Raw genomic sequence first — 72,089 nt, forward strand, 5'->3', positions numbered from 1 at the left:
ATGCGTACGATTTGGCTCATAGGATCAAGATGACCTTATTCGAAAGATCATCCAGTCCAGTTCAATTATGAGTCGTAATGCTTAACTAGAAGCCGCTTACAACTATCGGATTACTTCGGTTATCTGCGACTAACATAGACCGGATCCTACAACGGGTTACACAAAAGAATGGTAACTTGAACGGAGAGAATAGACTTGTAGGGAACCTGCATATAGATGGATATGATCCAGTCTGATAGTGCTTAAAAGGATAGAAAAGAATTGGGCCAAAAGAGGAAGCCCGAAAAAGTGTAAAACCGACTTTTGGGCCAACTAGGTCAAGCCCTTTAAAGGGATGACCATAGCCGACCATAAGAGGGTAGTGGGTCGGAGAGACTAAGCCCATTAAGGGGCTAGTCTGGCCTGCCATACACTAGGGGAAACCCTAATAGGAATTTGTTCCTAAAAGGGATTCCAGTCAGAAATAGTTTCTGACAAGTTTATCTTTTCCGTGGGACTTAAGAAATCCTAGTTTTAGTCAAACTCTTACTAAGGGATTGCCTATATAAGGACCAGTTTGAGATCAAAAAAGGTGTGGAATTTTCTCAACAGAAAATCATCTCTCGCATACATCTCAGAGAGAGAAAGAGGATTTTAGAGAAAAGATTCTCATTCTATCTATCACGTCTTGAAGAAGGAGTTCTTCATCTCAATCTTCAAGAAGGTCCTAGCAGACTGAAAGGAGGGGGTTCAAGTTATACATTCGGTGTCTCAAGTAGAGGAGCTACACTTGAAGCTCTTATCTTCCGAATACTGGTCGGAATTTAGTTGGGTATTTGGAAGAAAGAAGCAATTTGAAATCAGTCTCAGGTTGCTGAAACCATCATTTATAGATCGCAAGATACCAAATTCATAGAGAAAGACATAAAGAAGGATACCTTCTTGACTGATAAGTCGTCCGGACCATGAAGATGATGAAAGCTTCATTTATTCAAACCCCTAGATTTTTAGGACAGAAATTTTCATTTGAAGAAGACATTGCACGACTTCGGTTTGTAATAATATGCTGGAGTAGTGTAAAACTTGCTTTCATCTAACATGATCTCTAAATGAAAATGGTTTTGATAGAGAAGCTATTTTTGCACTTTCTCTGTCTAGTTTTAATAACTTTTGCTCCATGATGAGAGAAAAAGGAGGAGAGGGGAGGAATAGATCTTGACTGATGGAACTCGAAGGCATGTGATCAGGGACGGAACCAGGATTAGAAAATGAGGGGGGCCAAAATTATAAACACTTGGAATCATGCCTGGTGTTCCTTCTTCCATGATGCCTAAGGTGCCCAAGTATGGTTGTGTCCGGCTTTTCTCATAATAGTTCTAGTTTTAGATCTTAGGGGAGGGGTCCGTGGTACTTTCGGTCCTAGTCCTAGAAAGTAGTGTGAATAATATCTTTTCGTATTTATAAAATTATATAACAAAATTGATTATTTAAATTTTACAGCGCAATTTAATTCATACTTACAACTAGTCGGGCGTAAGAAGTGTGACCGTTATAATAAACTAAAATATATAAAAAGAATTGTTTCATTTAAATTGTCCTTTCAAAAGACTTCGAAAGAAAAATTTGGAGTTTGAATTTTTACTTGAACAAAGGAAAACATAAATGAAATATGAAAAGTTTGTTTAGAATTGATTTATGAGAAAATTAATTAAGGCCATAAAGTATAAGAATTGATTTATGAGATAAATTTAACTTGATGTCATTGATTAGTAAGGTATTTAATTCAAACATTAAAATATTAACAAGATTTGCTTTTTGATGGGTGTTGATTAAAGAAGAAAAACCAAAACCCTCAAAAAAAACTTAATAGTAAAAGACGATCCAAAGATTTGAACCCAATACCTCATGTACACTAATACGGCATTAACATCTCTCTTCCATCCCACCCATGCCATTTAATTGTTAGGTTTTGACTTTAGTTCTCTTTACATTAACTGAGTGTGCCATTAGTAGCTATTTAATGGAACTTGCATCCAGTCAAGGGGGGCCATGGCCCCTATTGGTCTGGTTGTAGTTCCGCCCCTGCATGTGATGACCATCAGATTAAGACAAGGGTAGTTTCATCACATAGGAAGCGTGTGATTCACACGGCCCACATATAACAGATATTTGACGAAAATAGGTAAATAGAGGTTAACGCCTAAATGAAAATGTTATTAGGGGTGTCCCCCAATATTGCTAAATAAATGGGGGTCATTCACTAAAAAAAAAATCCTACAATTTAAGCTATTAAAACACAAATGGACACAAATGGACGAATATAAGAAGGCGAAGACTAGGTTTATGTCTAAATGATGGTATGTATGGTATTCGGTTTAAAAACTAAAATCGTGCTCTATCTCCGTCTATGTCACGTTTGGTTTGTGTTTGTGTGTGGGGGGCCGTCCATGTGTGTCTTATGGGTCTTGAATTAATATTAATAAATAAACGAGTTATTTTATTTTTGAAGCCAAGGGAATCGTTTCTATTCATAAGTGACAAAATCACATTGTTTATATGGATGATACATCATTCTTATTTCTCTCATTTGAAAACTTCATGAGAGTTATCTGTTAATTTCTTTAGATCGTTCTCTTGCAACAACACTATTCAGATGACTGTTGCTTTACATTTTCGATCTTTGATTTTGTGAAGAAATCACGGAACAAGGGTTCTGATTTTTTTGGAGAATCATTCATTTTTTTGTATGAACATTCAAATAAAATGAAAATGACATGATCACCATCACACGCTCACAAACTTTGTCATTTATTTTTGAAGTCTACATTGCATACAACCTAGCTTTATCATTCATGGTATTAGCTAATTGATAAATTTTAGCCACACTAAGGCTTTGTGTTATTTACATCAAAGAAAAAAACCAATCTATATGTTATGATTTAACGACAATTTGTTGTTTTAGGGTTCTGATTTTCTCTATTAAATCGGTTATGATTCATTTGATGACATAATATAAATCAATAGTGTTGAAGAAACACTCTGTTTTAAATGTTCATTATTTTCGAAGAAAAATTCATTTCATTATTTGTTCATTATTTTCACACACGTTCTTATCTAACGCTCAGGTTAGTTTCATTTATATTCAAATTCATTTCATTATTTGTTCATTTTTTTTTCACCTGTGCTAAGTAGCTAAGATCATAAAATTTAGTTATTTTCAAAAAGGGAAAAAAAATGACTTATTTTGCATATGGGGTAGACATAAGTACTGAGTGATGAGTTTTGGCTCAAATGTGAACCATGGTAAAGCATATTCTACCATGCCATTATGTACCTGTCGCGCTAACTTAAAGAGTATCGTGCCAATTAGCATGAACGTGTCCCAAGCGAAAATTAAAAGCAAAAAAAAATAAAATATTCAAGGCAAAAATTGAAAGCAAGAAAAAAAAAAAGGGCAAGCATATATATTGAGAATTGAAAGATGAAGTATTCTACCATAATATGTATTGGTTCCAGAAAGTTAGGCATTTCAAGACTCGGGCTCAAATGAACAGAAATTCTACCATAATTGGATAGAAACGTCGAAATTCAATGTTGAATCACAATTTCAGCTAGAATGAACAGAAATTTTGAGAAAGTAACTTCACTATAGAAAAACCAGATTTTTTATGCTTATCGTGGAGAGAACCATTCGAACACAATACATGAAGACTTGTGATACAGGTGAAGAAAAACCATTTGAACACAAGTATTAAAAGAAATCAATCTCTAAATAATTACCTGAAGGTTTTACATCGACCTGATGCCCATTCTCGTTCTTTAGTGTGGTCGAAATCTCTGTCTGAAGTAATTCTGTCATAAATGGCTTCGGCACATCAGGTGGATTGGTGCAGCGAATAAGTGCCCAATTCACGCTCTGAAAGAACGGATGTTGTTTGATTTCCGTAGCTCCACGCCTATAAGCAAGTCGATGCTGAGGTTGTTTTACGAGCAAACCTCTGATTAAATCTCTGGCAGCAAAACTCACAGCAGGTGACTCGGGGAATCGTAAAGGTTGCCCTACAACATTGAATAGAGTAGCACGATTATCTGATCCTCTAAATGGAGTCTTCCCAAACAAAAGTTCATAGAGAAAAATCCCTAATGTCCACCAATCAACAGCACTTCCATGGCCTTCACCTTTAATGATTTCTGGAGCTAAGTATTCATGTGTACCAACAAAGGACATTGATCGAGCACTAGTAGGTTCTGCCATGAGCTCCGGAAGTAGTCTTTCTTGATTGTGGCAGGGTTCGTTCTTTTGCTTCAGTTTCTTTTCTTTCTTCTCCGTCTTTCCTGTCTTCGATTTATTTGACAAGAACCGTGGTGTGAAACACGCTGGCTGTACGCAAGATGGCTGAATGACACAAGTCGGCTCAATGCAAGTAGGTCGGATGCAATACCGGGAGTTTTTCTTCAATGAGCCGGTTTCAGATTTTGAGGACCTCACTAGAGTTGGGCAAACTGCACATCTTAGGGAGAGATCGAAATCTGAAAGCATAATATGACCGTCATCTCTAACTAAAACATTTTCGGGTTTAAGATCTCTGTAGATGATCCCAAGCATGTGCAGGTACTCCAAAGCAAGGAGGACCTCTGCCACATAAAATCTGCATAAAATTACAGCAGAAGTTAAGGAGCTAAAATAACGTCTTAATCGTATGTATTTTAATCAATTCTAGCATTTTTTAGTTCACAGGATACAGATATGATGATATAGACATACTCAGTCAGATATAAGTTCAAAAGATGGATCAAGATTTAAAGAGTTATACCTTGCTGCATTTTCAGAGAAATGCTTCCCAGGTTGTTTCTGTCGAAGTACATGAAGGTCTCCCCCGGAGCAGAATTCCATTACCAAGCAAGAGAATTTCTCGGTCTCGAAGTGGGTATACAAAGTGGGAAGAAATGGGTGATCTAGAGACTGTAATATCTCTCTTTCTGTCTGAGCTCGCACCAATTTCTTACGACTTGCTAAAGCTGCTTTATCCATAACTTTCATCGCAAAATAGCTTTTACTCTGACCTAACTCTGACAAATAAACCCTACCTATATCTCCAGACCCTAAAATTTTCAAAAGCCTAAAGTGATTTATACCCAACGAACCATCCCGAGATCGAATGGCTTGAACTGCATCCCATCTTGAATCATTACCCTTGTGGGGTTTATTTGCCACACTACTAAGGCAACTTCCGCTGCTCTCATCACTAATATTGCTGTCAGTGCTGCCTCTACTGATACTCGTCTTTCCACTCTCAACAAAGTCATGAGAGTTGCTAACTTCGGCACTACCACTAAACTTCTTATCAAAACTGCTTGTGCAATCGCTAATTTCCACAGTCTCGAAACTGTCCTTAGCTTCTGTATAGTGCGTCGCACTGTATAAACTATTTGGAGGACTTTGATCATGGTTAATGGAAGAGTGAGATACTAATGGCTTGTTTAGATATCCAAACCCTTCCTTACAAGGGCCAGAGACAAACTCTACTGGCTTAGGCAAGCAGTTTGAGTTACAAGACTCCAGATCAACAAGGAGATTTTTCTTGCAGATTTTGGTTGATTCTTTAAGACTCAAACCCCACAAAGAATCTGCTTGAGCTGCATTTTCTGAATCTACCTCTGGCTTGCTAGGAAGATTATTTGAATCCACTACTAATTGATGTACGTTTAACTTCGATGATTTCTTCAATGAAGTAGGACGATCTTTCTTCTGCAAATGGACATGAATCGTCTTGTGGGATTGCTTCCGATGGGCTCGAGAAGCCATTTGGTACCCATTAGATTCCAACCCAGGATCTAGAGCGGTCGCATAGGAAGTAAAGGAGGCTCCATCGTTAAAGCACTGTTTCGAAGATCCAGGCTGCAAAGAAAGGAATCGAAGAATTCCCACTATAGTTAGGCAAATCGAAACAATAAGACCTTAAACTTGAAATCAAAATTTTCTTCTTTGGCTAAAAGGAATCGAAGAATTCCCACTATAGTTTTCGCACACAATCAACCATAAGATTTAAGTAACATGAGTGCAGTAACCTATTACTATACTGGTTTCTACAGAACATGGCATGTATAACCCTAAAAATTTCACAAATGAACTTCTAAAATTGAAAATTTCTAAACAAGAATATTAAGCATACCATATTTTTCCCCTTTCTGAATCTGAGAAAGTTTCAGACTTCTGGTCTTCCTTGAATGGTTATCTGTGATGAATGAACTGATTTCACCACCAAGTGATGATGATTCCCGTGAACAATTAACCACTACAAACAAATTCAATTTACTACCAGCACCGCCACAATAAAACCCTAATTCATGATCAAACAAGACGTTATTTCAAATTCAAATCTTCAAATTAAAGATTTTAATAACGTTCTATTATCATCCAAATAAAAAAAAACTTATCATCATCATCATCCGTTATAATCTAAAGATTCAAAACCGAAAATCTTATTCATAAGTAGAGAAATTAAAGAAGAAAAGAAAACAGTAATCTACATTTAAGTTCTAACATATAATTAATGTTGAAAGAAATCAGTGAAGAGAAGTGGAGAACGAATAATAACCTTAAAGAAACCTGAATGTGGAAGAAATAACGATCTTTTAATCAATCGAACTCTTGAAATTCAGTCAAGATAGATAGAGAGAGAGAGAGAGAGCAAGAAAGAAACAAGTAGGAGTTTCAAATCAGATCAAGATCGAAAAGAAAGAAAGAAAGATAGTATTGGAGGCGGGAACTGAGATATTCCTCTCCTTAATAGAGTTCTTCTGTTAGTTCTGAGATCAAAACGAAGAAGAAGAAGATGAAGAAAGGTTTTATTTAGTAGTCTCTCTCTCTCTAGAAATGACTTGTGTCTCTTTCTTTCGTCTCCGTGTTTCTTGGACTGGTCACTCAACCAACAGAAGACGAAAGAGAAATGCGTTTTTTGTACTCAAATTTTTGCCCTGTTTTTCTTTTTCTGTCGAGGAAAGGCCAAAAAAGAAAAAAAACAATTGAAATAAGATATAGATTCTTATTTCAATTAGACAAAAATGATACCTGGCCAGACCCCATACCCGAAAAAGATCTCCCAAGGCGAAACTTCAATTTGTATAAGCACTTAGATTCTCATTTTTGTCTTTTCAGATATCTGAGTCAGATCATGTGTATGTATAACAAGTTCATAGTGTAGTAGACTTTTTAATCGGGGAACGCTTGTGTTTGGATGGGAGCTCAAATCACATTCTATAACATAGTTTCCAAGGGATTTTCATAATCCAGTGCGTTATCGGTCATTGAAATATGGGTTAGATATGCATTTAGCTGACATAATAATACATATACAATGTAGACCGACAATAACAATTAGTGAATTGGAGATTGACATCCAGGAATAGTAGTACCCTTCAATATTCTTTGTTTATTACGTCGTTCAATTCAAAGAGTCATTTCATACATCGAAGAATGAAAAAGTATCTTTTAGGATAGTATTCTCCTTCTAAACCACTCTAAATACAGACATACAGTAGTAATTCCAAGTAATTTACCAATTAATCAACATATAATTTTAGTGTGGTAGTTTTAGTCAAGTAGCTTATGATTGTGAGGAAAAAAATTTAGGTGATTTTTCCTTCTTTTCTTTATTCAGATCTGATCGTTTAAATAACTGATTCAAAGTCGTACTAGAATGTTCGTTTATGTCTGACATATATATAAATTAGTCTAAATGACTTAATTAGATTGATTTTAGATCTATTTGAGCTAGACCTAAAATAAGATTGAATCAATAGTCCATCATTTGAAATAATTCACACAAACACCTTAAAAATCAATCACCACCTTAGGTATTCTTGTAAGCTTCTTTTTCAAAAGTTTCAAAGCTTTATTTACAAGCTATGTACCACAAGTTATGTACCACAAGTTATGTACCACCACCCTACTTGTCTAAAAGCATGCTTTCTTTTATAATATGGAATACCTCATGTGTGGCTATACATATTGATGGTTGAAAACATTTGTTGAGTGTTACCACCTCATCTCCCAATGGAGTCAGAAGAGCTATCTGAAAACTATGATTTATTAATAGTTTTGGCATTAGGCAATATCATCAAACTGGTGAGAGAGAGAGAGAGAGAGGGGAAGGGAAGAAAAATAGAATCCTAGGGAGAAGATGGTTCTGAATCAAAGTTTGACTACATGCATGGGCATACTATATATTTTCAGGCATGTGGCTCCATTAATGCACTGAACCTCATTTTTATAACTTTGATTATTGGATGTTAGTATTGTTTAATATTTGATACTTCATTTTGTGTTTAAATTGTTTATTATTAGTACCCCACAGGAAAACATTACATATCTTGATACTTCATTTGATACTTCATTAATGCACTGAACCTCATTTTTAATTTCAATGTCTTGTTTATGCTTGCACTCTATCTGCACTTTGCTTATGAACCCAACAGGAAGCTACATTGCTTACTTGTCGTGGACATAATTTCTGTGGCGTCTAAGGCTCTCTATTAAATTATAGGTTCTTCCTCTTAAACAAAAAAAACATTACATATCTTGGCACAAAAAAAATGAAAGAGCAATGTCTTAAGATCTTAACATATATGACTTCTTTATTCTTTTCAAGCAAAAAATGAGTTTTTTTTTAGTGAGTGCATTACCAACCCTGATTTTTGGGAGGTCCTAGGCGAGCATATCGACGGGAGTCCCTACACTTCAAGTCGAAAAAAAATATAAAATTTGACATTTTTTTAATAAAAATTTATAGTTGTTAAAATTATACATGAAACAAATACTACTTAAACACCGCTATTCTTGCATCTTTCGATGCAAAATCACTAATCACATTTTTGTAGTCAATATTCTCAACAAATTCATGTTCAATAGATAACAAAGTTAATCCATTTATTTTTTCTTGAGACATGGTAGATCGCAAGTAAGACTTGATTAATTTCAACTTTGAAAAATTTCTCTCTGCAAAAGCCGCAGTAACCAGAATGGTCAAAAGAATTTTATAAGCGATCCGCACATTCAGACACCCTTCCATCAATTTCAAATACTCTAACACTTCAATTGGTCTTTTAGCATTCTCTAGCAAAACTCTCTTTAAAACTTTCTCTTCAGAATACAAATCATCTCCTTCAATGGTGGCGTGTTGTTCATCCTTAAGAAAGCTTTCTAAATTGGTGTAACAGACCTTTAAACTCTCATTGTCTAACTACTTTAGGTTAAGTAAAACCTCGAAAATGTTTGCATATCCTTGAAATTGTTCAAACCTAATTTTAATAAATGAAATAGCTTCATCAACAATATGCAAAAAGTTACTCGAAATGATTCTTCAGGTGTAAATGTGTGATAAACCCTTGTAAAGATTCTAGAGAATGAAGTAGAAATGTGAGACTGAGGAGAAATTAGAAAAGAGAAAAAAACTAAATTATGTATTTAATTTGATTTATGTTCCTTTTTTAGCTACTCTAGCTACCGGTAAGCTTTGTTATTTGGTAACTACATTTTTACTTTTAGGGTCTATTTTTAAAGGAAAAATTATCTAAAAAAAAACGTAAGTCGTGGGAGTCTTACCCTTAACCTTAGGTTTGCTATTTAGCTACTCTACCAGCTCGACCACCCGAACAAACTTGATATATGTGTGCAGAAAATAATACATATAATAATATTATCTACATATATAATGTTTTATAAATCAGGAGCCCCCTAAATTTGGGGGCCCTTGGCGGACCAAGTCTAATTTAGTAAGCTATTGCCAAAGCCCATAATTAGTAATCACTTCTTTTTGTTTTCGTTGAATATGAGTTAAGAAATTATAGTCGACAATAAGGGATGAAGCATGACCATGACTGCCAATTTATGGACCCAATGCCACATATTTAGTAAGGGTGTTTTGAATGAACTCAAAATGAAACTTTTTCACACGTAAGATAATAACTAAGAATGTTGGAATAATTTGACAGATGAGAATTATTAATTATATAGAATAATGATGATGCTGCAAATCAGTCTAACATTTCTCCATGTATAATTTTTTTCTGATTTGAAGAAATTTTAATTTCCACTTAATATTGTTTTGGAACTCCAGAAAATAAAACTAATTTCTATGATAATGTCGTGACAGATATGTTTTTATTACGCTACAGTGAAAAGAAATCGACGGAAACGATTTTTTCATGAAAAGAAGCACAATATTTGTATGAGGGTACCAAACATCAGTACTTTGGAAAGACATTGGGAAAGTTAAGCTTCTCACCTTTATCATGCGCGAAATGAAAATTATGATTTTACAAAATAAAATTAGAAGGTAGATAAATTTGATAAAAAAACAAAGGAATGTGAGAGACCTCAATACTTCGTTTACAATGAATATACCGTACCAAATATTAAAATAAATACGATAGATAAGGGACTAAAGCTTGAAGCTTGCATATAAGTTTTTAATATTATGTACTAAGACTATATATTAGAAACTTCTAAAAATAGGCCCTTTTGTGGTGGGGGTCCTGTACGGACGCACGACCCGCACCCCCCCCCCCCCCATCCACCACACGGTCTTAGGAAGATTTAGGTCGTGTTTGGCATCCAGGTGTCACTGACTGTTAGGTCGACTCGGCATAATACGCTCAAAATATACGGTCGAAGTGCGAAATATAATCATGCGACGCTATGCACTCCCTCCTAGTAGATAGCCAACCTTCCTGAACATCTCGGAGCATATCGACCATCAAGTCATTTTGGTCTTGCCAATAATGCGGCATGACACCACAACGTCCGAGCATACAGGCATAGCTCGTGTCGTCCCGTATAACGCTTCCTTGAGTCCTAGACTTTCGCCCACTATAAAGGATACCAACAGTAGTGCGAAGCACACCAAGCAGATCTTGCCATCTAGTCTCAAACATTCGACACCAACACATCTCGGCTTCCATCCAGACATTGAAGATAGGAGCGTTTGTCGTGCCATAAGCTACCTTAGCTCCCCTTTGCCCAACAAGCACATCAAGGTATGACCTCCTTGAATAGCTCACTCCTTCTAGAATATGATAGCACGTAGCACGGCCTGACGCGACTCGAGCACATGAAACCTTACTTCCAAAGGAACCCGTCGTATCCTATCTCCAGGTATTGTCCCATGTCCTTTCCTATGACAAGGGAACCCATGCATCATGTCTCTAACATATGCTAGATCGGCTTTCTGGGTTGCGCCACAGAGATGCTCACTTTCGTGCACACTTGCTAAGATGGGCGAGCGTCCCATCCACGAGGTCTTGGCATATGCAGAATGAATATGAGGAAGGGAGACCACCCTCTCCTATAATAGCAAAGTTTCTGTTTTGCCTATACCACAAGGAAACATCAGTCTTTCAACCAGGTATACTTATTCGTATAAATGACACTCTCGTCTCTGTTTCAGACTTGAATGTACGAGACACCTTGCGTGCATGACATAAGGAAGCTTCTGGCATTGTTCGACCTCGTCTTTGGCCCTCTGACCTATATGTTCTCGCGTGCCATCCTAGCACACGTCACGACCTAAACTTCTCCAAGAATATGATCGTGACACAGGACACAAGAGTAATCGCATTTTCGGTTAGGAGGGGTCCAAAAATGACATGACGCTGAACTTATCATGCCAACTACTTATCAAATTATTTGCACAAAACCATCTTGTAGGACTATACAATCATGCGTTCCTTGGACAACTTAGATGAACTTTAAATCCGATACTTATCTAGTGACTATGATTCCCAACTGACTCCCACAATATGGCCTAGGGTACAAGCTGCCAGTCTATAAGGCCATGTTTGGCGGACGGGAATGGAATGTGATTCCCGGGAATCACATTCCCGTAACACGATTCCCGGGAATCAGATTATTCAGTTTGATGTTTGGTTTGGCCAGGAATAGGAATTCAATTCCTGATAGATTCCTAACTTGGTGTTTGGTTCGTGTAGGAATCGGAATATAATTTTTTGTAAAATTCCTATTATATCCTTAAACTACATAAATAAAACGTCAATTTTATTATGTACTTTAATCAGTATTATTTATTCAAAATTGCAGATATGAAATAGTAACATGACACACCAATTAAATAATATCTAAAATGCCAACAACCTTTGGTTGGAGTCGTAAAAGGTATAATCTTCCACTTCGGAGGTCAAAGGTTCGAGGGACGCTGACCATTTAAAAAAAAATTATTTAAAATAAATAAAGGTCATGGCTAAATTTTTTTCTTTTTAAACATTATGAAATCGATTGTAATGAAAAAAGAAAAAGAGAAGAGAGAAAAAACTAGAGAGGGAGAAAAAGTTACATTTGAGCGAGAGAAAGTATTGCTATGGTGGTGGCTAACCATAGGTTTTTAATTTTTTTTAGTTGTGATATTGTGTGGAGGACGATTTTAATAATAGTCATTCTAATATTTTATTAAGGATAATTTGGTCTATAAATATTAAAACAAAGCATTCTCGGGAATGGGAATCACAAACCCACCCCCCTCCCTGGGTTTGCTATTACCCCATTTTGAGGGAATTCTATTCCCCCGGGAATAGGATTCCCACTGCATTCCCGCGAGCCAAACAATATCAGGATTGTGATTCCCAGGAATCACATTCCATTTCCACGCGATTCCCGCGCGCCAAACATGGCCTAAGGGATTCTATCGGTGTCTCCAATTACTCATATTGGCATCCCTTTCCACATTAACACCTACAAATTGGGAAATGTTATATACACTTGCCATTACTACGTGTCACACTCACATCTCCTTTAACTTGAAGAGAAATAGTGAGTGCATTTAAATTTCCTCTTTAAAATTCCTCACAGAGGGGCGTTTTCAGCAATAATTGAGGCGCCTGTAAAATTTAAAAAAGTTATATACTCCTTGCGTGACTCAATTTTTTTTTGTTGTTGAAAGGCGTGACTCTAGTTCAACAAAAAAAAAAAAAAGGCGTGACTCAATTACTCATCTGAAATGAACACTAGTCGTTCATATCCACAACTAATCAGAAAAGGCCATGTGTCCACACACTTTTCATTGACCTTTCAAACCTCACTCATCATTCAAATTGCAAATTTAACCTTTCAAAATCGTTCGTAAATTGGTAAATTTTTGTGGGTATTTTCGTCTTTATACTTCGACTAAAATATCTCGCTTGGTTGATAAAACTCCATTCTTCTTTCTCTCTCTAATCAAAACAAGTTGCAGACAACCATGGCGGCCTTGGTCGGAAACCTAACAGTTTTAATCGACACAATTTCACCACGAACCGGACTACCTGACCGGAGAACTCGTCAGGCAGTACTCGACGTGATCTTAAACTTACCTAAATCCAAGAAAGATTCTCACCAACTTATTAGTGGAGTTTCACTTTCCACTAATAAGAGCTTTGAATCAGATAATGAAATTAGGAATTTGATATTTGGTTTTGGAAAGAGATTAAATTCTAAAGCTAATTCTATTGATTTTGATTCGGAATCAAGTGATGAAGAAAATGGTAATGAAATTGGGAATGATTGGGAAGAACAAATGAGGAAGAGATTGAAAGAACTTGAAGTTATGAAAGAATTGGAAGATAAAGCTGAGGAGTTTTTACAGAGTCAAATGGATGAAGATGACCCTGAAGGTGATGATGATGGTGGTGAAGAGACTGAAGAACAGAAGAGGATTAGAGTGAGAAAAGAGCTCGAAAAGGTTTGATCTTTATATTCATATTCAAAACCCTAGAATTTTCAATCACTTAATTACTTGGTTTATTATTCAGGACGGTTGATTTAGGGTTTGAAGTAGTTTATGGTGCAAATTAGTTAGTAGTGGCCAATGGGGCCGTGACATGTTTGATCGTTTCACCTTACCCACTAGGCAAGGATATGAAATGACACCGCACAGACTGGGCACAGCACAAACCGTGGCACGTACCGTGAAACGGCTCGCCACACCCATGGAACGACACAAACACGCCAGCACCTTCATCATGCACGGCAAGGACCGTGGTGTGGACCATGAAATGGCACATCGGAGGCATGGCACGGCACAAACCTTAAATGTGAACGGCCTGCCACGGACCCTGAAACGGCATGTCACGGCCCTTAAACAGCACCACACGATCACACGACACAAACACGCCACATATCTTAAACGTGCGCGGCAAGTTGCCCACCACTTAAATTAGTTGTTATGCTCTGTTTTACTTCAGTGAAGTAACTTTGCCTAATATTTATTGAATTCACTAGGGTGTAAGTAGCTTTTCTAATTGACAATTCATGAAGGTTGATTTTAGGGTTCAATCGATTATGTATTCTTAGTAATTAGAAGATAACAGTAAGAATTGAGTTCAATTGTTTGGGTTATGAGAGAATAGGTAGCAAAGGAGCAAGCAGAACGAAGGGAAACAGCGGAGTTGATGTTCGATTTAGGTCAGAAGGCTTATGGAAGAGGGATGTATGGTCGAGCTATCGAATACTTTGAAGCAGCCCTAACGATCATTCCGAGACCTACTTTCTTTGGTGGTGAGGTTGGTTTCTTATAGATATATAAGAAACTAGTAGTGAGGTTTTCATACTTTGATTGAGAATTCTAAAAGTAAAAAATTGTGGTGTTTCAGATTCAGATATGGCTTGCTATGGCTTACGAGGCAAAAAATCGGCATGCAGATTGTATTGCTCTTTATCAACAGTTGGAGAAGAAGCACCCAAGCTTTAGTATTCGGCGTCAAGCTGCTGAGCTTCGGTACATCTTGCAGGCACCTAAGCTCAAGATATCGAAAGATGAGATGGTGTCTATCCCATTGATTGGCTCTAGTTACGACAGGTAATTTCGTATTTTATTATACCCAACCTGTACAATTCACAATGCTTAGAAATAGACCCTTATTGCCTTGTTCGATTCATAAAAGTATTCTCAGTTTCGGAAATGTGAACACTATTCGTAGGTTTATTACAGAGAATTACATGAGTTGATACCATGGAAATGTCAGTAGCTAGTGCCCGAAGTAAGGAACTTTTTTTCCTATAAGAATGGATAGAACTTAACAGAACTATGTAAACTATGATTCATTTAAGTAAATCTCCTAACGTATTTCAGGGCACATGATTTGTTGTTGTTGTCACAATAATTCAAGAACTCGCTCTTGCATTCGATTCCTGATGGTTGAGTTATTCCTTTTATCCATGACTGAGACTATCCGACTCACGAGCCATGTTCGGGTATTAGTCGGGCTTCCTTCGCCAGTGTTATTAAGATCCAGAGCATCTGCCTTGGGTAGTCAATCGCCTTTGTCTTTCTCTAGACTAACCCGTTTCTTTCCTCACGCCTCTTGTGACGTGACACTGATAACAAAAAGGAAACCCTGAATAAAGTTTTTACGGAAAGCAACTTCAACATTATTATGAAAGAATCATGATTATTGTTTACCATTTTATTTATCATGATAGGGCGGTTAAGTTGTTCAAATTGACAAGAGTGGTTGGTATTGTTTTCAGTTACGCAGGAACATGGAGCGACAAGTACAAAGATCAGCCTGAAAATTTAAGCGGTGGAACAACCAATCAAGTACCATCAAACAAGGATTATCTAGGTGACTTTATGGTTTGGCGTCCCCCTGTTGGATGGGAAAATAACCGATATATATGGGCTGCCTTAGCCCTATGGGTGAGCTTGGTCGGAGTGGCTCTAACTCTTCGAAGGTAAGCCCTATCTTCTTCCCCGTCTTGGTTCGTATGCACAAACAAGCATCTTAGAATGGTATGCACTATTCTGCACAACCTATAGCTGCAAGGATCGATCACAAGCATTTCATTTTAGTACATATATTTATTAGAAAGAATTTTAGTACATATTTTAGCTATCACTATTGTTTTGTGAAATATATTTGTATTATGTAACCAATCCAAAAAGAAGAAAAAGAAATATATCTGTTGATCCTTTTATGTACTTGCATTCTTGTAAATTATCAAAAAACCTTGAAATAGTTACCTTCTTTGTCGTCTTTGCCGTTTCTCTTGTTTACATAGTTGTTATGTGATTGCTTATCTATGTACCCGACTTGTTTGGAAGTCTAGGTCAGCTTGGTTGGTGGTTTTCTCTCGTTGGCCTTTATGTAATTCAATTTTTTGAAGCAAGTAGCGATAATTTTGGTTCAAACAATAACAATGAAAAATCAAACTAATTTAGATCGTTAATTGTAAATTCAATTGTAATCCGTTGGTCTCGAATTTTAAAATCCATAAGGTGGTGGTGATTTTTCTGTGTGGATCTGAATTGTCTGTATAAAATGAATCCAAACAACTCAGAATAATTTATTCAGACGAGTCAGACTTTGCGAGTGAGACAAAAGTAACCAAATACTCTATCGAGTCAATTCATACTTCGAGTCAGATTTCCAATCCCGCACTTAGGAAATAAATCCAAACACTACCTAAGGCAAATTTGAAGTGAAAATGGTGAACTCAAAAACCCTAATATCTCAACTACTTATAAAACTCAAACTTCCATAACAGAAAACCCTAGCTCTGTGAAAAAATGACAACAAGATTGAAGAAGAACAGAAAGAAGAGAGGTCACGTAAGTGCCGGTCATGGTCGTATCGGAAAACACAGAAAACATCCCGGAGGTCGTGGTAACGCCGGAGGAATGCATCATCATCGAATTCTCTTCGATAAATATCATCCTGGTTATTTTGGCAAAGTGGGTATGCGATATTTCCACAAACTTCGTAACAAATTTTACTGTCCAATCATTAATGTCGATAAACTCTGGTCTATGATACCTGAAGATGTTAAAGAAAAAGCAAACCCTAATAATGTTCCTCTTCTTGATGTTACTCAATTTGGGTATTTCAAGGTTTTGGGTAAGGGTTCTTTACCTTCTTCTCAACCAATTGTTGTTAAAGCTAAATTGATTTCCAAAACTGCTGAGAAGAAGATCAAAGAAGCTGGTGGTGCTGTTGTTCTTACTGCTTAAAATTAAATCTAGGGTTTATTTGAGTGTTTTTCTTCTTGTTTTTTGATCAATTCGAAAACTTGTTAATGATTTGGGTTCAGATCTGATAATTGAGTTCAATTTGATGTTTAATTTTTCTGCAATTTGGGGATTTTTTTCCGATAATTTTGGGAAATCATTATCATTTTGATGCATATAATCCATTTACTGTATGCTCGTTTATTTCTAAAATTCATGAATGAAAATCCGTGGGTATTTTGTGGTTGAAACCTCCTACCGGTCAAATGGGCGGCTAGTGATGCTGGCGGCGAACACGCCACGATTTTAAAAGGTCTCACTACGGAACGGTGCTTAATCTCTTAAGTTTTTTTTGTTCTTTTTATTGAAAGTTCATTTCATTAAATCAGAAAAGTACGATTACAATAAATATTTGACAGAAAATTAGGAATATATCTCTAGAGTTAGATTTATCTTGAGTGTTTATATTTCGATTTATATGGTTGAACCTGACATTTTCAAACTTTTTCCTGATTTCTTTTATTTGACGCATATGGATCATCGTTTGCCACTGAATGTTATGCCTCGTGTTCTTTCTTGTATGAGATTGAGATCGTCGCTTTCAATGATGATATCTTTGTAATTTTGTTCCTCTGCCTATTTTATGCCCTTTAGAATGGCTATAGCCTCACTTTCCTCATTGGTTCTTGCTCGATCCTTTGCACTTTAGCTTCCATGAATTTTGACGGATGATTATGAATAATTAAACTGATACCAATGTTACTATTAATATACGTGAATGATGCATCTACGTTCATTTTTATAAAAGGTAAATTTGGGAGTTGCCATTTTCCTGTTATTTTAGTCAATGTTTGCTTCTCCATATCACTTATTTTTGGAAATGTCATAATTTGTTTTATGACTGCATTAGTCGTATTAATATTATGTTGGAAACAGTATTCACATCTGGCCTTTCATATATGCCATTGAATACTAATAAAGTGAATATCATTGGAGGTATAACTAGTTTGTGCAGGAGAAGATCCATTCGGTTTTGGATTGGACATTGGTAAATAAAATGTTAAAGTGGAACCAAATACTTTTAGCAAAATGGCTGTGAAATAGTGCATGTTCTATAGTTTCAATGTCATTACAGTTCAGACAAGTGTAGAGGTTTCCTATGAATTTTCCAATCTGCTGGCGGACTGGAAGAACTCTAGAACAACACTTCTAGAGAAAGAGATGAATACGGGGGATTGTAGGGATGAACCAAATGAAATTCCAGTTGATGGAGGGTGGAGGCTGGGGATTATAGTTCATGTTAAGATGTTGATACATGGATTTAATTGAGAAATTACCAGATTGAGTTAGAGACCATTTCATTTGGCCTGGGCCCTCATTAAGAAGGGGAATGACCTTGATCAGATTACACGTGGAATCATCGAAGGTTGCACGAAGGATCTCATCACACCACTGGTTGTTGCTAATCAGTTGAGAGACCGTTGAGAGACCGTTGAGAGACTCAAATTTGTCTTATTAGTAAGTGGGCCTTGAGTACCAGGGATCCAATGATCCTTCAAGATATTGATTTGCTCCCCCTTGTGCACTTCCCATGTAGTAAGATTAGTAAAAACTTAATATCTATAAAGAATAGAGTTATTTTTCGAAAGGGCAGATATAAGTACCGAGTGATGAGTTTGAGGCATGAAGATGTTTTTTTTTTGAGTTTGGGGCATGAACCAACATTGATTAACTTTATCATCCGAAAAGTAACGACATCAAATAACAATTAATGTTAGTTAACTCTCCCGTTAGTAAAAAAAAAAAAAGGTGAAATGCCCGAACACTAGTTTTATTTAACTTTTTATGCAACATAAATTTTTCAAATTCCAATGTCCCTAACATTAATTTTGCAAAAAAAAAAAAAGTGTCCCTAACACTATAGTTGCAAAAAAAATTTAGAATTATCTAAAACAAAAAAAAATCTAATTACATTTATAAAATATATTGAAATAGACCTGCATACCTATCATTTCCCTCTCCTGACTGGCACTATTTTTTTTCTCCCATTGTCTCTCGCCCCCTCCTCTCTATTTATCTCCTTCTCTCCCACTCACTATTTTAGCGAAGAGAGAATTTCTTTCGTCGGAATCCTTCTTTGTCGAAGACAAAGGGAAATGATCTCACGTGAAACCTTAAAATTCTAGATGTTACTCCATAGCTCTCTCAGTTTCTCTCTTCTAACTATTGCAGCGGAGGAGAAGAGTTTCACTTGAAATCTTAAAACTCTCCATGCTGGTTACCGATAATGGTACCCTTACTTATTTTTTCGAAACAATGGAAAGACAGAGAGAAAGAGACAGTGGTAGGGTTCATATAAGATTTTTCACTCAAAAACTTGGATTATCCTGATACAAAATGATATTCAATGGATGTAATAGTTTATTTTGTTTTTTATTTGAATATTTCTCAAAAATTGCAAAAGTTGTGTTAGGAGCAGAATCTAAAAATTAGTGTTCCTGTTTTTAACTACGCAAAATTCAACTAACGTTAAGGGACGACGATACTTTTTGGGTGATAAAGTTAGTCAAAGTTAATTCTTGCCCCAAACTCAATAAGGAACATATTCATGCCCCAAACTCATCTCCCGGTATTTTTGTTTGCCCCTTTCGCAAATAACTCTAAAGAATATTGGTTTTCTCTGCCACCCTCCCCACCCTTGAGATTAATGTAGAGTATAATGTAAATTTCAAGACGACGACTTTTCGTCGGAGGTGAGTTGGAGAAGAAGATATGAGATGGAGAGAGGAGGTGAGGTGGATGAAAAAGAGGGATGAAGTGGCGTTTATGTTTATTTTTTTTTTAAATTTGGAATTAATTCTATTTTGGCCCCCAAAGGTAATTCCGGAACAAATTTGGTATTGGGAGCCAAATCGAAGTGTCAGACACTTATGGGGGCCAAAACCGCGAGTTGGTCACAAATTAAGGGGCAAAAAGGAATTAACCCTTAAATTTTTTATTTTGCAATTGAAGTCTGAATATGAATTGTTTAAACAAAATAATGTCGGCAAAGCTTTAAAGTTCGAACATTGTTATAAAATTTCGAAAGACCATCCCAAATGGTCATCAAATTTTATCTCAATCTTTATCAAACAAAAGAAAATCTTCTTTCGACCAAGATGAACGATCTCCCTGTACAACCCAACAAAGACCACTTGGAAGAAAAACAAGGAAAAAGTAAAGCCAATAGTGGTGAAAGTTCTACAACGGCTAAGTTTTGGAAAGAGAAAAATGCGAGTCATAAGTAGAGATAAACTTCTGCAAGAATCCATAAATGTGCAAAATAATAATATAAACTTACAAAGAGAAAATAAAGGCGGTCAACGCCAAAAAGAAGAAAATATGCAGATGCAAATTGGGGTAGAATTGACGGACAAAGATACTTCAAACATGTGTCCCCAACTTGTTATTCATAGGAAGTTGATGGAAGCTTGGGTGAATGGGATTTAGATTAGTTTTAATTTATTTTTAAAAGATTTATTTTAGTTGTTCTAACTATGTATGAATTTTAATATATTTTAATTAATTTCAATGAATTTTAGTTAATTTTAATTACAACAATTCAAAAAATGAATTTGAGAGTCCCTGTTGAGAGCCCGACGTTGGAGATGAAAAAGATTAGGGACTCCCAAAATTAGGAGTCTGAACCCCTACATTGCATTTGCTCTAAATGGTCCTTAGAGATTACCAAGTGAGGTATAATTAATGACATTGGAACAGGAATACATTATTATGACTTCTTGTCTGCATTTCCATTCGGTACAGCTTTCTTTTACTATTTTTTCTAAACTATTAAAGTCATAAAATTGCTATAAAGTAAAAATTATTTTAAGATTATAGCATTTATAAAAGTACGGGTAACCACTTGGTTTCAAGTAGACACTAAAAACACTTGAAATACAAAAAACAAGTATTAGAACTAAATTGAAAAATATTCATCATAATAATTGGTATTTTGATTCTCGTCAAATCTTCAAAAAATCAAGTACAATTCTCTTTTTTTTTTTTGGCAACTCTTTGGTCACATTTGTTCTTTATTGACAATCGGTTGGTTGTCTTTCATTTGAATTTCCTTTCGCTTATGTAACTCGAACAACTGTGTGTTTGTGTGTGTGTATACATATATAATTTTTCTTTTATTATCTTCAATTTGACAAATAAACTTTAGTCAGCACATTTTATAATCTTTATTATCAAGCTAGAATCATTTATATCTTAAAAAATAAAGGAAAATAAACTGAAACTAATTGTATAATATTTCATATATAGACAACGCGTGTTTATTTAATTAAGATTCCTAAGTAGGGCCATTGTAGCTCGATTCTAGCCACTAGAAATTTAGGGTTGATCTTGTCTTTTTAATAACCCAAGTTCAATGAACGGTAAATCTCACCTATAATAAGAATTGAAACAATTGTTGACAATTGTAATTGTAATTGAAGTAAGAATACAAGTAGAGTTTAATAATCTTCCTATTGTCGGCTTAAATATGTTACATGAACAGGTAAAAGTGAAAAGATTTTAGGATCTAACATGTGCACTTAAAAGGATCCCTAGTTAACCAACTAAATTACAAAATTTCAATGTTTACAAATATGCATATAGTTTATTACTAATTTGCAGCCTAGCCCCATTATCATCACAAGAAATTGGAGTGAAGACTCAATTTTAAACTTTTTTTAATTAAAAAGACAAGTTAATTTTTTTTTTGTTGAAAATCTAAATTTTATTTTTGTTTTGTTAAAAACTCAATATTTTTTCACGAAGGAATTATAAGATGTTACAAGGGGTTAGAACGTGTTGCAAGGCATTGCAAACGTGTTGCAAGGCATTGCAAACGTGTTGCAAAGCATTGCAAATGTGATGCAAGGTGTTGCAAAGATGTTGTAAGGTGTTGCAAGGCGCTCCAAAACTATTGCAAAGCAGTTGTAAAGTTGTCGCAAAGTTGTCGCAAGGTGTTGCGAATTAAGTCATTAAGTGATTGGAAGGAAATATAAATAAAAAAATTAGAGTGCAGATAGTAAACTGATTATAAACCACAAGGTAAACCTCGAATAACTCAAAACTATAAACAAAAAAATGATAATTTTAAAACACCCCCAAGCATTATTGACGTCTCTCTTCCTCACACTTCCCTCTACAATGTCTTCAGAGGGGAAAATCAAATTCAGATCTAATGGATAATCCAACAATTGATGTCTTCAAATGCGCATAAGATCACATGGTATTAAGAACATCTTAAATGGAAAATCGAGAAAGATATTCTCCAATAAGTCTCACCTAAGATTTTTTTTTGATGTGGCGGAATATAGATCTTCTAAATTATTTGTGTCTCCCGTGGAAGATAATGTAAGAAGTGGAGTTACTGCTTACTATCTTAATGTATCTATGTATTATTTATGAGCACAATATCTAACTCATCTAACTAATTTGTTAACTTAGTTAAATGTTGGAATTTATCCACTCCATTTCTGCAAAAATATATTTACTGCACCTCACTGATTCATTAACTAGTAATCAAATATCGATCTTTCTTGTTTGATTTGGACCAGTGATTAAGAGAAAGTTGACAGATAAATTCTAAATCTTGGTTTGGGATTCTCTCTAAACATGTGTAGGATTTCTTTGGCTATATCATTTTCCTTTCTTAACATTGATTCTTCAATCTCTGTATGAGTTGCTATCTAATTTGTAAGTTAAATTAATGATGTCTGGTAGACTAGTTGGTAAGTTCATCTATTTCGTAATGCGGAAGTCCCCATGAAAGTACAAATTCAGGAATATAGAACTTGGTTATAAATAATATAGTTTATGTGGGCTCTAGGCCATTTAATTCGTCGAGCGTTAGATCATTTAATTTCGTCGGACTTTAGGCCAATAGTAATTCGACAGTTATCGTGTTTATCACATCGTATCGCTGTATCAATGCCTTTGTAATGACCATTGTAGTCAATATTTAAAAAAAGTTAGATTGATGATCTCTCTTCTAACTTTTTTTTTATTTTTCGTTCAAATTCATCTTTTCAATTTGTATTTGGATTCTTTGAATGTACACGAATTATAATTTTGGAGTTATATCTTTTTTGGAGTCCGCTAACTTCATTTTTGACCCTCTGTTTTCGTAAATTCAAAAGTGGCTCCATTTTGTTAACTTCGTCAGTTAATTTTAATGGTTAACTTTTTTTGTTGCCATAATTATCATTCTTATGAAAATGATTTCGTAAATTCATAATTGGTCCCCTTTAAATATGGGTTGATTCCCAAAAATTACAATTCTTTTAGAATTAACTTGGGGGTCAAAATAGAATTTAATTCTAGAAATTTTTAAAAACATTAAAGCCACCTCATCTCTCCTCCATTTCATCACCTCTCTCCTCCACTTCATCTCTCTCGCCACCTCATTATCTTCTCCAACGAAGGTTGCCGACCAGTCAAATTTTTTGGTGGCCATCAAACAATTCTTTTATTTATTCTTTATCTCTCTTCTTTTCTTCTCCCTATTTTCTCTTTCTCTCTCTTCTTTGGAGAAGGGGATCCTACCCTTCGGCGGAAAAGAGAGTAGAGAGGGAAAAATAAAGTAGGCAGATGAAGAGAAGAAGGAATTAACTATTTTTTTTAGTTTGAATGTCGTCGAAAAATTTATCTGGCCGGTGACTTTCGTCGAAGAAGGTGATGAGATAGCGAGAGAGATGAAGTGAAGGAGAGAGGTGAGAAATGTGGGAGAAGGAGAGGAGAGATGAGGTGACTTTAATGTTTTTCAAAATTTTGAGAATTAAATTCCGTTTCGCCCACCAAGTTAGTTAAAAAAAAGTTAATTTATTTTTTGGGAATTAACCCGTATTTAAAAGAGGCCAATTTTTTTTTTTTTTTTGAAATAAGATTACTTTCATTAAAGGATACAAATGTCTCTGAAGAACAAAGACAAGTCCACGAAATTCAAAGACAAAATGTAAACAAGTTAACTGAAAGGACTGAAACCACAACGAGTCAGTCATTATGGACTAAAGCTTGATGCGCTAGAATGTGCGCCTCCCGATTGCAATTACGCGGACAATACTTCACTTCCGCGTGTAAAGATAGGATGCTTCCACGTAAATTGTTGATGATATTTTGTAAACGCCATGGAACCGTTTGATCTGGGCATGTGAGAAATCCGACGGCGTTTAAAGAGTCTCTAACTAATATAAACCCATCTAACCCTAGGGTTTGTGCAAGTTCCACGTCGAAAGAGAAACCCATTACTTCACTGTGCAGGGGAGATATTGGAGTAAATCTTTTGCTGATAGTTCCTATAGTATCGCCTATATGATTACGAGCAACAGCAGCAGCCGAAGCTTCAAATGGGTTAAAGGTACCATCTACATTGATTTTGGTTAAGTATTGAGGGGGAGGCAGCCATTGTTGATCCTGCAATGAGACATTAGTGCTGGGAATGATAATGGGGGAACATAATTTTACCTCGTTTTTGGTCATCCACCAGCATCTTTGAAGATCAGGAGCTTTGGAGTTGAACACCATATCGTTTCTAGTCTTCCACCAATTCCAAAGAAGATGAGTATATAAAACCCATGTTTCATTATTTTGAATACCTAGATTCAGAAGATCAATAATATTCTTGATAGGATCTGAGTCTAAATTTAGGATAATATTGCTGTGTGTGATTGTGATGAGTTCTTTAAATTTCGGACACATGCCAAATAAATGAGCTATAGATTCGACTTCTCCATGGCATAATTTACAAGTCTATTGAATAAATAGATTGTATTTACCAATATTGTTTAGAGTAGGTAACCCATTGTGTAAAATTTTCCAAATGAATAATTGGATTTTAGGAGGGATACCTGACTCCTTCCACAGCTTCTTCCAAGGGACATTTAGAAGCTCCTGATTAAGAATAGGAGAATTTCTTATAGTCAAATAATAAGATTTTGTAGTGAACTTACCTGACTCCGTAGGTGTCCAGATTAGTGAGTCTGTTGTATGAGATGTTGTGATTGTAATAGAATTGATGGCTGCAATAGTTTGTTGTGTAAAGTATTGTTGAAGGATACTTTGATCCCATCCAGACTTATCAGTTAACATAAGGTCTGAGACCCATTGAATATGTGATGGTAATTCTAATATGAATTGTGGTTTCTTCTGAACCATATCAATTATCTAGGGATCATCTTTGATATGAATGTTAGTGCCATCTCCAACTTGCCATATTATGTTTCTAGCCATTGTTGATCTTGTATCTAAAATTGCCCTCCAAAAGGGTGTAGCTGAAGTGGGTGTGTTGATAGTCCAAAAGTTTCCAGATTTTATATATTTAGAATTTAATAACTGAACCCATATTGCATTTGGATTAGTCAGGTACCTCCATGTCATTTTCGCCAGCATTGATTCATTGACACACGATAAAGACCGTATACCCAAGCCTCCATATTTTTTTACTGATGTGATAATGTCCCAATTGATGAAATGTATACGTTTGTCTTCTCTTGAATGTCCCCACCAGAAGCACCTCTCGATTTGTTCGAGTTGATTAATAACTCCAACTGGAATTTTCTGAAAACTAAAGGAGTACGTGGCGTATGAACCCAAAACCGACTTAATAAGAACTGTTTTCCCAGCTTGAGTAGTTAAATGATTCTTCCAGCATGCTAGAGATTTTATAAATTTGTCCACTAACCAGCCGTAACTCTCTATGCGATTCCCAGGTTTAAGCAAAAAAGCTCCAAGATATTTTGCTTGGTCGTGCATAATGTGAGCTTGAAGATTGTTGGTGTATTGATCTCTAATATCCTGAGGAACACACTTGCCAAAATAGAAAGAGGATTTATCAAAGTTTACGAGTTGGCCTGAAAATTTAGTATAAGCATCTATAATTTTAATGATGGACTCCAAATTCTGAGAAGTTGCTCGACCAAAGAGGATGAGGTCGTCGGCAAAAAGCAAATGGGAAATACTAGGGCTAGAAGAATTTATTTTGTAACCCGTGTATAAACTATTCTGATGATAATGTTCAATAAGAAGGGAGAGAGATTGAGAGGTGAGGAGAAAAAGGTAGGGTGACAAAGGACACCCTTGCCTAAGACCCCTGGAAGCAGAAAAGTTACCATGAAGAGACCCATTTACCTGGATGTTAAAATGAGTACTGGTAACACAAGACATAATTAGGTCTAAAATATGGCCCGTAATACCAGTGGCCTGAAGGACTCGCTTGAGGAAGTCCCAATTTACCCTATCGTAGGCCTTGGCCATGTCTAGTTTCAGAGAGAAACCTCCTTTAGTGGCCACTGAATTATGCATAGAGTGTATTAGTTCTTGTGTTATGACTATATTGTCCATAATTTGACGAGAGGGGACAAAAGCATTTTGAGTCCACATGATACACTGTTCTAGATAGGGTCTCAATCTATTGGCCAAAATCTTGGTGATGAATTTATAAATCGTATTGCAAAGAGATATAGGCCTAAAGTCCGAGGCAATACTCGGATGTCTGACTTTGGGGATTAAAGCGATAGTAGTATTATTTATGGAAGGATCAACAAAACCTGAGGTAAATGTGTCTTGAATGTACTTGATTAAGTCCGGCCCCACCACTTCCCAGTTGTGTTGATAGAAGAAACAGGGTAAACCGTCCGGACCAGGACTCTTGGTTGAACCCATATCCATTACTACCTCTTTTATTTCCTCGGCAGTCGGCATCCTTGAGATGTAGCCCAGATCATTGGCAGATACCGCTTGATAAACATTCATTATTTCGATTGGGGCGTTGGTAACCGGTTCCGCCTGAAATAAGTTCTGAAAGAAAAGGACCAAATCATTAGCAATATCATTTTCATTGTTAGATACCAAGCCAGATTGAAGAGTCAATTGATGAATTTTATTTTTTTGTCGTCTTTGAGACATGGCCAAATGAAAGGCTTTAGAATTTCTATCCCCATTATGAGTCCACTTGAGTTTAGAGCGTTGTTCCATTTTGGTTCTGTTTACCTCTTCCAAATGAAGAATTTGTTCCTGTAAGTACTTTCAATATCTAAAGTGGTTTCAGTCGGAGCTCTAAGTTGAATATCGTGAAGACGTTGTCTCAAAATTTTAAGTCTATTATTGATCAAACCGAATGCCTGTTTGCTCCAAGCGTGGACAGTGTTCTTAACTTGTTGAACTCTATCATGAAAAGATCCAGAGCAATCATCCCAACCCTTTTTGAAAGTCTCATTATAATGTTCATGTTTAGACCAATAAACTTCAAATCGGTCAATGGTTTTCAAGGTCTGCCCAACTACGTGAAGTTTTAGTAAAATCGGGCAGTGATCGCTATTGTATCTAGGTAAATGAAAAAGTCCAGCCTCAGGATAATCTAACAACCAAGCATAGTTACAAAGAGCCCTATCTAGTCTTTCTTTGGTAAGGTGATGGATAGAACGACAGTTGGTCCAAGTAAATGCCGGACCATTGTATCCGAGATCAATAAGACCGGCGTTGGAAATAAAGGCATTGAACTGGGAAACAAAAGGCGTGTAAGATGAACCACCCCATTTCTCCGATGAAGAAGTGATATTATTCAGGTCACCAACACAACACAGAGGGTTGGAAATGTTATTAATTCTATGTAAGAGATTAGTCCAAAAATGAGCCCTATCCTGAATTCTAGGAGGACCATAAATGCACATTAAATCCCAATCAGGCATATCATTAAGACCAATCACAGTAGCATGTATTACATTAGAAGAGGAATAGTTAATATTAATAGTAAAATTAGAAGACCACAACAATACAAGACCTCCACTTCGTCCTATAGATGGAACCTGGTGGATCTTATCAAGGCCGAATTTATTAAAATTTGGGAGATTAAACATATTCTGAAGACGGGTTTCCGAAAGGAAAACCATTTTAGGTCTAGTAGACCCAAGGAACTGTGTTAATGTTTCTTTTGTCGGGGCGTTCCCGAGACCCCGACAATTCCATGCTAGACAAGTCATTTCTCCGCCGGCTTTACGGGAGCCGCTGCCCTTTCAGTAGAAGAATCAGAGATACTAAGACGAGATGTCTTCTTATAGGTTCTCTTAGCCCTGACAAGGTTAGAATCTAGGTGATTCGGATCTGTTTCCATCTCCATCTGTGTAGAATCAAATTGGGTCGGTATAGCCGAGGTTTGTCCATCCACTAGTATCACTTTAGATTTCTTGGCCTGTGTTAGATTATTAAGGAGATCTCCAAATGATGAGTTGATAGAAGGAACAGTTGGACTGGTTTCCTTGTGTATAGAAGATGATCCTGTAACATCAAAAGAATCCAAGTTGTGAGAATCAGTGGAAGAAAAGGAAGTTAATTCCCTACCCAAGCCTCTTAATGAAAAAGGAATTTTAAAAGACTCCTTATATTTTGGCTCCATTTCTTTCAGTACTAGCATCCGGTTTTCCTCCGACGGGTTGCATTGGAGAAGGTCATTATATAGAAGTATTTTAGGGCAAAACTTGATCGTGTGTCCTGTCATACCACAATAAAAACAGAACCTAGGTAATCTTTCGAATCGAAGTTCGATTAAAATCAATTTTGTTTGAGATAACTTAAGATACACTCTTGGAGGGAGGGGTTTGAGAAGAGAGAATTCAATTTTCACTCTTCCAAAGACACTCCAATGAGACGCATCCTCTGGAGTAGTAGGAACGAAAGACCCTAGAGAGCCAGCCAGTCGATTAACAGTAGAACAATTGAGATGACCAGTCGGTATCCCGTGCATTTGCACCCAGAAACTAGCAGAATCAAAGGAATAATCTTCTGGAGCCAAGGTGGCGTTACATTCTTTCAGAAGAACCAATTCCTCCATGATAACCCATGGAGATCCTTCAAGTGCGAGCCTCAATTCGCTAACAGTGGCAAATCGAATTAAAAATTTGTTGTCGGCCACTTCCGTTAGCGAGAATTTGTTAGGTCCATGTATCACACGAGATAAGCGAATCATAGCCTGTCCGATTTCGATCTTTTTAATACTAAAAAACTTAATCACTCCACTTTTGGCACTTTCAGTAAGAGTACCAGCAAGATCGAATCCCTCATTTTTGTTAAAAGGCCCCCTCAATGATAATTTACCAAGTAAAATGGTTCATGGGGAGGCCTTTTAACAAAATTGGGGAGGCCTTATAAAACTTCCCTTAAATTAATTAATAGAGTTAACAAAAGGGGGTCACTTTTGAAATTACAAAAAACAGGGAGCCAAAAAAGAACCTGGTCACAAACTAAGGAGCAAAAATGGAAATAACTCTCTAAATCAAGGACAACAAAGATCAGGAGGTCTTCTTCGAAATTGGTTAAATTCAGAAACATCAATTTTAACCTAAAGCAAAGAACAACTGCGAATTGAATTTTACAATTTTTTTATTTGTCGAGTTGTTATGGTTTATTAATTTTAAATTTTAGATAAATGTTGTTGGCGAAGTAGAAAAAAGATATAATTGAAAGAAGAAATAAGTAGGTATGAAAAAGAAGATTTTTCGGCAAAACATCGCTGACGCTAGCATAACAACGAAAATATATGAGAGATTGAAGAACAAAAATTAAGAAAAAGGTAGAGATATGGTTATTTTAGGGGTTCAACTAAATTTAAATTAAAAGGGGGAATATCCCTAACTTTACATTACATTAGTGGATTGGGGATAATCCTAACAAGAGATTTGGCCAAAGACCCAATTAAACTTTTTTTTTTGTTTAAAAAACAAGTTAAATATTTTTTTTTGTTAAAAACTCAAAATTTGTATTTTTTTTAGGTTGAAACCCTAAACATTTGTATTTTGTTTGGTTAAACACCTAATATTTTCTACTAAAGTGTTGCGAGACATTGCAAAGCGGTCGCAAGGCGTTGCAAAGCTGTCGTAAGGCGTTGCAAAGCTGTCGCAAGATGTTGAAAATTAAAAAATAGTGAGGGAGCTGAAGACTAAAGACAATTGACTGATCTTTTTTTAACCAAATTTTTTAGGAAGTTTTGGCCAAATTTCTCTAATCCCAAAAGTTGCGGTTTGGCGATTAAAGAATAATCTCCGGCAATAAATTTTCAAAGGAATCCATATTTTTTTTTATATTCTCGGGGACATATTTTATTTTAGTCCAAAAATTCACTTGATTAAACATTTTCCCCTAATCGTCATCCTCTTTATCATCTTCACCACAACAACTTCCCACCACCACTATTCCCACCTCTTCGCTTTCCTCTCTTCTTCTCTCTAACCCACTATTACCCTCACTCTCTCTTGTTGCTTTTTTTTCTCTTTCTCTCACTCTCACTCTCTTTCTTTCTCTCTCTCTCACTCTCTTGCTCTCTCTCTCTCACTCTCTCTCCCTCTAACTCTCTCTAGATATCTCTCTCTCTTTTCATTTTAGATTACTCTCATCATTGCTCCAGTTGTAGACATATCCCTCTCACACTATTTATATCTCTCCCACAATCTTTATCTCTCTTTCTCGCAATCTCCCTCTCCCTCCTCTCCCTCTCTCAGTCTGTATATATAGATCTCTTTGTGGAAATCACAGATTTCGTGGTCATATAACGTTTTGCGGAAATCAAGTCGATTTTTGGACTAAAAAAATATGTCCCTAAATCAATATTTATTAACTAAAATCTTTATTATTCGGAGAATTTGTTTATTCCCCAAATCCGCGGCCATCCTAATAGCCTTTCATTTTTACGAAACTACAATTTTCATTTTTTGTGTTGCTTTTATGTTTTCTCCACGTGTGAAACATATATAACCCCTTAAACGTTCGCAACTTGCTTGGAAGGGTTTCCCAAAAAAAATAGGAGTATTTAGCTATACCCCCTCATCCCTAATGTCCAATTAGGGATATCCCTTTTTTTAATTGGATATTAGGGATACCCCCTTTTTTGTACTTAAAAGTACATAACTACCCTTATTCTTGTTGTATTTTTTCGATATCTTATACCTTTTTGATGGTATGCTTATCAACTTATTTTCGTTTCTCATAATTTTTTTTCTTATCAATCTGTTTTTAATTCACCAACAACATTTATCGAAAATTTAAAATTGATAAATCACAAAGACCGACATATTGTATTTTCTTTTCTTCCTTTTCATATCACTACGACCGACACAACACTCTAACTTTGGTCTTCTCGTGAATTTTTCTATCTAGTTTGTGAATTCACGACTAACATAACACTCTTATTTCGCTCGTTCTAAGAATTTTGCAATCTCATTTACAAGTTCACTAAGTAATTTCATTTGAACTTTTTTATTTTTTGTTCGATTATAATCTCAATTTCCATTTGTATTTTTTAAATGTATACGAGTTATAATTAATAAAAAAAGAACAATAGATATCAAGAGGTTTTCTTCAAATCAGTCACATACATTAAAAAATGGTTAAGAGAAAAAAATGGTTAAGAGAAAAAAAAAAACTATGAGAAACGAAAAAGTTGATACGCATAACATCGAAGAGGTATAAGAGATCAAAAAAAAAGAAACACCAAGAATAAGGGTAATTGTGTACTTTTAAGTCCAAAAAAGGGGTATCCCTAATTTGACATTAGGGATGAGGGGTTATCGCTAAATACCCAAAAAAAAAAATTGCTTGAAAGGGACACCAATAATACTTTTGAGTTAAGAACGTCCAAAAGTTAAAAAAAATTCGGTTCAAGATCCACCCTTAAAGATCTGCAGGTTTTTACTCCTTTGTCTAAAATGCCCAAAATACTCTCAGTCAACAGATTTTATACATCTGGTAGTTTGTGTAATGCATCTGGTAGCTTGTATAATACATCTGGTAATTTGTATATAACATCTGACAGTTTGTACAATGCATTTTTAAATGTGTAATCCATTTTAGTCTATGGTTTTAGGTTCTTAGCATTTGAAAATTTAGGTTACGAACTTGACTTTGTATGAGTCTTAGATGTAATGCATTTCTAATTCATTGTTGGTATATTGTATCTGGTAGTTTGTACAATGCATTTCTAAGTGTGTGATTGTATCTGGTATATTGTACATACTATGTGAATAATGTACAATAATTCTGAAAAATGCATGAAGAATCATAAGTAATGTTTGAAAAACATGATGAGCAATGTAAGATACAAGTTAGGCAATGTTAGAGTAATGGTTAAATTATAAAATACAAATGAAGTATACACTGTATGTAATGTATGATACAACTAATACAATGCGACAATAATGGTTAAAATATAAAAGAAGCTTGAAGAAAATACATTGTGTTATCATTTCCTTACACATTCTTAAAAATGTACATATTGTAAATCATTAGACAATTAGAACATACATTTTAAAAAATGTACAAACTATCTGAATAATGTACCACATTATCTGAATAATGTACCATAATTCTGAAAAATGTGTACAAAATTATATGTATAAAGGGTAAAGTTGGAAGAAGTAAATTTTTGTCTCCCCAGAGATGGGATTTAGTGCATTGAGATCCGTTTTTAGACTAGATGTGGGTTTATAATTTGTTTTTGGACTTTTGATTCATTTTGGGAGATGAGTGGATTATTTGTACTAATAGGGCCTTGTTTTTTGACCTCTCACCTATTTTTTCTTGAAACTATCCAACAATAAGTGATTTCTCGTGCCCATGAGATCACATGTTAAACAAAAGGTATTATTTGCATCTATGACTGAAAATCCAAGAAAATATTTGCGTGATCTTTTAATTAAGTTTTTATTTTTTAAGTAGCAAAGTAGAGATCTTCTAAAATTTTCACATCTTCTAGTAGAGATGCACTAAAAAGTTTAATTACACTCTTAATTTATTAACCTAGTTGAATGGAGGAATATTATCCACTCTATTTATATAAGGAAAAAAGGGTTATCACGTAGCTGATTTATTAACAAGTAGTGATAAGCGAGGAAAGTCATAGACGGGTTTGCGAGTGGATTTTAGATCGACGGTCATAATTTTCTCTTATTGTTTCGTGACACAAATCAGTTTCAGTGGTTCGTTTCGCATTTCTTCCCCTATCTTCGTGGAATTTATCAAGAATCATTTTTCTTTATTAACATAAGTTTTAATGTACTTCACTAACTTCTTTTTAACTAGAAACTTTATCTACTAGTTCAACCGAAAAAAAAATAGAAACTTTATCTACTCAAAAATCAAAATCTACAAGAAAACTAAAGTGAAACTAAATAATTAATTACTCATTTGTAAGCAAATAATCTTTTCAATCTCATTTGGATCACATGTTAAATGCCCATGAGATCCCATGTCAAATACAAGGTATTATTTGCATCTCCAACTGAAAATTCACGAAAAAATTTGCGTGATTTTTATATTAAGATTTTATTTTTTTAGTAGCAAAATAGAGATCTTCTAAATTTTTTATATCTTTCAGCAAAGATACACTAAGAAGTTTAGTTATTCTCTTAATTTATTAACCTAGTTGAATAGGGAATATTATCCGCTCTATTTCTATAAGGAAAAAAAGGTTATCACGTAGCTGATTTATTAACAATTAGTTATAAGCGAGGAAAGTCATAGACGGGTTTGCGAGTGGATTTTAGATCGACGGTCGAAATTTTCTCTTGTTGTTTCGTGACACAGATCAAATTTAGTCATTCGTTTCGCATTTCTTCCCCTATCTTCGTGGAATTTACCAAAAATCATTTTTCTTTATTAACGTAAATTTTAATGTACTTCACTAACTTCTTTTTAACTAGAAACTTTATCCACTCAAAAATCAAAATCTACAAGAAAACTAAGGTGAAACTAAATAATTAATTACTCATTTGTAGGCACATAATCTTTTCAATCTCATTTGGATTTCATTTTTGTTCCTATTTTTCATCTAATCTAAGCTTAAATATCCTCTTGCTAGTCACTTCATTTTCTTATTCTTCCTGTATGTACACCACTAATGCATCCCCATACATAAACCCCCCACTTAGTTACTCATTTGTAGGTACATAATCTTTTAAATCTCGTTTGGATTTCATTTTTATGATTCTAGAATATTCTCCTTTTGGTTTAGATTATTCTCCCTTTGTTTATTCACGTGTGAAACCTATATAAACCCTTAAACATCTCAAACTTATTCCAACAAATTCTTAGAGAGAGAGAGAGAGAGAGTTCTTCCAAATGGCTGCTGAAGAAGAGAAGAAGAAATTGAAAGAAGAAATTTTATCCCCAATTTTAATTTCAAAAAGAATCAAAAAATCAATTGAAGAAGGAAAATCATTCAAATCAGAATGTTCTGAAATTGGTAAATATATTGATCGTCTCTCTTCTTCACTTCGTTTTGTTCTTCTTCGTCTAACTTCTGATAATTCTTCTATCTATGATCGTCCTGTTCGTGAAATCATATCTGATCTTACAAGAAATCTAAATCGAACCCTAACCCTAGTTCGTAAATGCAAAAAATCTAAACTTATTGTTTTTGTAACAATGAAAATGATCAATTCTAATACAGATTTCTCTAAAATTTTCAATCTTCTTGAATCTTCAATCGGGGATTTGAATTGGCTAAATAAAATTTTCGATTCTCCTTCTTCTTCTGATCCAATTGGATTATCTCTTTTTTCTCTTCCACCAATTGCTAGGGTTAACCCAATTCTTGCTTGGGTTTGGACTAATCTTGCTGCTATTCAAATGGGTAATCTTTCTTATTCAATTCATTGTGCTAATGAACTAGCTTCTCTTGCCCTAGATAATGATTATAACAAGAATGTTATAATTAAAGAAGAAGGAATTCCACCATTACTTAAATTATTAAAAGATGGATCTTCCCCTGATTCTCAAATCTCTGTTACTAATGTTTTATTCAATTTAGCTACTAATCAAGAAAGGGTTCGAAAAATCGTATCGGATCTTGGTGTTCCTGTTATTGTTCAGGTACTTTCTGATTCTTCTTCTATAAATGTTCAGATTAGTATTGTTAGTTTAATTTCAAGAATGGCTGAAAATGATTCATATGCTCAAGAAGAATTTGATAGAGAAAAAGCAATTAGACCTCTCATATCTTATCTATCATTTGATATAATCTTGAATGAAAAATCCACCAAATCTCAACCAATTAATAAATCTCTTAGTTTGAATTCTTCGATTCGGAAAGAAATGGGTAATAATGGGAAATCAAATATCAAAACTGTCAAGACTTCTTATTATTTGAAGCATTCGAGTTCTTCGTCTTCGTTAAATTCCGAAGGTAGCTTTCGATGTTGTTGGAGTTTTAAGAAAGAGAAAGAAAATGAAGATTCTGAATTGATTAACAAACTTAAGATCAAATGTGCTGAAGCATTGTGGATGCTTTCGAAAGGAAATGCTTCGATTAGTAAGAAGATTACCGAAACAAAAGGATTACTCTGTTTAGCAAAAATACTAGAGAGAGAAACAGGGGAATTGCAGTTCAATTGTTTGATGACAGTAATGGAGATAGCTTCATCTGCTGAATCAAATTCAGATCTGAGGAGATCAGCTTTCAAGACTAATTCTCCTGCTGCTAGGGCAATTGTTGAACAACTTCTTAGAATCGTTCAACAAGAAGAAAACCCATCTCTACAAATTATTGCTATAAAAGCAATTGGATCATTAGCTAGAACATTTCCGGCACGAGAAACTCGAGTAATTGGTCCAATTGTTGCTCAAATTAGCAACGATAACCTAGAGGTTGCAACAGAAGCTACCATTACTTTGGTGAAGTTTGCTTCTCCTGAGAATTTCATTTGCATTGATCATTCGAAGGCGATTATCGAGTATAACGGTTTGTCTGCGTTGATGGGTCTTTTGAGAGAAGACGAACGAGCCCAATTTTATGGATTGACTCTCCTTTGTTACTTGGCATTGAATGTAGGCAATGAAGATGAGTTAGGAAGAGTAAGATCGACTCTCGAAGGAGCCATTTGTTTGCCCATAGCTCAACATCCATCTCTGAAAGAACTAATTCCAAAAACTATCTCTTCTCTTCAAATAGCAACCTAGAGTAGTAGAGTTCATCCTTAGAAACCATCTTATAATTCTATGGTTTTTATGAGAATACAACAATTGTGGTTAGATTAATCTTACATTCGAATGAAGAACGAGATGTTGGTTCCATTATATGTTGGAATGATATTTCGCCAATGAAAAGATTCCGTTCGAGGTTTGATTTCATTATAGTAAGTTGGTAGACAATGTGTTAAATGTTAGTTTCACATTGTATATAAATGCAATGAATCTATAACTTCAATGTTTTCTCTTTCGGTTTGAAAGCTTATTTACTCATGATTCAGAATATCGTACTTTCGTAACTTTTAGTGATAACGTGTTTCAACGTTTCATATATTTATAGTATTCGATCTTGACGCATGAAAGCTAATGTTTTATATATATAGTACGGAGTAAGACGTGTATTAAGTTTACGTATATTTTGTGGGGAACTATTAAAAAAAGAGACAACTTTGGAAGATCTATACAAATATATTTTTATTCTCCAATATGAACAAAAAAAATCAAGAACAAATTATTACAATAATTTTGAGAATATTCTAAATTCTAACATAAGCCCCGAAAAGGGAAAAAGAAGATCCACAACTCTTTAAATGATCCAAATATTTTCCATGGATTTACAATCTAAATTTGGTGAAAGAAATCGAAATTTACCTCGGTAAGATCTTCCTGTAAGAAGTTACTGAAATTTTCTATATATTGTGTATTTAGTTGATCTTCTTCTTCCCAAGATCTTACTTTCATTTCTTCTGATTTTATCCTCTTGAAACTAAACAATGAAGGATCTAATAACTTGGTCTCTTCAAGATTCCAAGAGAAAACTTCATTTTCAATCAAACAGTTCGTACCGAATTCACCATTACCGTTTGTGTTATTGATACTAGAGCTTTCTTTCTGATTAAACGATAATGTACTTATTTTCGAACTTGAATTATCCGAAAAATTTGCCTCTTTTTCATGATAATACCATGAACCCAAATTTGGCATTGAAGTTAATTGAAAATCTTGGTTTATATCCAAATGGGTTTGGTCTAAAGGTCTCAAGTTTTGGTGATGATGTTCAACTAAAAGTTGTGAATTATTAGTCCCACCATTTTGATGATCAAACCCAGATTGGAATTCAGAAAATGGAAATGGATCAAATACGGGTTTCGCTAAAAACTTTTCTTCGGAAACAATTCGTTCACCGAAGCTTGAATTTGTATCAACTATTAATGATTGTTGAGAAGCTAGCAAGAAAATATTTTCATGATCTCTTCTATAGTTCTTTGGATCTAATCTTCCAGTGCTAATATCATCCAGTATTGGTTTATGAGTGTTTGGATCAATTCCTTGTTTTTTGAGTTTCTTCTTCAAACTTGAATTCCAAAAGTTCTTAATCTCATTATCTGTTCTTCCTGGTAGTTGTGTAGCAATTTGAGCCCACCTGCAACAAAAAGAAAAGAAGAACACCAAGAAGAATTCTTCAATACCCATGTCTCAATTTTTTTTCGAATCGATTGAAAATCTAAGTTATTTCATCATATATTATAATATATCATAGTTTACCTGTTACCCAAAATTTCATGAAGACTAATAATCAAATCTTCTTCTTGCTTTGAAAACAATCCTCTCTTAAGATCTGGTCTTAAGTAATTCAACCATCTCAATCTACAACTCTTTCCACACCTTTGTAGTCCTACCACATATTGAATGCAATTCGTCAAGAACATTATGTTTGTGTGTATTACAGACAGACAGACAGGCAGACAGACAAATAGCAAAGAGATAGAGAGAGGGAGAGTTACCAGCTTGTATAGGAACTGAACTCCAGCAACCAACACCAAATGAAGTGATATAGTTGAATAGTTTCTGATCTTCTTCAGGTGACCATAAACCTTTCCTTAGTTTTGGCTTCAAACTAGAAGAATGTCGACCCATATTCGATCTTTTAGATTTGGTTTCCGAGCTAGACTTTGATTCAAAAGTTGAAAGAACCAACAAGTTTGATGATCAAGTAGATATAAGAGAAGAGGGTATTTATGTGTTTCATGATATATGAGTAGTATTTAAGTAGAAATTTTAAATTTGAGAGAAGTGAAATTGTTTGATAATATAGAAAAGGCTAACTCATGTAGAGGTATCTTTAACTTAATTCATGCTTAGAATTCAAGTCATGGGGTCCATGCTAGAGAGAGAAATCTAGAGAGAGAGAGAAAGCAAGAGAACAACATTGGAAGGTGAAGCAATCAAGTGGTTTTTACGCAAATTTGGTAGTGGCTTTTGCATTGAAATAGATTGATTTTTAAGATATCTTTATCTTTAGAAAAACTAAAACTAGAATAACAACATCCCTATAAACATGTTTGTTATAAAAACAACTAAGTTTTGGTTTAGAGAAAGAGAGGTAGAAAGGGATGGTCTTGTATAACTTCAAATTCAATTATTCATTCTGAAAAGAATTCTAGTATTGTTGGAGTGACTCAACAAGGGTAACTAGTAGGGTACATGAATGTCATGCACTCATGCTAGAGTGTGTCTGCCCCTTTCAAGAGATTAAACACCGTTCTTTAATGTCATGCCAGAGCCGTGAAAAGTAACCAACTACGAGTTTATTTTTTTTTATTCTTACTTTTCATTAAGTTTTAAAGTAAACAAAAAATTGGGACAGGATAACAATTTAATTTTTATGTTTGTTACGATTGGCTTCCAAATAAATAATTGCCGACGACTTGTTTACTTTACAAATTCTAACTTCCAGACGATGGGGAGTAATGCTAATACCCCATTTTCATGGTTGGAGTCACATGGTACTCTCTACCACGCAAGATTAAGGTTGCAAAATCTTTATGCACCCTTCTGACACTAGCTCTGATACCGTGTTAGAGTTTATTGGGTAATCAACATTCTCTATTTATCATTGGGAGGTCATGGGGTTTAACTTGGGCTTTCAAGAAGCCAAATGGGCCCAGAGAGGAGTCATGAAGTGCATAAAGGGGTGTTTGAGGCTATTATGCTTTAAGAAAGACAACAAATTGAGTACCTTATGAATGCACGAAAAGGGATAAAGGAACAAAGAAAAAGATGAAAAAGGGAGAAAAAAAGGCTGTTTTGGTCTTTGATTGGGAACAAAAGCCTTTTTACTGAGTAGAAAATTCATTTACTTTTTTCACTACTATCTAAATATGATGATTTGTTATATCAAAGGCGAATTGTCTCTACTATAACCTCTAGTCAACTTTATTTTTGAAATTGTACAGCAAGAGATGGCTCAAACCCTAAAGAAAAAACACAAAACATAGAACTTCATATAGTACAATTTCTCATCAATCGCTAAATGATGATGGGCATATCGGTAGCCATGAACTTGGCGTTTGTGGATAGAATCCCCCAGCCCATTCGGAGGTACCAAATAAATGACTGTTGGAATCAGGGTTTTGGCATAAAGATTACTGGACGTATAATATGGATCCAATTCTCAAGAACAATTTATTTCATGTACTATAAAGAAACCCATTAATTCAGTAAGTAATAGCTTTTGGCAGATCGAGTTTCAGTCGATCATAGTATATGTATGGGAGCTAATTCCACCTCTATAATGTATCTAATTCACAATTGTATACTATATTTTATGTAAAGTAACTTCCTAAAATTCATTAATCACACGCAAGAAGTATATAGAAGAAATATATGAGAGCTTTGGGTGGAACTTTAAGAAGTACTAACCTTTATTATCCCTTTAGTACTATAAAGTAAAATTGTTGGTACCTTTTGGTACCACAACTATTTAGGGGTTATGAATGGATGTTGGGGAAGAAATTGAATGAGAGAGGGGCTAATAAGTGTTTACTATTTAACACATGTTGGGTTAATAATTTTTATGGTAATACCAAAATTAGTTTAGTGAATAAAGTCTTTTAAGTGGATTCTAGAACATTCTTTAATAAAACTCTAGAAGTATTTGTAGATTGAGTTGCAGGTGTCCGCTCAAACTTAGTAAGTGAGGAAATTATACAAACGGGTTTGTGGGGCCTTCTCAAAACAACATCCAGAATCCATTGGGGTTTGTCTTGGCGAAAAAAGTTCAAACAATATTTGGTAACAAGAAACTGTTGACGTTTAAGTCGTTACAACGTGCACCAACATCATGCAAAACCCGACCCAAAAGATTCCATCTACAAAAACCTATGAAGAACTTTTCTTTTAGGGCACACTCACTTTCAAAAAAAGAAGCCATAAACAAACGGTAACGCTTCCATTAGAAGAGATAATCATCTGAAAATGATAGTGAAACGTAAAGCTTTCATTTCAACACATATTTCTTTATCTTCACCCCAAAATAGTTTTCCCCTCCACAGGATTCATTTGTTTGCCTTCAATAGTAAGGAACACTCATCTTATTCTTTAAACCCTAATTTTGATTATTTTAGTATCATATTTCATTTCATCACTTAGCTTCAACAAGACATAAGCTATATATTAATATTTTATTGTTTTGACGCCCAACAGATAAAAAATGTTTCTTTATTAGAGGTTTACTTAATTTTTTCACTTTAGGGTTTTTAACTTTAATTGTTAGTCTTTATTTTTATCGGGGAACGTTTCGTAGACATTTTAAGACATTTCGGGACATTTGTTCGTATACAAAATGTCTTTATGGACATTTCAAGACATTTGATTTATAGACAAAATGTATTGGAGACATTTCAAGACATTTGGTTCATGGACAAAATGTCTTGGGGGCATTTCAACATATTGAATCCAAAGACAAAATGTGTAGTTGTTATTATTATTGTTATTATTATTATTATTATTATTATTATTATTATTATTATTATTATTATTAGTAGACAAATATTATTTTAATATTATCATTATTGTCTAACAATATGAAATAATATATTTGTACTCATATTTCAAGAATATATTTTTCGACTTTTGTGGACATATGTTGATATTTGAGGACATTGATAGACAATTGGTGGACATTTATTATTTTAATATTATCATTATTGTCTAATCATTTGAAACTATATATTTGTACTACTATTTCTAAAATATATTTTTCGATTTTCGTAGACATCCGTGAATATATGTGGACATTGATAAACATTTAGTTGATGTTTATTATTTTAGTATACTGTCTTACCACATGAAATAAAAAAAAATTAATTAATACTTCAGATATATATTTTTCAATTTTTGTAGACATCCGCAGATATCTGCAGACATTGATGGACAATTGATAATTATTTATTATTTAATATAGTATAATAATATAATATAATTTAATATAATAATATAGTAATATAATAATAAGATAATATTATAATAATATAATAATAATATAATATAATATAATATAATAATAATATAATATAATATAAAAATAATGTAATATAATAATAAGATAATATTATTACTATAATAAAGTATTTTATTATTATAAATCATTTATTATATATTATTAATCTAATTTGATAATAATAATTATTTTTATTATCTTCCTTACTAAAATGTCCCCAAGTGTCCTCAAGTATCTTCCATATTTTGAGAGACATTTTCTCTCTAAAAGCTATCCAAATTTACACTAAAATGTCTCCAAATGTCCCCAAAATCAATTTGTCTTGAAATGTCCCTAATTTCGTGTCAAAAATGAATAACACAGACATTTCAGGACATTTTCTCAACCAATAACACGGACATTTGGAGACATTTGAAATGTCCGCAACCAATAATACAAATATTTTCAAATGCCCCCAACCAATAACACGGATATTGGGGGACATGAAAATGCCCCCCAATGTCCTTGTCAACTACCCCCTAAGTCTAAATCGATTAGGCAAATACTTCAAAATGTTTTTTGTCTAACTCGTGGTATGTAATTTATCAAAATAATTTGTTCCAGACCTATTTAAATCTTACATATCAGATTCAACCTAGTGAAAGTCATATATGATTTGAGACATAATTAACATACCAACCGATTGGATTTTTGGTGCAGACACATTAACAACATGTTTTACATTATTTCCCGCTTGTCATGATTGATTTGTCTCATGCATTAGATCATGTATTGATGTGAAATTTGGACACTGCTTTACCTAATAATAATCAACCTCACAAGAACACCCCATTATGATTAAATTGAAAGTTCTAATTCCACCTAAAAGTATGACTAAGAAACAAAAATTCGTCGCCATTCTTTCCCAAACTCATAATCCTTCAAACCTACAGAGCTCGGCTCGCCATAGTCAAACTGGGGATGCCTATATAGTTTCCCAACAAGGCATGGGACGGCAAGACGTCACTAGACGTGTCATGTCGATTCGACACAGTTGAATAAGTGGACCATTCTGCTTTGGGAAAGCCAGATAAAGAGAGGCCCAGACCAATCTAAGAAAACATATTTAGGAAATTTAAAGGCAAAAGAATCACTAAGCCCAACTTGTTTTGTGTGGTGGGTGGGCCTTATAATGATGGTGCGCCCAAAAGGTCCCTGAATTTCTTTAGTCTTGTTTTTGACATGGACATCAATAGACATTGCATACAATATAGCATGGATACCTCTGTTGGGTTTTCCTCCTAGTGGGGAAACCTAGTTGGGTTTGGATTAGGAAACCAAACCCGGACCCGAGTCGAGTTTCTTTGGGTCGGTTACTTATGACGGTGGAATTAGGATTAAGGGGGAGTCTATAAATACTACCTTAACCTAATTTAGATGTGTGTGTGAAGAGCACCAAAGGGAGAACACAATTAGAAACGCACAAGAGAAGAAGGGAGAGAAGGAGGTTGCCGAGAAGAGCGGGGCAGAACTTTTTCAGCACGCGCAGTCTTCGTTGTTCGGAAAATCCGACGGTGAGTTCTTCTCCGATTGAGCTGAAATTTGGCAGAACTGTTCTTGACATATTGATCTAATATTTGTACGGAGGGATCGTTGATTGGTCGCCGGAATCCTAGTGAATTTAGGGTCGTTTTGGGCTGCAGATTTCTGGACTGTTTTGTTCTTTCTTGTGAGGGTTTCTCCGTGTTTTTTCGTGTTTGAGATTGATTCTTTTGGGAAGGGTCTGAGTCTCGGTTGGACGTAGTCTGTAACTACTTTTCTATCATAGTTGATTTGGTTGGACTACGAGTCCCGTGGTTTTTACTTCTCACGTTGAGGAGGTTTTCCACGTTAAAAATCGTTGTCTTATTTACTTTCAGTTCTTTGTTTATTGCTCCCACATATTCTTCTATATTATCCTCGTAACTAACACAAAGGGGAAAAACTCTTGTTTCCGCTGCGCCTAAGTGCCCGTTTTTCCCAACAAGTGGTATCAGAGCTCCAGGTTAGAGAGTTCTTTGGATTGTGATAACTTCGGTTATTGGTTTGTTTGTGTTAGTGATGGAAAATATGGGTAGAATGATAAGTTTGAATGGTGCTAATTATCATCTATGGAAGGGTAAGCTGGAAGACTTGCTCTTTGTGAAGGAACTTCACGTTCCGGTGTTTCAGGAGAAGAAACCCGATGAGAAAACTGATGATCAGTGGAAATTGTTACATCGACAAGTTTGTGGTTTGATGAGGCAATGGGTGGATGATAATGTGTTGCATCATATTGAGAATGAGACTAATGCTCGTTCGTTGTGGTTGAAGCTGGAGCAGTTATTTGCTCGAAAGACAGGAAACAATAAGATGTATATGATGAAAAAATTGCTTGAGTTGAGATATCAGGAGGGAACTCCGATGGCGGATCACTTGAATACATTCCAGGGGTTACTCAATAAACTATCTGATATGGGAATAAACTTTGATGAGGAAATTCATGGTTTATGGCTTCTTGGTACATTACCAGATTCTTGGGAGGTGTTCAGGATGTCTCTTTGTAACTTTACTTCCGAAGGAGTTATATCAATAGACTTAGTGAAGAACAGTGTTTTGAATGAGGAAACTAGAAGGCAGACAAATCCTAATTTTTCGCATTCAGATTTGTTGGTTACTGAGTCGAGGGGGAGAAGTTCAAATAGAGAGTCCACGAAGAACAAGAGCAGGAGCAAATCTAACAAATTTGCGAATGTGGAGTGTCATTATTGTCATAAGAAAGGCCACTTAAAGAAGAATTGCTGGTTGTTGCAGAAAGAGAGTAAGCAAGGAAAGGAGCAAGAAGATTGTAAAGAGAGAGTGACTGTTACTGAAGATGAGTTTCTTATTCTTTGCGAGAGTGATGTCATTAATGTTGCTTCCAAGGAAGGGATAGCGGGGCTGGTTGTTCAGGAAGAAACAACAGGGCTGGCTGATTACAGGATTGTCAAGGATAGCAAGGCTGGATGTTTCCAGGGCTGTCAAGAAGAAGCAGGGCTAGTTGTTCAGGGCTGTCGAGGAAAAGCGGAGCTGGCTGTTTCCAGGGCTGTCAAGGGGACAACAGGGCTGGCTGTTTCTCCCACCTAGTCGGAGGGGGAGTTTGTTGGGTTTTCCTCCTAGTGGGGAAACCTAGTTGGGTTTGGATTAGGAAACCAAACCCGGACCCGAGTCGAGTTTCTTTGGGTCGGTTACTTATGACGGTGGAATTAGGATTAAGGGGGAGTCTATAAATACTACCTTAACCTAATTTAGATGTGTGTGTGAAGAGCACCAAAGGGAGAACACAATTAGAAACGCACAAGAGAAGAAGGGAGAGAAGGAGGTTGCCGAGAAGAGCGGGGCAGAACTTTTTCAGCACGCGCAGTCTTCGTTGTTCGGAAAATCCGACGGTGAGTTCTTCTCCGATTGAGCTGAAATTTGGCAGAACTGTTCTTGACATATTGATCTAGTATTTGTACGGAGGGATCGTTGATTGGTCGCCGGAATCCTAGTGAATTTAGGGTCGTTTTGGGCTGCAGATTTCTGGACTGTTTTGTTCTTTCTTGTGAGGGTTTCTCCGTGTTTCTTCGTGTTTGAGATTGATTCTTTTGGGAAGGGTCTGAGTCTCGGTTGGACGTAGTCTGTAACTACTTTTCTATCATAGTTGATTTGGTTGGACTACGAGTCCCGTGGTTTTTACTTCTCACGTTGAGGAGGTTTTCCACGTTAAAAATCGTTGTCTTATTTACTTTCAGTTCTTTGTTTATTGCTCCCACATATTCTTCTATATTATCCTCGTAACTAACACAAAGGGGAAAAACTCTTGTTTCCGCTGCGCCTAAGTGCCCGTTTTTCCCAACAACCTCGTGAACAAATAAATGAATTGAATAAATCATGTAGTAACTACTGTCATCTTAGCCCCTAAAAGCCATTTTATTTTTATGAAACTTAAAAGCCATATAAACAACTCCAAGTTATTGTAGGCGCATGAAAGTCTTTTCTTACTTCCAATTTATTTATATTCTTTAACACAAGTCTATAAAGTAGATTCCACTTCCACTGTGCATTGAACTTGTGACTTCTGGATTTTTGGAATAGATTCACAACCAACTGACCACGTAGTTGTTGGTAAGTAACTAAGTAAGGTTGCTTATTGGTACATGCCGACTTGGATGGCTCATTTAGGACGACTATACCCGCCCGGGTCGTGCACATGACAAGCTAGGTTCGACCGTTTCTATACCGGGCAGGGCTTCTATCTGAGTCCGGTGGGCCAATTTGTCCCGCTTCGACAATTAGTCCGGATTGGGCAAACACCGACCCGACATGTTTCATTTTTTTAATATTTATTAAAGATTAAGTAATATAAATTTTATGATATAAGTTATATTAATCCATAAGATATTTTCTTTCCTTCAAAATTCTAAGAGCTCATATCTCATGAATTTTTAACTTATTTTTAGGTAAGTTTATCTTCTTTATTTGTCATGTTTTAGAAACATTTCATAAGTTATAAATAATATTCTACAAGATCCTTTCTTTTATATCAGTTATCTTTTATATTTATTATTTGTTTAGGCAAGTTCACACATGATATTTCAACAAAAAAAGAAATTCACACATGATATAAATTATATTTTATGAGATATTTTCTTTAATGTTTGATATCTTTTAGGTAAGTTATGATGTATATTATATTTCATAAGATATTTCTTTTTATTTTTGTTACCTTTTATGTTTATTATCTTTTCTTTTATATTAGAGTCTAGTGCGATAGGCTAACCTAGCGTAGGATGAGTTTAGCAAGTCCGGACTCGGTCCTGGACCGGGTTGGGGTTCAGGCCAGTGTAGGGTCTTAGTTCCGAGTCGGTTGGGCACAACCCGAAGCTTGACCTGACCCATTTTTTTCCGGGTCAGTCCGACAAACCAAATAAGCATCACTAGTTGTTTGCCATATATAATTTCTTTTAAAACAACTGTAAACATTCTATTATTTATATATAAGAAGTTTACGGAAGGGAAACGAAGCTACAACGTAGAATAAAAAGTGAAATATAAAACATGAACCTAATTCTCCAAATTTTTGTAACCCCCATGGATGTATGATAAGCAGTGGGACAAACTATCTTGCATCTAGCACTTGTCCAACCATCCATCAAAAGAGGACTAGTATCAACAAAATCCAACGAATAAGTGTTCAGCAAAGTCAAAGTCCATTGCAATGCATCCGAAATCGAGCATGAGCTCTCAAGAAATCAACGCAACTCCATAAAACTTTCGAGCAGAACCATCCATTCTTGTCCCGGAAACAATAAAAACAATAACGACTCCCAGTTAGGGTGATAAAGGAATTTAATATCTTCAAAGAAGATAATTAAGTTCTCATGGTTGGAAATCAACAAACTCCAGAGAAACCCTCCAAACTTCTCTCGATAGAGAAATAATATCTAACTGTCTGCCAAAAGAAGGAAAATTGAATACCTGGTGCTTAAGATTGTTGATCCAGTTCAAGTCGAAAGACCCGACTAAATCAATAAGAGGAAGTAGCGAAACTATTAAAGGGGGGAGAGAATGCTAATAAATCTGTATTCCATGACAAGTATAAAACAAATCTTCCTCGAACAATAATTAAAGAGATGTATCCGGTTCCAAAGAGATGTGTCCGAAACAGTAAAATCTATAGGAACAAGAAGCTAATTTGGGCCCATAAAATATAGGGAAATAGTTGTCACTTTCATTGTGATAGGTGTCAACTAGAGAAGCTAGGGGAGGTTTTAAATTGACACGTGTGGAAGCCATTGGAACCCTCTGTTAGGCCAGAGAAACATGGTCGGAAATTGCTAATGGTGGATTCAAAAGACAGATATATGAAATATGATACATGGCATTAAGATCAAATTAAAGCATAAAATCCAAGAAATTACCTCACACAAAAAAGATGCAAGTCATTTAGAGGCATGAATTAGAGAGAAGAAGTGAAGATCTCATGTACATTAAGTTTGAGACTAAGGATGGCAGAGAAAGATCATTAACAAAAACTTCAAGAAAATATAAGGATCAAACTATGTGTGTGTTAGAGTGTGAGAAAGCTCAATGGCAATCTCTATTGATTGTCTCGAAATACCCAAATGGGGAGGGAGGAAGGGAAATAGAAACCCGTTTTTCCCGGGCTTCAATTGGCGCCAAATACCGCGTCTTTCCACGCTCCCGCCAAAAAGAGACGGGTTACGCGGGTAAATCAAGATAGGGCAGCTCGGGCAGTTAGAGAGAGAAAGAGAAGTATCTATTTAGAGAATCTTTTTATTGTACATAGGATTCCTTTCAAAGACACTTGTGTGGATGTCTACTTATCAAATATACCACATTGGATTCCTCCTTACACATCCCTTTACATTACTTTTGCACACACCCTTTACATAATCAAACCAAAAAGAAATAATAGGTTTTTATAAGAAAAAGAAACCAGTTGATTTGTGGATTCGTACTTACAAACTTCTCGTGTAAGAGAAGAGTATAAGAAGTATGGACAATTTGAATGTTTTGGGACCCTAGCCACAACCCATGTATATGTACAGAATGTCTATCCATTTATACATTTTAGATATTCGTTTCTTAAACTACTAAGATTTGAATAAAAAGAATTTAATACTTCACTATGCAAAAGGAGAACTCTATACATAAATCTAGGGTTTTGCATCTACTAAGTTTACAATTGCTGTTTGGATTTAAAATATCTAAAGCAATCTATTGAGTCAGGATAATTTCATCTTGAAATAAATTATGGAAGTTCTAGAGGAACCTCTTATTATCACTATTGGGGCCCTTGGACTGCTAAATTTTTTGTGATATTCATTAACAAATGGGGCATTAAAAGCAATTATAATATAGGGACATACTGGTAAGTTTGTAATCATCTAATTCAAAACTAGTTGACAATAAGTAGAGACGACCTAGGCATTATATTCTTGGTTGCTAGATATCTATTCTCCCATGTGAGACTATTCTCACACGCCCTCTCACGTGTGGCTTGGTTAGCTTAACAAGTGTTTTTTTCTGGGTGACGTGGATCATGTATGACTTTTAAGCCTATCACGTGGGGGCCTAATTCTGATACCATGTTAAGTTTGTGGTCATCCAACTCAAAACCAATTGACAATGAGTGAAGAGGACCTAAACATTATGTAGAATCTAGGGTTTCGGCTGAAAGAAGAGAAGAAGAGATGAGGGCAAAAGTGATTAGGGCAAAGTGAAAAGAGAGCTTTTATATGGTCAGCAGAAGTCATGTCTGGTCCAAGCTTGACCGTCAACAAAGTCTAGTCTGGTCCAAGCACCAGTCAAGCAAGTCAATACAAAGCAACATCTGACTAAGTCAATAACAATTGACTCAACTTCTAAAGGCACCTGCAATAAGAAATCAAGAATAGAAGTTAGTTGTTAGTTTTTCTGTTAGTTAGTTTTATTAGTTAGTTTTATGTTAGTTAGTTACAAAACTAATCTTCCTATTCATCTCTATAAAAGAGAAATGTAAAAACTAAATCATTCATATTGAAATAAAATAGAGAAGAGAGAAGTTCTTACATGGTATCAGTTAGGTAAATAATTCGATCCATTGCTAGGGTTTTCTTCTCTCCATCTCAAGAACATTCAATCCAAATCTCGCAAAAATGAAGCAATTCATGATCAAAATCCAGTTAAAATAGATCAAAATCCAGTTAAAATAGATCAAAATCAAGTAACAAAGATCAAAATCAACAAGTTGTAAGTGATTCAGATTCACTTACTGTTTTTTCAGACTATTTCTCCATCTTTCTCCTGGTTCTTTACTCATCTCTTTATTCTCAATCATGGCATCCTCTAATCAAGGTAATCTTCCTCCAATTTCTGCTGTTACTAGCTTTATAACAGAGAAGCTAGATGATACTAATTTTTTAATGTGGAAGGATCAAGTAGAGACTCTACTTGGTACATATGATCTGTTAGGGTTTGTAAATGGCACAATAGAAGAACCTCCTACACTTAGAATTTTTCATGGTGTAGAACAAGTTAACCCAGATTTTCAATCTTGGAGATCAAAAGAAGGGTTTGTTAGGTCTTATCTCAAGAGTACCCTGTCAAAATCTGTTTACTTAGATACCTATGGTCTAAAAACAGCAAAAGAAATTTGGGATTACCTTGATATTACTAACAATGAAGGATTAGAATCAAAAAAGGATCAACTTAGGAGAAAATTGCAGACAATTAAGAAGGGAAATGCCACAATTGCTGAATATCTAAGAGAATTGAAACTTATAGCTGATTCTCTTATTTCTGTTCATGACAAAATCAGTGAATCTGAACTTGTCAGAATAGCTATTCATGGTCTAAACTCAGAGTATGATCAATTTGTAATTGCTATAAGGGCTAACAATGAGCAATTATCCTTAGCCCACTTAAAGTCTAGGTTAATTCAGCATGAACAGTGGCTACTTCAAAAAGAATCTGATCAAGAGGCTTACTATGTCAAAAGACTTCAGCCAAGACCACATCAAAGATATGCAAATAAACCTTCTCCAACCTATTATAGAAATCAAGCTTATAATAAGAGAGATGGGTCACCTCCAAAAGTAACTTCTTCTACAAACAATAAATTAAAAGGTCAAAAGGCTGAAGATTTTGATTTTTCATCAGTTCCATGTGGCTTATGCAAGAGGTGGGGTCATACACCTAATGTTTGCTATTTCAGATATAAACCAAACAGGAACTATCCTACTTATCATACAGAGGAAAATTGTCCACAAAGTGATATTGGTAAAAATCATCAAGATGAAAATGCAGATGCAGAATCTTATCCCTATGCAGAAGAGGGTATGCTAGAATGTAATAATGCTGTTCTATTCTCTTATGAAAGCAGTGATGAATGTGATGAATTTCAAGAATGTCATACTGCCATTGTTACAACAGATACAAGTGATGAAATATACTATGATTGTATCTCAGATCAGGAACAATGTTTTGTTTCTACAGATTGTTTAACTTCATCAAATAAAGATAAATCATGGCTAGCTGATACAGGAGCCAGCAGCCATATGACTCACAGTGAAGATAATCTTACTTTTATTCAACCCTATAATGGGTCTGATGCAGTTATGGTGGGAAGTGGAAAATTTCTAACTATCTCAAGTACTGGTATATCAAAACTATCCACCTCCACTCATGATTTTGAGCTAAACAAGGTCTTATGTGTACCACATTTGAGAAGAAATTTGCTGTCTATTTCCAAATTCACAAAGGATAATTCATGCTCAGTGGAATTTCTTCTATGGGGTTATAATATAAAGGATATTCACTCCAACAAAATCCTAGCAGAAGGGCCTGTCAAGAACAACTTATACCCTATTGAGGTACACCATACTATCTTACAACAAAGGTTGAATCATGCATTCTTATCTCAAACAGCAACTACTTATGATATATGGCATGCTAGATTGGGTCATACAAATAGTGCTGTGATTAAACAACTACATGATGAGAATAAAATTGCACTATCCACAAAGTTTGAGAAAAAGTTTTGTAAATCTTGTGAATTGGGTAAAAGCAAGTGTCTACCTTTTGATACTTCTTCCACTACTACAAATACCCCATTATACTTGGTTCATTGTGACATTTGGGGACCAGCCCCTATTTCTACTCCTAATGGTGCCAGATATTACATACTGTTTCTAGATGATTTCAGCAAATACAGCTGGATTTATGCCATGAAGCTAAGGTCAGATAGTATAAAATGCTTCAGTCATTTCAAGGCAACAAATGAGAATCTTCTAAAAGAGAAGATTGTATATTTTCAGTCAGATGGTGCACCAGAACTCCAAAAAGGAGAATTCAGGGCTTTTTTAGACAAAAGTGGTATTCTGTTTAGATGCTCATGTCCTTATACTCCTCAACAAAATGGGAAAGCAGAAAGAAAGCATAGACACATAACAGAACTAGGTAACACACTATCCTTTCATTGCTCTTTACCAAAGTCTCTATGGTTTGATGCTTTTAGTACTGCTGTCTATATTATAAACAGACTACCCACAAAAACCTTACAAGGCACAACACCATTTGAAACCTTATTCCATCACAATCCAGATTATTCTTCTTTAAAAATCTTTGGATGTGCTTGTTATCCACATCTTGGGGAACTTAGAAAGGACAAACTTAGTCCCAAAAGTGTTCAATGTGTGTTTTTAGGCTATAGTAATGAACACAAGGGTTACAGATGCTATGATCCTCTTACAAAGAGACTTTATATGTCTAGACATGTCACTTTTGAGGAAGACAATTTTCCATTTGTCAACCTCACTTCTAGACTGTCTAGTAGTGATCAGAATTTACAGCCACACATTTCACTACCTTTACCCCCTGTTGATCTTTTACCAGACAGTCCAACTGAATTAGGGCCACCTAGTATAAATACTAGTACACCAACTAATTCAGTATCAAGGCTTTTGGCTAGTGATGAGGGCATTGCTAGTGTTTCCACTAGTACACCAGCTACATCACTAGGAACATCTCATCCTCCACCATCCAGTCAAATCACAACAAGGGGTAGGAATGGTATTGTCAAACCTAAAAATCTCCCAAAAGATTTTGTGGCTCACTATTCATCACCTCACAGTTTAGATGTAGCTTATTTGACTATATTAGAACTACCCTCTGAACCAAAATCATATAAGGAAGCAGCTAAGCATACTGCTTGGGTTCAGGCAATGCAAGAAGAATATCAAGCTCTAATTGATAATAAAACATGGTCCTTAGTTCCTTATAACAGAAACATGAATGTTCTTGGATGCAAATGGGTATTCAAATTGAAACAGAAGAGTGATGGCACAATTGAAAGGTATAAAGCTAGGCTTGTTGCTAAAGGGTTTCACCAACAGGAAGGCATTGATTATGATGAAACCTTTAGCCCAGTTGTTAAGGCAAATACCATAAGATTGGTTCTGACTATAGCAATCACAAAAGAATGGCATATTAAACAGCTTGATGTATCAAATGCCTTTTTACATGGGGTATTAGATGAAGATGTATATATGGTTCAACCCCCTGGATTTATAAAATCAGGCACAGATACTCTAGTTTGTCATCTGCACAAAGCTCTTTATGGTCTTAAGCAGGCACCAAGGGCCTGGTTTAACAAATTTGCAACTTTTCTTCTATCATATGGTTTTCAGAAGAGTAAGTCAGACCACTCTATGTTTGTCTATCATCAGCAAACATCCACAATGATATTGCTTCTATATGTGGATGATATAATTCTAACAGGCAACTCAGTATCAGATATATCAATCCTCATCAAGGATTTAAGCAACAATTTCAAGATGAAGGACTTAGGGCCACTATCATACTTTCTGGGTATAGAGGTTACTCATCATCATGGTAAGATATTACTTACTCAGAATAAATATACTTTGGAACTATTACAGAGATCAAATCTATTGGATTCAAAGCCATCAAAGTTACCTGTTAGCAGTGGAAAAAGGGTTTCTGTCACAGAAGGAGATGAACTCCCAAATCCAACAGAATATAGAAGTCTTGTTGGGGCTCTCCAATATCTTACTCTTACTCGACCAGATGTTTCATTTGCCGTCAATTATACAGCCCAATTCATGCATAAGCCAACAACAACTCATTTAGTGGTGGTTAAAAAGATACTCAGATATCTAAAGGGCTCAATGGGTTCAGGAATCACTCTATCTGCTGGTGATCTAACCACCCTGAAAGCTTATTCAGACTCGGATTGGGCTGGATGCCCTGATTCGAGAAAGTCGACAGGAGGTTACTGTATTTTCTTAGGGATCAGTCTCATCTCATGGAGCTCGAAGAAGCAAGCCACAGTGGCTAAATCTTCTACAGAGGCCGAATATAAATCATTATCGAACACAGCAACTGAGTTAGTTTGGTTATCATACCTCATGGATGAACTGCGAATGCCTCTAACTCGTCCCTTTCAACTCTTCTGTGATAACATCAGTGCTAAATATTTAGCCTTAAACCCTATATTTCATGCGCGAACAAAGCACATCGAGGTAGACTTCCATTATGTTCGAGATCTAGTTTCAAATGGTTCGGTTGTGGTAAACCATGTTCCTACTACAGAACAACTTGCAGATATATTCACAAAGGGTCTACCAGAAGATCTATTTCAGAAGTTTCGAGCCAAACTGATGATGTTTCGTTCCTCTTCATCATCGGTTTGAGGGGGGCTGTAGAATCTAGGGTTTCGGCTGAAAGAAGAGAAGAAGAGATGAGGGCAAAAGTGATTAGGGCAAAGTGAAAAGAGAGCTTTTATATGGTCAGCAGAAGTCATGTCTGGTCCAAGCTTGACCGTCAACAAAGTCTAGTCTGGTCCAAGCACCAGTCAAGCAAGTCAATACAAAGCAACATCTGACTAAGTCAATAACAATTGACTCAACTTCTAAAGGCACCTGCAATAAGAAATCAAGAATAGAAGTTAGTTGTTAGTTTTTCTGTTAGTTAGTTTTATTAGTTAGTTTTATGTTAGTTAGTTACAAAACTAATCTTCCTATTCATCTCTATAAAAGAGAAATGTAAAAACTAAATCATTCATATTGAAATAAAATAGAGAAGAGAGAAGTTCTTACACATTATATTCTTCGTTGTTAGATATCCATCTTCCCATGTGAGAATATACCCAATTAATTATGTATCTCGAGTCAACTCATCTATGAGAAATAATCTACACTCTACATAAACAACTTTCCTTCTATAAAAACTCCTAACTCTATTTTTATCTTTTTTTTTTCTTGTTGAAAGAACTCTACTTTAATCTATGTCGGCTATACTTCAAGTGATGCAGCTCCATTCCTAATCAAATCAACGTTAGTGATTAAGGTGGGGACGATATAAGTGTCGTTTTCTCGAAGACATCTTAGAGTTTGAAAGCGGGACAAATCGAAAATACGTGTGAATTAAAACAGCGAATAAAACCGAAAAAGTACAATGAAAACTCTTTATCTCTCTGTACTGTATTAATTTGTTTTTTCAATCGACCCTGGCAGAAAAATTAGACTTTTGAGTCTCAAGTCTGGTGATATCTTTATCCATTATCCCCATGGCCCATTGCCATCTCTCTCTCTCTCTCTCTCTCTCTCTCTCTCTCTCTCTCTCTTACTCATAAAAATTGATTTTGATTGTTGAGTGAATTGGCGAGTACAGACATATACATATAAGGGAATCTTTGCTGTTCATTCTTTGTATTGTTGATTATATGGTCCCACTAAATACCAATTCAAAAAATTGTTGCTTGAGTTACTACTAAATCTTCAAAGCTTAGAGCATCTCCAATGCAAAACTCAAAAAAATCTCAATTCGTCTTATTTGTCAAGTTCCAATTGAGATTCTCACTCCTAGGTGTCGAAAATAGAGATCCTCAATTCTTGTATGTCTCCAATGCAACACTCTAAACTCTTTTATTTTACTTACGTGTCATGGTTATATTTGTAAAAAAATAACTAGTTATTTTGGAAATATACGAAGACTTGATTTCTATTGGTTGAAATTTAAATATTGATGAGTTGGACAATTAGAGATATCTCAAGAGGACACTCTGAAAATAGAGTGTCCTCTTGAGATATCTCTATTCCACTCTCGACACATCATCTTTGAGATCTTAGTTGAGTTTTGCATTGGAGATGATTTTTTAAGAAAAACTAAGAAAATCCTATGTGGCACTCCGAGTTTCTAAGATTGAGTTTTGCATTGGAGATGCTCTTATCACAAAAATCTTACTTAATAAGAGTGGATCAAGGTGTAGTCTAACCCAAATAGTGAAAGATACGTTTTGAAAGTGGTCGTAAACAATATCTTGTACCTGTTGAACTTGAACTTAACTGGTAATTAAATTCGGAGTCAATTGAATATCAGTAACGGCTAAAGTCTTCTTGTTACGGTAGATTAATTTTTTTTTCTTGAAAATAATAAGATTCGAACTATAAAGTCTTCTTGTTACGGTAGATATATGTTCCCTTTTTCACATCTTTGTCATTCTTATTCTATAATGTTGGAGCTCTTGCTATTTTTTGTTAGAAAGACAAGAGAATAGATCAGAAAAAAGATTAAAAGAGTTAATTGGAGAATATGCTAATTGTTTCCAATAAGGTAGCTAAGATGCAAAATACCCAATTAACTTTCTTCCATGTGATACCAAATAATATTTACATGGATTAATTAGACTAATTATTGAGCTTAATCTTATCCAGTATGGCAGTATGCTGCAAAACCCACTACAATAATTGTAATGTACTTTATATGTGTTAAACATTGGTAAGTTAATTATCCGCCGTTGTGATCCCTAATACTGTTTTTTTATCCTACTTTAGTAGATTAAAGAAGGTAGATTAGGTGAACTTCCTTAATCATCTTTTAACAAATCATGAATGAAGTGATTATCCATAATCCATAAAGCATATACTCTCCTACTCCATTCTATAAAGAAAGGATTATACCTGTGATATATTATATGAATAATTATAATTCTTTAATCAAATTCAAAAGATCAATATATGATATATTTGAATTTGAATTTGAATTTTATTTCGACCCCACATAGGATTCTGATTAGTTTATAATATTTTAACTTGACAATACATGTTTGTCTTTTAGGATAGGACTAAAAAATTAAAACCACAAAGTCGAAGTAAAGGCAGAACCTTCCCAATTCCCATGCAATTATGGAGTGATTGATGATGTGATCATGATGTATCATTTGTGTATTAGTTGGTCTTAGAGGAATCTTACTCATTCTCCCTCAATGGAAGGAGAGAGAGAGCTTTAGAGAGAGAGAGCTTTAGAGAGAGAGATAGAGAGAGAGATAGAGAGAGAGAGGTTGAAGGTTACTAAGTTAGAATTTGTTTGGCTCATTCAATGAGTTGAAGTACCCAAGCAACAACTGAACCATGAAAAGGAGTTTACCCTTACTTTCACTTGTATGTGGAAACCCTTAGTGAAGGATACATGACAAAGACATTGTCCTGCACAATGTATTCCAGCATAATACAAAACACAAGAGAGATCAATCTATACAAGAGAGAGAGAGAGACCAAGTTGGACAGTACTTGGTACTTTAAAAGAGAGGCCAATGTGGAACTTACTTAGTACTTCAAGACAGTGACGGATCCAGGATTTTCATTTACTGGGTGCAGATTTATGTATGTAAAATTTTTTTTTTTACACACAAAGTAATTAACAAAATATTTATATTCATTAATTTATATTAATACATCAACTATTACAGAGACAACTAACCTCTACGAGAGTTCATATTTTGAAATGTTCGCATAACCGACTCATTGTCAATTTCATTAAAAACTTCTTTTTTAATACAGACTACTCAACTATTATTCAACCACGGATCACTCATTTTGTTTCTTAAGCAGGGGCGACCGGAGCTCAAAGCCTCAAAGTAACCAAAGCGGTCCCTTTATGTTCCGACCCAGTAAAGGGTTTTTTTATATCAAATTATGTATGTTATTTGCAGAATAATAATGAGTTTTTAAACAAGAGTATGACATGAATCAAGTTATAGCTTCTTGATCAAGAGTTTATATTTCGTACGAGAGGTCAAGAGATCTGATCCACCTTTACGCATCATTAGAATTTTATTTATTTTTTCTAGCAAATTCTATGTAGGCCCTATATATTAATTCCGCTAGGGGCCTCCCACATGTTCTGGTCGGCCTTGTTCTTAAGCGTGTTTTAACTAGTTCAATGGTTGAAAAAGCTCTTTTAATGAAGGTACTTGCAACGGGATTTATAATAGATGAATTGAATAAATTCAATATATAAAAGTTAAAATAGTTCAAATTGCTCATAGTGGGACTCGAACCCGCAACCTCACTCCCACTTGATCTCAACTCAACACCTCAACCACCACTAAGCCAAGCCCTACCAATTTCATCTCAACCTCACTCCAGGTGGGCTTTTGAGGTCTGTCCTGTAGGTGCCTTCCTTGGTCGGGTGAGGTTGGCTTGTTTTGTTTTTGGTACCCACCGGTGCGGGCTGTACGGGAGAGAGTCCGGCCCGTTTCCCCGTTTAGTGTGTTTGCTCGTTCTTGGCCGTTGCTTTGTTTGTTTGCTTTATCTTGTTTCATTAATATATTAATTCAAATCGATCAAAAGAATATATATATATATATATATATATATATATATATATACATAGGCATAGACACACATATAGCAAAAATAACATTTAAAAAGATTGTAGTGCAATTCGAATTCTTACGCTTACGTTCAACACAACACTGCACCCCAATGCTTCAACCACTAGGCCAGAAACTTCTATATTTCATCTGAATACATCGCTAGTTATATACTAACATTTATCTATATATATATATATATATATATAACAAATTACTACAACAATTTTTTTTTCAGGAGGATCCAAGACGCACCCCCTCCCACCCCCGTGGATCCGTCCCTGCTTCAAGAGAGAGGCCCCAACTTGAATCTAGTCTCTTCGTTCTGATACCAACTATGAAGTCATGTGCTCTAAATAATCTAACTTGCTCTTGCGACCCACTGACGAGACGCAACTCCAACACAGTTACATCCGTAGATGAAACTGCTCCCAACCAAGATCTACTTCATCCATAACATGATTCACACAAAACACGTTATACTCTTGAACTCAAACAAGATCTAGCCAAACAAAAGGCAAAGGTTTGTGGTATCACACCATGTCCAACTCAAGCAACACCACACCCCGTGGTGTGCCGACAGGCTTGGTTGTGGCTGACCCTTTTGGGTCTAGTGATGCCACGGGCAAGGCCATAAACGTGTTCCTCGAACCAGCCTGACACGTTGGTTACAACTAAAACAACAACAAGAAACCAAGTAAACAATTTGAGTGTGAACTAAATAAATTGGGAGCCCTCATTGAACACAACCAAGAACTGGCATCACATCCAACAAACCCTAGGATAGGTACTACTCTAATCTGCAATTCAAATTCAAGAATACCAAGAGAAAATAAAACTAAAAAGAAAAAAGTTTTTAGAGAATTGATTATGAATTGAACTAATTAGGATCTAACATTTCATATAATTACATCAACACAGTCTGTCATTTCAAGAACAGAGTTACAATTAGAGAAATTTAAAATTTTCAATTAGCTCTCTCAAAATGGTGAATAAATACAGAATCCAAGTCTGGGGGGGTAAAAAACTCTCTAATAACACCATTAATATTACATCTTGAAGAAGATCTAGGCTTTCTTGGAGCAGGTGGGCATGAAAATCTCTCTGGTATTTTAGCTTCTTTGTTAGTTGGTGTTGTCGAAAGTTCTTCGTCTTCTTCTTGATCACTCTTCTTCACTATATCTTTCTCAATTCTTTTTGTTCTTATCTTCTTTAAAGGAGCTCTAATTGGAATTTTAACGATTACCCATTTCTTCTTTCCTTCTGTTTCTAGTCCTCCATCCACTTGAATCTTCTCCGAAATCACCATTTTCATAAAATTAAAACACAATATAGAGAGAGATGTAGAGAGAGAGAGGAGGAAAAGATGGGTTTTTTTAGATAGATAGAGAGAGAGAGAAAAGGAGATTTATATAGAAAGATAAAAAAGGAAGCTGTTTTTTGAAGACTAGAAGCTAGGAAGGAGATGAAATATGGGTTCTGTTTCTCTTTTAAGAGAGAGAGAGAGAGTAGGGAAGGGTAGGGGACATGAGAAGAGAGTGGAAGCTATAAATGAGGTTGGAGGAAAGACTTGTGTGGTGGTATTAACTTTTAGAGAGAGAAACTAGAGAGAGAGAGAATATTTTGGCTGAGACGCTGAAGAACAGAGGAGAAAACCAAGGAAGCCCGTGACCTAAGCGAAGATAAGCCGAAAAGGAAAAAGAACTTTTGGATAATGATACCATACTTCAAGGAGTACGAAGTTCCTGTATTATTCACTGTTGGATTGGTTTCGTGTTTGAGTTTGTAGATATCGAGGAATATCCAACTACAAATACTTGAGGAAGACATCTCTTTCAGAATGGAAGTAACACTGGTTGTTTATAATCGAGGACTACAAAAAGAGGAAAAAGGTAAGCTGCCCGAAAAATTAGCTGACCCCGGGCAGCAGATAAAGATTGACTTTTTATTTTGGCGCCAAAAATCGTGTACTGTAATTTAACGGCTATCTTTCCCTCCGGGAAAAGTTCATATATTCAATTCAATATTTTTGGATGATGAGTGAAAAACCCAAAAATCTAGACCCTAATAAGAAAAAAAACCCACTCAAAAATAATAATGTCAAAAAAACTCATTTTTTTAACATTTTTCAAAATGTTCACAACATATGTAATTATGTTGTTAACAAGGCAACATACTTTTTCATAATTCCATTTTTACCTTTATATGTTGACAACATATATCATTGTGTTGTTATAAAATGTTGACAATATCTATAATAATGTCCCGACTTATTATAAAATGTTGGCGTCATATATAATTATGTTCTTAACAACATATATAATGTATTAGTCAAAATATTATTTGTTCGTTAACGGATTTGTTAAATACAAAGGATAATATGCATAACATTTTAATTTTTGTAAAGGACAAATAAAAAATGCTTTAGTCTTTATATTTATGTCGAAAGCAAAACAGAAAATGCGAAAACCATTTATTTTTTCACAAGACAAATCGAAAAATGTTGTAGCCAAAATGTTTGTGTTTGTTTGTCTATGTAAAATGCAAAAGAAAAAAATGCGAAATATTTTGGCAAAACAATGTCTAAGCAAAAACGAATTTGTTCAAAAATTTACAAATTGTTGAGACAAACTAAGATTTGTTCAGAAATTTACAAAATTGTCGAGAGCAAACCAAGAATTGTTCAGAACGCTGATTTGGGCGGAAAATTTCATTTTGGAGGGTAAAATTGTATTTTTACCTACTGGGTTTTTTCCTCATTATTATTTAGTACTGAGCCTGATTCTCTTTAACTTCCCCATTTTGGACCTTATAATTACCGGCCCTTTCTCATCATGAGTTGGGCTTGGGCTTAAAAATGACCATCAATTATGGGCTTTCGGCCCAAACTTGGATCGCGCATGTCCCTAAATATTGGGAGCTTGAAATGGACCGAGCATGTCCATAAATGTTGATGAGGTCGTGTTATGGTAAACCCACTTTTCAAGTCATATTTAACAAATAACCTTGGAAATCAAATTTACCTATATTTTCATCTCCTTTCCTATTCGAGGAGCTATTTTTCTAAAATATATTTTTCAAACTCTAGTGTTCCTACAACTGGAAATGTATGTTTTTCTTGTCTTACCATTTTTCAATTAATTTTCATACTTGAGGTTGGATGAATCAACCACCAAATTGTTTCTAGTTATATATTGCAGCTTGTTATAAAAAAAAAACCATATTTGCACAAGAAACCAAATTTGAAATAATGATTGGTAGACATGATAACTACAAAAAGTTACAGTTCCAACAAAATAAGAGAGGAAACTCCAAACCCAAATAATATATGTGCTACAGATTTTCTTTACTTAACTAAGTCATCTACCGACAAAGTTGTGAAGAGGTATAAACCTCTTAGATGTCGGTCTCTGATGAAGCCGAGAGAGAGAATGATGAACTCGGTGAAACCGAGAGAGAGAGAGAGAGAGAGTAACGATCTCGGTGAAGCTGAGTGAGAGATGTAGAGATGTGTGCTCGGGTTGGAACCGAGAGAGAGCGAGGGAGATTGAGATCGAGTGAGAGAGATAAACGAGTAGAAGATGTGGTAAATACTTTCTTTATTATTCTCTACAACTTGTGTGTTGTACATTATGTATGGGTTCCTATTTATAGGTTTACAATGATAAGGGAATTGGAGAATAAATCTCTATGATGCTTATCTAAATACATGTTTATCTAAATACAACAATCTTGGTATAGAAGGAATCCTTGTTGTAGTTGGATTCCTATAGGACCCAAGTCCACTCGGTTTTGCCGAGTGGAGTGGACCTTCCAACACTCCCCCTCAAGTTAGAGCAGGTATGAAAGTAACGCCTAACTTGCCAATTATGTTCTTGAACGGCTCTGCCCCAAGTGGCTTTGTGAAGATATCCGCTAATTGGTTGTCTGAACTGGTAAAACGCGTGGTAAATGACGTTGTCTTTGATCTTTTCGCAAACGATATGGCAATCTATCTAAATGTGTTTTGTACGTTCGTGGAAGACTGGGTTGTCGGCAATGTGGAGAGCGGTCTGTTTGTCACAGTAAACTGTCATCGGGTCCGAAAAGATCAATTCCAAAATCACGTAATAGATACTTGAGCCATTGTAGTTCACAAGTAGAATGGCTAAAGCTTGATATTCTGCTTCTGCAGAGGATTTGACAACGGTGGGTTGCTTCTTGGATTTCCAGGAGAGAGGACTGGAGCCTATCATTGTAAATATCCAATAGTCGATCTACGAGTTGAAGGGCAGCCAACTCAATCTGAGTCACAGTAACCCGTGACAGGGAGAGAGCTGTCGGCTGATAAGAAGACTCCTTTGTCAAGGGACCCTTTTAAGTATCGCAGTACGCGATGAACGACGTCTAAGTGTACTTGTTTAGGGGTTTGCATAAACTGACTTAGGTTATTGACGGCGAAGCTGATGTCCGGTCATGTAACCGTTAAGTAGAGTAATCGGTCGATGAGACGGCGGTAGACCGATGGGTCCGGTAAAGGTTCACCGTCGGTGGGACTGAGACGGAGTTTCTGTTCCATGGGAAAGTCCGAAGGACGTGCAGCAGTAAGTCCAAAATCTTTCAAAATGTCAAGTGCGTACTTCCGTTGACAGAGAAATATGCCTTGAGATGAGCGAGATACCTCAATACCTAGGAAGTATTATAGACAGCCCAGATCTTTCAATGAGAAAGTACTGTTAAGAAACAGTTTTAAGTTGGAAATAACATTTTCATTATTTTCTGTGATGACTATATCGTCTACATAGACACAGACGAAAATATGAGTGAAGTGCGAGCGGAAAGTGAATAGTCACTTTTGGATTGAGAAAAACCTCGCTTTATTAGAACGGAGGAGAATGTAGAGAACCACTGATGGGAGGCTTGTTTCAGGCCGTATAATTATTTATCAAGACGACAAACTTTAGACTCCCCATGAGGTGAAAAACTGAGGGGAAGTTTCATGTACACTTCTTTATGCAGATCACCTTGAAGGAATGCGTTATTAACGTCCCATTAGTGAAGAGTCCAGCCTTTAATGGCGGCGAGAGAGAGGACACGAACAATGACTAGCTTGGCAACTGGAGCGAAAGTGTCACTGTAATCTAGTCCTTCGATTTGGGTGTAACCCTTAGCCACGAGACGGGCTTTATAGCGTTCGATGGATCCATCAGATTTGAACTTGATTTTGTACACCCATTTGCAACCAATAGGTCGTTTGCCGGGTGGTAAACTGGTAATGGTCCAGGTTTTATTATCTTCCAAGGCGGAGATCTCCTTTGCCATAGCATCTCTCCAATGAGAAGATTTCATTGCTTGAGTGAAAGAGCTCGGTTCGGTGGTAGTGAGAACCAGAGATAAGAATTTTTATGAGACGTGGAAAACGGATTAATCGAAAAATAATTTTCAAGTGGATACTTGACGAGACTCGTGTTTGAACACACGTAGTCTTGGAGGTGAGCCGGCGGTCAGCGTGACCGCGATGAGCGGCCTGATTTCGTGACGTTGGAATAGGGAGGCATGTCGTCGGTTGGTACGACAGATGACAAAGGATCGTCATTGGGAGAGGAGCTCGCAGATGCTGAAGGCTCTCCTGAAGTCAGGTTGAGTTCAGCGTTTGCTGGAGGCACCCCCAAAGCTCGGCCCGCAAATGCTGGGCCAGAAGATGACCCAACAAAAGTGTCCGAAGGCACCCCTGCTGCGATATCACTGACCGAATCAGCAGGAACAACAACACGATGACTGTCGTGGCTGTTGTCCAATGGCAGGTCAATTGGGTGATTGTTGGTCGCCGAAAATGCAAACGTTTCATTATCGTCGATCAAGAAAAACGGGGTTGGACGCGGAAGAGGAGGTGTAGCCGAATGGGGAGAGGACATAGGAAACTGATTTTCAATGAACGTGACATCTCTTGAGATGAAAATTCGGCGAGTTGAGATATCGTAAATACGGTATTCTTTTTGTTCACTTGAATAACTAAGGAAGATGTCGACGGAAGAACGGGCATCCATTTTTGTTTTGACCAAAGGAATACGGGCATAACAAAGGCATCCGAACACACATAGGAGAGAAAGATTTGGAGGATAACCTAATAAGACCTCATGAGGGGATTTCCATCAAGGATCGGTGTAGGTAATTTGTTTATTAAATAAATGGCGGTTAAGACGCATTCTCCCCAAAAAGAAAGCGAGAGATGAGCTTGAAGACGCAAGGAACGGGACACTTCAAGAATGTGACGATGTTTGCGTTCAACCACCCCATTTTGTTGGGGGTGTGTGAGTACAACTTCGTTGGTGAGTAACCCCTTTTTCAAGGACCAACTTTGTAATGATGTATTCATGAATTCAGATCTGTTGTCCGATCGAAGTGTTTATATTTTGCAATTGAATTGTGTTGAGACGTAATTCAATTTTTTCTTAATTAGCGTGTTAGAGTCGGATTTTGAACTCATAAGGAATATCCATGTGCAACTGGAAAAATCATCGACAAGGGTTAAGAAATAACGACAACCGGAGTTGGAAGGGACCGGAAAAGGTCCCTATAAATCCGCATGTACCAATTCAAATAAGTGAGAAGAAGAAGTAGTACGAGAGGGAAAAGGTAAACGACATTTTGTTTGGAAAGAGGACAAACATCGCATAGTACTTTATTTGATAAAAATCTAAAATTCATACATGGAAGTTTACAATTGAAATACTGAAATGAGTAAAAGATGGGCGATCTAAACGTCAATGCCATAAAACAAAGGACTCATGACTAGAACTATCTCGAACTAAGTTTGTAACTGAAAGGATGGGACGCTCCGTGCAAAGGAAATAGAGGTCGTCATGAAGACTACCATGCTCAATCTCCTTCCTCGTTGCTCTGTCCTGAAAAGACACAAGTCAATGTTAAATAAAACGGTACAACGAAGTGATTTAGAGATTTGAGAGATAGAGATGAGATTAAATTGAAAAATGGCACGAAGAAAATCATGTAAATAGAAGCTATTGGAAAAATAGACGGAACCAATATGGAATACTTTAACCCTTGAACCATCGGGTAAGCGGACATAGAAATCTAGAGGAGCTTTTGAATATGAAGAAATGCGAGAAAGAACCGAACAAATATGTTTAGCGGCTCCTGAATCGATAACCCAAGGAGGGTGAAAAGAAGAAGAAAACTTACCCGTTAAGTTGATTTGAGCGTCACGGTTGGTGCCGATAGAGGAGGTAGGAGTGGGATGCTTGTTTTGATCCAATAGGGTCAAAATCGATTGATACTGTTCAGCCGTAAGAGACGTTGCTGCAGACACCCCTGGACTTGTTTGGTCGATAACCGCGGCAGCAGCTGGATCGGACCGTGATCGTGAACGGTTTCGTTGTCCATAGTTTGGAGGGTATCCGTGTATCTTGTAACACGTGGAAACGTTGTGTTCGTGGATCTTGCAGTTGTCGCAAAGAGACGCAGACGTTTAGAACGTTATCGGTTGGAGTCGTTAAACCGATCATTATCATTGTTTCCAATAGCAAGGGCAGCAGTATCCGTGTTCATCGGAGTAAGGAGACTTTGCTGAACTTCTTCTTGTTTAACAAGTGAATGCATTCGAAGAATAGATGGAAGCGGATCCATTAATAGATTTTGGCTTCGAATAGCCAAAGATCTGTCATGAAACTCCATAGCTCTGTCTTGATTGGTTCGTTCAAGCAAAGAACGGCCATGCCCACATATACATGATTCCGTAGTCATTAAGGAGTTTAATTCATCCTGAAGAGCTTTGAGATTAGTGAAGTAGGTTGAAACATCAGAACCATCTTGTTTAAGACACGAAATAGCTCTCTTTAGTTGAAACACCTTAGGAGCATTCATTTGATGGAAACAATCATAAAGATTTTTCCAAATATCGAAGGCGTTATCGTCATATAGAATGGAAGAACGCAAAGAGGGAACAACTGAATTGTTAAGCCAGCTGGAAACCAAATCGTTACATCGTCCCCAAAGATGTAACTCATTAGGATTGGTGGGTTTAGAAATTGTCCCATCGACAAACCCTAATTTATCTTTAGCTCGTAGAGCTTTAATCATTCCTCGGGACCAAGAGGAGCAGTTGTCGCCTGTTAAAAGCAGCGTAATCAAGATAGTAGTGGGAGAATCCGAATGATAATCATCAAACGGTCCACTAGAATTAGTTGTAACTTGCATAGCTTCAGATGAAGTATCCGTGGAAGTCACTGTTAAAAAAATAGGTTCTTATACCATGCGAAGAGGTATAAACCTCTTTAGATGTTGGTCTCGGATGAAGTCGAGAGAGAGAATGATGAAGTCGGTGAAACCGAGAAAGAGAACGAATTCGGTGAAGCCGAATGAGAGATGTACAGATGTGTGCTCGGATTGGAACCGAGAGAGAGCGAGGGAGATTGGGATCGAGTGAGAGAGATAATCGAGTAGAAGATGTGGTAAATACTTTCTTTATTATTCTCTACAACTTGTGTTTGTACATTATGTATGGTTCCTATTTATAGGTTTACAATGATAAGGGAATTGGAGAATAAATCTCTATGATGCTTATCTAAATACATGTTTATCTAAACATAATAATCTTGGTATAGAAGGAATCCGTGTTGTAGTTGGATTCCTATAGGACCCAAGTCCACTCGGTTTGGACGACTGGAGTGGACCTTCCAACAAAAGTCAATTCTTACGAATTCTATTTCTAACCAAACAAAACAATAAAATATCTATAGATTTACACTGTCAAATTGTTGTTTCTAATAACTGTGCTTTTGTTGTTTCTAAAAATTGTGTTTCCTTTCCACTCTCTAATTAACATAATAGAAAGTTGCTTTGACACAACTGTTAGTCTCGGTATATTGATCATATAAAGTCAGAGTTCTGATTATTACACTAACTGTTCTAAGTTTCAGAACAATGATAAACCAGAATAAATTATTATCTAACAGATTAAATTAAGAAATAGTTAATGAAAGAAAAAGGCGAGTTGGTCGCTCTTTCCTTAAGACAATAGTCGCATTGTATTTCGAACCAATAGTAATACGATTCGCCTGCCAGGATACAATGTCTTACTACTTTCTAATTTGAAGGTTCTTTCAGATCGCAAATAAGGACGAACTTTTGTAAGCAATGCGAGTTTTTCTTGATTCTTTCTCTGGATATTTGTTGCTTCAAAGTGTCTTTTTCAGTCTGAGTTTAAGTCTTTTGTAGACTAAGAACAGTTACTGTGGTTGTTGGATCCACAGTCACCATAACGGTTGAGCCTAACAGACTTTGGCCAGTACCCGGGACTACTCGGGGCCGTTAGATGGTGATCAGTGTGATCACTACGGAAAGGACCTTTACAGACAGAAAAGATCTCGTATGTATGATTGCATCTAATGTACCAAAAAAGAAAGACTCCCACGCTCCTAACAAAGGGGGTGTGGGCGCTTCTAAAGCTCCCACACGCTGTGCGCGGTTTTGCACCACGCAAAGCACTATAACGAGTCTCACTTAATACCCAAGTATAAGTGCGTAATTGCTTATAAGCCTATATGATTTTGTTTTAGTACTATGCCAGCCTTACTATAATTAGCTCTCTGCTCCTATATTATAACTCAAACTTCAAATATTACTATCTCATTTATATGGAATCTGTCTTGTGCAAATCTTTAGTCGAAATTCAAGAACTCGACGACACAAATGCAACTGTACCTGTTTCGAGCTGTGGATCCCACTCAAATATATAAAAACGTCGTATGTGTTTTTGAGTCAGATTCCAATAATGGCAAACTTTAATTTTCTTTCCGATGCATTATTGCGTCTTTAAAAGCAAATAACCCATAGTTATAACAGAAACCAGCTTGACTTTACTCAATAAAATCAGAATATATGAAGTTTTTCATTTGGCCCCAACTAGCAAATGTATTATATATATATATATATATATATATATATATATATATATATATGCCCACTTGACAATACAAAGAGACAGTAATTGGTGGATAACAAACACCTAACCTGTTTATTTCCTTCTTTTGTTTGAATAGGGTAGTAGTGGGGTAGACTAAGCATTTTGTAAATATCAATTAGATTATACCATCAGAAGTACTAAGCATAAGAAACTTTACTTCATCAAAGTGACTGCTATATCATTTATGAATAACAGAGGGAGGTGAAGGAGGAGGAGATTTATAATAAGGGAGGTGAAGGAGGAGGAAATATATAATAAGGATTTGGCCTAGCGTTCGGCGGTCTAGGAGCACTCCCCGAACCACCACCACCAAGTCTTCCTGCCGGTAAGACCCCCCTTTTGCCTGCTTCAATACCCTTATCTTCATGAACAGTTATGTCCTCCGGTCTTGCAAGAACAATAGAGACAAAGAAGAGAACAAGGAAAGCTAAAACCAACTTCATAAAGGAAGGATAAGAGAGAGTGCAAAGATAGAAATAAAAAGTTGGAATCATTGGTGTCAAATAAGGATTTTAGGTGAAGGCCCAAACATAGGGGTGGGAAAAAGATCCGGAAGACCGCTATCCGATCCGTTCGACCGAGATAAAATGTGTCCATGGACACCCGATGGTCATAACGGTCAGTGTCCGACCGGCCCGAAAGAATTGGCGGACGGTCACGGTCAAAATTTTATGTCGAAGGACCGACCGTTGACCGACCGGTACGAGTGACCGAATAGGTTGGCCGACTAAACTGTCCTCATTTTTACAAGTTGACCGTTGAATTTTATAGACATATAAATATATGATGATCGTTGGCTATAGTCATATAGTCCTCTGGAAGACCAAACATTAGTGAATGGCTTAATTATATCTTGTCAAATGATGATCAACTGTGTTTTTTCTTTTTTATATTTACTTTTAATTTCTTGGCTAAACATCTTCATTTGTAAGTAATTTTGTTTGTGGTAATAAAAATAAAGTTCTGAATTAAGTAAATTTATTGGAAAGTCCGGACCGAGACCGTCCGGTGTCCGACTGGACCGGTAAAATAAACGGTCTTGGACGGTCAATGGACAAAGAATTCTTGAGAGTGACCGTCCGAGTCCGCCCGAGTAAATAGGTGGTCACCAACAGTTTATGTCCGAGTCGATCGGTTCGATGAAGTTAGAGTCCGATACCGACCGGTCCGGACCGATTCCCACCCCTAGCCCAAACCAAACAAGTCAAGATAGACTCCAGAAAAGGAATCATTTTGATTTACAAAAAACAAAAATAAAAAAGGTTGATAAGCCCGCAATTGTCAGTGGAGTCAATTTCTTACTTTGAATTCAACAAGTCAACTGTATTACTCCCTAACAAAACAACAACTACTTGTGAAGTGAGTAATCTCACTATTGCAATGGAGAAACCGAGAGAAGAGAGGCTAGAGAAATCGATTTAACAGAGAAGGGTTTAGAGATACAAATTCAATTATATTTCTCTGTTTATTAGGGTTTACACAATGATGTATATATATAGGTATACATTAGATAAGCATAAGGGAAAGATACATAAAGATACATCAAATCTAAGATAGCTAAGGTGGTTGTGATCTTTGGTGAGGCCGGTTGAGATCTTGCATGCTTGCATGGGTCGACTTGGGTCGACTATGGAGGTGCTCGGTTGGCCGGTTGGTCATATGGGTCGGATACCCATAATACTACTCTTTCACTCTCTCTCTTAATATCAATGGTCTACATCCATCATCTTCAACGGAAGACTGTGAGAGAGAGAGAGAGAGAGAGAGAGAGAGAGTAACAGAGAGAAAATGAGTGAGAGAGCAGCAAGAGAGAGGGAGAAAGTGAAGCCCCATCTTTGAGGTTAGTAGGCAAACTATGTTGCTCCCTTACTAGCGCAATATGCTTTAAATTTGAATTTATATCAAACTACGGAGATCTTCCAGACTCCTAGTTGCATTGTAAGTCAATTGGCGACAGATATAACCAACATTTCTTTGAGCTCAAGTAGCTAATAAATCGTGGCATTTGCCACCTTTCATAAAAAAAAAGACTCCAGAAAGAGAATCATTCTTTATTTAGAAAAATTAAAAAGGTTGAAGAAAATTTAATCCGAACAAGATGATACGTTCGCAATAATAAATGGAGTCAAGTTCTCTTAGGAAAAATGACCTAATTAACTTGTTCATGAATATGAACATAAACGACGCGAATGTAAAAGCAGAGACACCAAGATTATTTAACGTGGCAAAAAACCCCTCCAAGATAGAAGGTAAAAAACCACGGGACCTAGTCTAGAAATCTTCCACTATAATTAAATAATGGGTTACACAATTCTTCACCAAACCTATGGTGGATAAACCAATTGTTCAAGATGTGTGGAAACACTCTTGGATAACAATTCTTCCCTAAACAAATAGAGGATTAACCAATTCATCACCAAACCTATGGTGGATAAACCAAACAAAGAAACAAAGAAATAGATATTTCCTACTCCTTAGGATTTGAACAAATCCTAGATTACCAAAGGTTGAAGAAGATAACCACAAACTAAATTGCTTCACAAGATTAATAATCTTCTTTTCTTCAAACCAATATTCTTCTCTTTCAATCTCTCTTGAAAGAACCACTTCAGAAATCTCTCTTTCTCTGGCCTCTCTTTGTTCTCATCTCTCTGATCTCTATCTCTCTCTAATCTGAGAAGATATGATTCGAAAGGATTCTCTACTAACTCTCCTAACTGGGAGGATACTTTCTGACCTGAAAGTATGAATAATTTCTTCCCTTTCATTCCCTATTTATAATGATAAATAAGGAGGTATTCTACTAGAAATAGGATTCCTTTTTAGGCTAGAAATAGAAACTTCTATTTCTCTCTAAATAAGGAATAAGGGAAATCCTATTCTAACTAGGAATCCTTTTTATATAAGGAGGGACCCAACAAGTTCTTCCTTTGAATTCAACAAATCAACTTTATTAAACCCTAAGATTCAACAACTACTCTCTGTCTTTCTTAATGTCAATGGTCTACACTTATCATCTTACTGTTCTTCAAGTTTGATTCGTCATCTTCAACGGAAAACTGTAAGAGAGAGAAAACAACAAAGGAAGAGTGAGTGAGAGAGCAGCAAGAGAGAGAGAGAGAAAGAAAGAAATTAGGAGACGAAGATTATGAGGTAAAAGATGACGGTCTTTGATATAGGAAGAGCGATATTTAGTATAAGTAGTGCGTTAGAAAAGTCAATTTATGTATTTACAATTCCTTTACCATATTAGTTTGAGGAGAGCGTTATAAGGATTATTTAATAAATAATGCTAAAATATAAGGACTTGAATAAAAATTAACAATATTTAATATTCTATTCACTTATAGTTTTGTTTCAAATAAATAACCCAATCCTAATAGCGATGATTACTATCAACATCACCATTGGTATTAAAAAGCTTGCAAAACACATAAGCTTATTGTCTTCTTTTACAAGCTTTTAATGATGCCTCCAGATCTCACTGATGAGGAAACACATCAAGAAAGAAGAGTCATTTGACTTAAACAAAGACGCCGACTTAACCGAGGACATCGACTTAAACGAGGACATCGACTTAAACGAAGATACCGACTTAAACAAAGACATATATAGTGAAGATAATGTCTCAGGTAAAGAGAAATCTTTTTCTTGTCTTCCTCTATGGCAGGACAAACATTTTTAGAGTTTTAGGTCGTTTTTGTCCTAGTAAAAGATTTTCGGTTGGGTAGAATGAAAAGACAACAAATTTCAGCTGAACTAAGGATTTTCGGTTGGTTCGAATGAAAAAGACAACAAATTTCAGCCGAACTACGGAATTTCGGTTGGGTCGAATGAAAAAGACAACAAATTTCGGTCGGTTCTGCTGAAATTTGTCTATTTTTTCATCTGCTCTGGATGAAATTTGTCTGTTTTTTCATCCGCTCTGGATGAAATTTGTCTGATTTTTCATCCGCTCTGGACGACATTCGTTGAACTAGATGAAACTTTTCACTATTTTCGTCCATGAATTTTTGTTTATGTTAAGCGAAACTTCTTTTATGTAAATCTCGTTTATGAGGAAGAATTCTTACCTTTCCTTGTTTGCATTCTTCATTACAATATTGATACTTGAAACTTCCAAAGTTACTGTAATCAATGTTAAAAAATCTATTGAGAAATCAAGCAATAACAAGAGGTAGGAATCCCTTCTATGGAGATGAGTGTTGTGTTAATCATCTAGGGCTAGGGCTTCCATCTATATCTCTTTCCCTTTCTTTGATCCAAACAAACAGATTCAATTTCTTTTGGTGGAACAGGTTTCTATGATTTTCCTTTTGAGTATTGACCAAACACAGTTTTAGGGAGGGACTAATGTTTAATTTGAGACATTTTGAAAAATTGTGTTTATCTCCCCCTAGCCCAAAAAGCTTGCTCTCCCTATCTAATGCACTGCCTTTACTAAACATTGCTCTTCTATTTACTAAAGACCAAGATGACAAAGACAATTTTATGCAAAAACAAAAAACAAAAATGATCCTATGTCCGGTCAATATTCTAGCCAAATCCCGACCGGGGTACTTAGACGAGCAAGATCTAGTGAGAGAAAGCCTAACACTTTCTCTCACTAAATCTGAACCGACCAAATACCCGAGCGAGATTCAGCCTGAATATTGGCCAAGCATAGCATCTGCGCTGAAAATAAAAATACCT

General features: G+C 35.8%; 6 protein-coding genes and 2 pseudogenes across 8 annotated transcripts; 3 read left to right on the forward strand and 5 right to left on the reverse strand.

Annotated features, from left to right (window-relative positions):
* Positions 1-3,606: 3,606 nt before the first annotated feature.
* On the reverse strand, positions 3,607-7,040 carry LOC147547607 (serine/threonine-protein kinase D6PK-like). The gene is made up of 4 exons (XM_086666780.1): positions 6,579-7,040; positions 6,153-6,320; positions 4,794-5,878; positions 3,607-4,628 (listed from the first exon to the last, which is right to left on the reverse strand). The coding sequence occupies exons 2-4, from the start codon at positions 6,153-6,155 to the stop codon at positions 3,731-3,733; spliced, it is 1,986 nt and encodes a 661-aa protein (XP_086522906.1). The 5' UTR covers positions 6,156-6,320; positions 6,579-7,040; the 3' UTR covers positions 3,607-3,730.
* Positions 7,041-13,193: 6,153 nt separating this feature from the next.
* LOC147547608 (Tetratricopeptide repeat (TPR)-like superfamily protein) lies at positions 13,194-16,002 on the forward strand. The gene is made up of 4 exons (XM_086666781.1): positions 13,194-13,709; positions 14,377-14,529; positions 14,620-14,825; positions 15,497-16,002. Exons 1-4 carry the CDS (start codon positions 13,230-13,232, stop codon positions 15,702-15,704), a joined length of 1,047 nt encoding a protein of 348 aa, XP_086522907.1. The 5' UTR covers positions 13,194-13,229; the 3' UTR covers positions 15,705-16,002.
* A 451-nt stretch (positions 16,003-16,453) lies between these two features.
* On the forward strand, positions 16,454-17,098 carry LOC147547609 (large ribosomal subunit protein uL15x pseudogene; annotated as a pseudogene). Its single transcript, XR_015238602.1, has one exon. The product of XR_015238602.1 is annotated as a large ribosomal subunit protein uL15x pseudogene (transcript).
* A 9,891-nt stretch (positions 17,099-26,989) lies between these two features.
* On the reverse strand, positions 26,990-27,892 carry LOC147547610 (uncharacterized). The gene has a single exon (XM_086665788.1). It carries the CDS (start codon positions 27,890-27,892, stop codon positions 26,990-26,992), a length of 903 nt encoding a protein of 300 aa, XP_086521914.1.
* Positions 27,893-34,070: 6,178 nt separating this feature from the next.
* Positions 34,071-36,227, forward strand: LOC147547611 (uncharacterized). Its single transcript, XM_086664801.1, has one exon. The coding sequence runs from the start codon at positions 34,107-34,109 to the stop codon at positions 35,943-35,945; it is 1,839 nt and encodes a 612-aa protein (XP_086520927.1). The 5' UTR covers positions 34,071-34,106; the 3' UTR covers positions 35,946-36,227.
* A 186-nt stretch (positions 36,228-36,413) lies between these two features.
* LOC147547612 (myb-related protein Hv33-like) lies at positions 36,414-38,410 on the reverse strand. The gene is made up of 3 exons (XM_086669443.1): positions 37,739-38,410; positions 37,500-37,629; positions 36,414-37,377 (listed from the first exon to the last, which is right to left on the reverse strand). Exons 1-3 carry the CDS (start codon positions 37,869-37,871, stop codon positions 36,576-36,578), a joined length of 1,065 nt encoding a protein of 354 aa, XP_086525569.1. The 5' UTR covers positions 37,872-38,410; the 3' UTR covers positions 36,414-36,575.
* Positions 38,411-58,286: 19,876 nt separating this feature from the next.
* On the reverse strand, positions 58,287-59,031 carry LOC147547613 (cyclin-dependent protein kinase inhibitor SMR6 pseudogene; annotated as a pseudogene). Its single transcript, XR_015237091.1, has one exon. The product of XR_015237091.1 is annotated as a cyclin-dependent protein kinase inhibitor SMR6 pseudogene (transcript).
* Positions 59,032-64,909: 5,878 nt separating this feature from the next.
* On the reverse strand, positions 64,910-65,512 carry LOC147547614 (uncharacterized). The gene has a single exon (XM_086665797.1). The coding sequence runs from the start codon at positions 65,510-65,512 to the stop codon at positions 64,910-64,912; it is 603 nt and encodes a 200-aa protein (XP_086521923.1).
* Positions 65,513-72,089: the final 6,577 nt, after the last annotated feature.

The sequence above is a fragment of the Eschscholzia californica genome, unplaced genomic scaffold, assembly GCF_041429995.1.
Source record: "Eschscholzia californica isolate CP2 unplaced genomic scaffold, dmEscCali1.0.p SCAF_3, whole genome shotgun sequence".
In the NCBI taxonomy this organism is placed as follows: domain Eukaryota; kingdom Viridiplantae; phylum Streptophyta; class Magnoliopsida; order Ranunculales; family Papaveraceae; genus Eschscholzia; species Eschscholzia californica.

What these genes read in the sequence shown, in the direction of transcription:
- LOC147547607 (XM_086666780.1), bottom strand. An exon ending in TTCTCTGAAAATGCAGCAAG is followed by an intron (nt 4,629 to 4,793) that starts GTATAACTCTTT and finishes AATTTTATGCAG; the next exon opens with ATTTTATGTGGCAGAGGTCC.
- LOC147547608 (XM_086666781.1), top strand. Translation starts at nt 13,230, where the DNA reads ATGGCGGCCTTGGTCGGAAACCTAACAGTTTTAATCGACACAATTTCA. An exon ending in TGAGAAAAGAGCTCGAAAAG is followed by an intron (nt 13,710 to 14,376) that starts GTTTGATCTTTA and finishes ATGAGAGAATAG; the next exon opens with GTAGCAAAGGAGCAAGCAGA. An exon ending in CTACTTTCTTTGGTGGTGAG is followed by an intron (nt 14,530 to 14,619) that starts GTTGGTTTCTTA and finishes GTGGTGTTTCAG; the next exon opens with ATTCAGATATGGCTTGCTAT.
- LOC147547610 (XM_086665788.1), bottom strand. Translation starts at nt 27,892, where the DNA reads ATGGTTTTCCTTTCGGAAACCCGTCTTCAGAATATGTTTAATCTCCCA.
- LOC147547611 (XM_086664801.1), top strand. Translation starts at nt 34,107, where the DNA reads ATGGCTGCTGAAGAAGAGAAGAAGAAATTGAAAGAAGAAATTTTATCC.
- LOC147547612 (XM_086669443.1), bottom strand. Translation starts at nt 37,871, where the DNA reads ATGGGTCGACATTCTTCTAGTTTGAAGCCAAAACTAAGGAAAGGTTTA. An exon ending in TTCAGTTCCTATACAAGCTG is followed by an intron (nt 37,630 to 37,738) that starts GTAACTCTCCCT and finishes AATATGTGGTAG; the next exon opens with GACTACAAAGGTGTGGAAAG. An exon ending in CATGAAATTTTGGGTAACAG is followed by an intron (nt 37,378 to 37,499) that starts GTAAACTATGAT and finishes TTTTTGTTGCAG; the next exon opens with GTGGGCTCAAATTGCTACAC.
- LOC147547614 (XM_086665797.1), bottom strand. Translation starts at nt 65,512, where the DNA reads ATGATTAAAGCTCTACGAGCTAAAGATAAATTAGGGTTTGTCGATGGG.